General features: G+C 34.1%; 3 protein-coding genes across 5 annotated transcripts; 1 reads left to right on the top strand and 2 right to left on the bottom strand.

Moving 5' to 3' along the window:
- Nucleotides 1–24,033: 24,033 nt before the first annotated feature.
- On the bottom strand, nt 24,034–29,465 carry LOC133782176 (formin-like protein 21b). Of its 3 annotated transcripts, XM_062221389.1 has the most exons (10): nt 28,920–29,335; nt 28,661–28,763; nt 27,014–27,143; nt 26,517–26,588; nt 26,036–26,134; nt 25,851–25,892; nt 25,065–25,145; nt 24,923–24,973; nt 24,700–24,781; nt 24,034–24,092 (listed from the first exon to the last, which is right to left on the bottom strand). In XM_062221389.1, exons 4-10 carry the CDS (start codon nt 26,553–26,555, stop codon nt 24,088–24,090), a joined length of 399 nt encoding a protein of 132 aa, XP_062077373.1. In that variant the 5' UTR covers nt 26,556–26,588; nt 27,014–27,143; nt 28,661–28,763; nt 28,920–29,335; the 3' UTR covers nt 24,034–24,087. The 3 variants fall into 3 exon arrangements, with proteins under 3 accessions (XP_062077373.1, XP_062077372.1, XP_062077374.1); XM_062221388.1 differs by having other exon boundaries at nt 26,517–27,143; XM_062221390.1 differs by lacking the exons at nt 24,034–24,092; nt 24,700–24,781; nt 24,923–24,973; ... (3 more) ...; nt 26,517–26,588; nt 27,014–27,143 and adding an exon at nt 27,609–27,937 and having other exon boundaries at nt 28,920–29,465.
- Nucleotides 29,466–39,719: 10,254 nt separating this feature from the next.
- LOC133782175 (putative inactive cadmium/zinc-transporting ATPase HMA3) lies at nt 39,720–57,580 on the top strand. The gene is made up of 9 exons (XM_062221387.1): nt 39,720–40,041; nt 53,541–53,801; nt 54,133–54,230; nt 54,351–54,606; nt 54,705–54,842; nt 55,278–55,605; nt 55,737–55,939; nt 56,025–56,227; nt 56,429–57,580. The coding sequence occupies exons 1-9, from the start codon at nt 39,843–39,845 to the stop codon at nt 57,578–57,580; spliced, it is 2,838 nt and encodes a 945-aa protein (XP_062077371.1). The 5' UTR covers nt 39,720–39,842.
- Nucleotides 57,581–58,012: 432 nt separating this feature from the next.
- LOC133782174 (pentatricopeptide repeat-containing protein At2g34400) lies at nt 58,013–61,562 on the bottom strand. The gene is made up of 3 exons (XM_062221386.1): nt 60,548–61,562; nt 59,382–60,408; nt 58,013–58,175 (listed from the first exon to the last, which is right to left on the bottom strand). Exons 1-2 carry the CDS (start codon nt 61,462–61,464, stop codon nt 59,457–59,459), a joined length of 1,869 nt encoding a protein of 622 aa, XP_062077370.1. The 5' UTR covers nt 61,465–61,562; the 3' UTR covers nt 58,013–58,175; nt 59,382–59,456.
- Nucleotides 61,563–72,089: the final 10,527 nt, after the last annotated feature.

Here is a 72,089-nt window from a genome sequence, read left to right as displayed (position 1 = left end):
AGAGTTTGGGAATGAAAGTATCTTGATTTTACTTGAATAAAAAATAATGGCTTTTTAGGTGAAAATAATTTGAATAATCGTTCAGCAGATGCTGAAGACTCGTTCAAAAGATGCTGGACTTATGAAGGAGTTTGAATGGCTGAAAGGAAAAAAATTCAAAAATGTTTGAAAACATGCTGGAGGAGGCGATATATCGCCCCCTGTAGGCGATATATCGCCTGGGCCAGTATGCCCGAGGCGACCGTGCATCGTCTCGTGTTTTCCGTATCTACGTGCTGCGATATATCGCCCCCTATAGCTGCGATATATCGGCATACGCTGAATATTTAAACACGAAATTACACATTTTTAGCTAAGTTTGAATGGGGTAAACAGCCTTGACTAAGCCCTCAACGTATTCAAAGCTGCTGACTGACCTTAAAGCATTCAAATTTTACCCTTATTTAATTTAATCCTCAAAAATACTTAATCCTTAATTACCCATTCATAACATGTGCTCAAAATCCTATTGGTTGATATCTAAACCTTATAATATAACAAATATTATCCTTAATATCAGTCATATAATCAAACCTTAGGTTATACTTAATATTCTTAAACTATAGGTTAAACTTAGAAAATCTATAAGTACTACTATGAGTGTCCAAATAATTCCCGGTCTGAACCAAAAATCCACAGTTACAAAGATAATACTATACATACTATAATACTACTAAATAATTAGCTAAGTAAAGTTCTTGGACTCTACACACCACCAGCCGGGTATTTGACCCCGTTGTGACTATTCTGCTAATCTGCCCACTAGGACGACCTCGAGCCCAATATCACAAATATACCCACATAATAATGTAGTCTCAATCATAACACACACATAATTACATTTATGCCCTTAACGGGCCAAAATTACAAATACGCCCTTATTAACAAGAACGGGCCCACGTGCATATTTAAGACACCTAAACATGCATATCCAGTCATATTATACTATTACTCAAACAATCAAATAATGATACCCATATGTCTTAATTAAATCACACAATAATGCAAGTAAATCATTTATTGCCCTCCTAGCACACTAATCAAGGCACTAAGCCTTATTAGCAAATTTGGCTTGTTACATGATATCTATTTAGAAGCATGCTTAGAATGTTGTTATGAGTTTGGAATATTTATTTGGGGTTCCAATTGCCTATGGGTTTTGGCAAGGGAGATGGTCATTGATGATGTTGTTGTATCTTGGTTTAATCTTGTTCTTAGAAAGCGTGTTAGAATTATTTGATGTTGTATTTTATTTTGAGTTTTGGTATGTGTGTTTCCGCCTAGGGCTTCATTCCCTTTAGCATTTTTTCCTCTTTGTTGTTACTTGTAATCTTATAACCATGCAAAAATTGAATTATTTAGATTATGATTAGAATTGCTTTCTTGGAGTACATGAAATGGAAGAAAAATGCTAGGTTGTGATTTAGACATGATTAAATGTGTATTTTTAAATAAATGTGTTTGTTGTAATGTTCTTATTTTTATTGTGATAGTTAATAAATGATTTTTAAAATGCACAAGTTATGTGTCAAAAATTATGTTCTAGAACCTATGTAAATAAGAGATATTTTTTTCACATTTTAATGGGACTTTTATCTAATTAAACACATGCAGATTTTTTTTATTTTGCAAAAAAAATATGTTTTTGTCCAATTTTGTGATTTTAAACAAATAAAATACTTGCTGGATTTATTTTTTAATTTATTTGAAGAAAATGTATTTTAAATAAAATATGTAAAGCATATGCTCAGATAAATTTAGCCTTAGATTATATGCATGAAAAATGTGATTTTACATACTTTAAAATATGGAATATTTCAATTAAAATAGTGCAGTTTTTATTTGTAAAATATTAACTAAATGACATTATTTTTATGAGACGAAGTATTTTATTTTAGTAATAAAATGATGAAACAAATAAACTTTTTCAACATAATTAAAATTATGATATTTATGAAAATGTGGTAGCCTTAAGATATTATTATTTTAACAAAGTTAAATGTGTCATTTTTATTTATCCATTGGGTAAAGGGATCGAGTACTAAAATTATTTTATCTTAAATAATTATGATTAATTATTTAGTATTAAATAATTATTGGTAATTAATTATTTTTGGTGAGAAAAGAAATAGAAAATGGTATTATACTTCTTTGATTATTTTATTTGAGTTAAGAATAATAAATGGGATTAATATTGGAAAATGACAACTATAATAAAATAGTTCCTTTAGTTATATTTTGAGTACGACTTTAATATAGTCTTGCATTATAAATAAAGTTGGTAAAATATTTTTTATTAATAAACTCTTACGCGATTTCTAAGAATTAAATGGACTAAAATCATCCAACTTCTACGCATGTTTTAAAGACTTTCTCGCGTATGCATGTTGCATTCAAGTTTAGTTTTACGTTCAAAATAAGTCTTTTAATTGAGTGAACATTAATTGTTTTGCATTTGTTAAGAATGTGATAGTATGTTTGAGAATTATTCTTCTATGATTTTATGTATGAATTAGTGATGTAACATGTGCCACGTGTGCATGGCCCATGCACACGTGGGGTATGTATGTTGGACATGTGTATTCTTACGTAATTTTAAAGACGAACGTTTGAATATGATTATAGCCTCATTGTGACGTACTTGCACTTTACTTTTGCTTGGACTTGAGGTAAGGAAATTAGTTAGAATTTTTCTATGAATTATGTTATGAAATGTATGAATTGTCATGTTTCAAAAGTTAAAGTTTTACGAAAAGCATATGTGGTGATAAGCCAAGTGTTATGAAAAGCATGAATTCTATGTTTTGATATGAACTATTATACATGTGCTTTATGATGTATGAAAAGATATAGGTTGCTAGTGTGGTGAACGCGACAAAACAAAGGAGTTACTTAGGATATGATGTAACTCATAGGGCAGACTCACCGAGGTTGTTCGAGGACCTGAGATCTTGTTTACCCCATAGAGGAGGTCTTACTAGTTTATGCTTTTGCTAGTTATCTGAAGATGTGACATGGACAATAAGGGTGTCATGATCACAAAGAGTATGATTATGATGTGTGATTATGATTTATGAGTATGAATATGATATGTCTTGCCCTAAGTTTACGATACAAATATGCTCTTCTTGCATTTTCTTTTATATTTGTTGTATTTGTTGTAATTTCTTACTCAACTTTTCGCTCACCCCCTTACTTTTCCCCCTTTCAAGTAAACAATAAGGTTTCTTATTGGCACGCTCAGTGATGTGGGGAGTTCCGACGTCTGAGTATGTATGGCATGGGGTGTCCTTTGAACGAATAACGATCAAGTTGAGTGCCAAGAATAAATAAGAACTTATGTTATGATTTTTATTTCAATTATGTCAGCGGGAATTACAACTTTATTTTATATCTGAATATTTCATAAAGACACATTATTTTTATTTTTAAACTATTGGGCCCAAATTACATGTTTTATCAAGGCCCCACTGAGTTTTTCCTTAAAATTTTATTTTTCTAATACTTGTGAGTTGAGTGACGTTTCTTATAAAGGAATAGAATTAGGGCACATTTTACATTAAATTACTCTCCAGTTCTGTGGGTAATTCTCCACCTCAAGATTACTAAATGATGTAGCAATTTGTAGTACTCGCCAAATTCTTAAGGGACGCTTGAGTGCTCTGAAGAATAACTCGGGTTTGTATATTTGAAGCCACCAAGATTTTTAGCATTGCTGAAATTGATGGTTCATGTTCTTGTGGCATTCATGTATGAGGTTGTTGAGGACAAGGCATGTAAGCCTGCTATGAAATTGATGATAGAAGTGGAAGAAACTCGTATTATTCTGTTTTGGGTTTGACTTGAGATTGAACAGATAGTTGATCTCATGAGGGGTTGTGTAATGACCCACTAATCTAGACTAATTGGACCATTATCAAAACTATACATAAAACTTACATTTTTACAAAAATACCATAATTTATTGAGTAACTTGAAAAATAAGAGTCATTTACAAAGAAACAGAATACTAAGAAGGATTATGGGATCCCATTGTTTTTAAAACAAAACATGGTTTAAAATAAAAGACATTACATCATAATGCGGAAAATACACATAAAAACCATAAAAACATAAAAGGAGACTATATCCTCGAATCGAATAACGCTCGGCCCCTTGACTCCATTCATCATCGATACACATTCTCCAAGCGTCACGAATCTTTCCGCCTCTAAACTTATTCTCCTGCACATAAACAGAAAGGAGTGAGCCTAATGCCCAGTAAGGAAAATCTAACACAAAGTCACATACATAATTTCATAAGAAAACATAAAGACTTAACATAATACATATAACATACACTTATTATAATGGCCATTATTACTTGGGGTCCCATAGACTAAACAAGCATATGCCCATGGGATTAGTGGGGTCCTACTAGCTAAGTAGGTCATATGCCCATAACCCATTTGGGGTCTTGTTAGTCATATGGGTCATATGCCCAAGCCTACAAACATACACATATACATATCATAACACTTTTAATAACATAAAACATATAGATAACATAATCACATAACATGTTGATTCTAGCCTATTTCCTTACCAAAGTTACCGAGATTATGGACTGAGTTGGGATTGTTGGAACACTCCTAAAACCATAAAAAAGAGTAAGTCTAAAGAAAGGAGATGAAATGAAAGAGATGAAAACATACTTACCAACTTATATGCTTAAAAGCTTGGATTCCCTAACCAAAATAAGAATAAGGTTAGGGGACTGAGTAGAAGGTTTTGAGAAAGGAAATAACATAAAAATACAGAAAAGAACTAGAGTTTTGGGTTTACCTCAAAGATTGCAAGATCAATCTAACATCCACTGAAATACTATAGCACTCACTTACTTCCCAAAGTGTTTGATAAGCTTATGATGTTTAAGCTTATAGTTTTTCCCCAAACCAAGTGTTTACACTCTTACACTCACTTAACACTAGCAGCCTCTGAACTTAGAGCAAATGGTGAATAATGGCTGGGTACTAGGTCCTATTTATAGAGTTTGGGAATGAAAATATCTTGATTTTACTTGAATAAAAATAATGGCTTTTTAGGTGAAAATCATTTGAATAATCGTTCAGCAGAGGCTGAAGACTCGTTCAGAAGATGCTGGACTGTTGAAGGAGTTTGAATGGCTGAAGGGAAAAGAATTCAAATGTATTTGAATTCATGCTGGTGGAGGCGATATATCGCCCCCTATAGGCGATATATCGCCTGGACCTTTGTTCCCGAGGCGACCGTGCATCGATTCGTGTTTTCCGTATCTACGTGCTGCGATATATCGCCCCCTATAGCTGCGATATATCGGCATACGCTGAATATTTAAACACGAATTTACACATTTTTAGCTGAGTTTGAATGGAGTAAACAGCCTTGACTAAGCCCTCAACGTGCTCAAAGCTGCTGACTGACCCTATACATTCAAACTTTTACCCTTATTTAATTTAATCCTCAAAAATACTTAATCCTTAATTACCATTCAAAACATGTGCTTAAAATCCTATTGGTTGATGTCTAAACCTTATAATATAATAATATAATCCTTAATATCAGACACATTAATCAAACCTTAGGTTATACTTAATATTCTTAAACTATAGGTTAAACTTAGAAAATCTATAAGTACTACTATGAGTGTCCAAATAACTCCCGGTCTGAACCAAAAATCCAAAGTAACAATGATAACACTAAACATACTATAATACTACTAAACAATTAGCTAAGTAAAGTTCTTGGACTCTACAGGTTGGAATGGGCCACTTTCTCAAATGGTAAAGGATATGCAATGCATATAGCATTATATATATGTTTGGTGTTATTTGAAAGGGGCAATTTTGAAAGTGTTGGCCACTCCTCGAAAGTAATCATGTAGAGGCAGGGTGGCACCAGCCTCGATGTTGTTTCTCAACCAGGCGCTGAAAGCACCCCCAAAGACATTAGCGTGCTGGTTGGGTAAAGGTTTGTACAAAGTAACCCTGTGAAGTCCATACTACTTAGGGAGATTAAAAACCACCGTATCTGATAGTTGTTTGGGTGTAGTAACATACCAAAAGATATGTTCCTTCTTGGTACTGAGTTTGACATTAGCATGAGAAATAATCACCTCAGGATCGTCTTCCTCTACTTCTCTTGATGCGTTCCCACTGGTCTCCCAATGACCAATGTGAGGATACCTTTGTTCTCTAAGATCTACTTGTTTAACCCTGGCAATCCTAGTCTGAGATTTAGGAGGAGGGGGTTAGTAGTGTCTTCTGGAGTCATGATTTGAGCAGAAGAGGAGGAAGAATGGGTTTCTTGGTGTCTTCATAAAGCAAAGCAAGCATGTCGACATCTATTGGTCTCTCACCTCCCTAGTAGTCTTGCACGAATATCTAAAAAGAAGAAGGGGAGTTGAGAATCTAGTGACCAATAGAATAAAAAAGATTAAGGATATATGAAGGCTACTCGAGGATAAACCTAATGGTTTATCCGACCAACTACTTTTTAAGACAAACAAGATTGAATATACGTCTAGCAAAAATTAAGATCAAAAAGTGATAATGAAAATTTTTTCAAGAAAACTTTTCATCAGTTAAGATTGGTTAAATACATGGTGAACTTGATTAGGCACATAGAGGTGCTAAAACAATAACGATTTCACAAGAGTCAACATGTGAAAGTTAACTTTCAGTATAGGCATTTATAAATCAACTTTTTGTGTCCAAAATATTTATTTGGAGTATATAAGGGTACCCAAGAAATTTGGGAGCATTTGGAGGTGTTTTGAGACAAGTCTTGGAGTGCCAAAATAGAGGCATCGGTGATGTGCCGCCTCCTAAGAGGCAACGCATCACCAAAATCTTGAAATCGTAGGCTGAGACAGAACAAGAGATGCATCACCTAGTCATAGGTGATACATTGCTTGGTGCCAGGCGATGTTTCGCCTGAGCTATTATGAAAAGTTCGTATAGTTACGTAAATAACCTCCAAAACTTAAATTTAAATGCTCTAATCTTATTTCTTGAGTATAATGAGGGTCCTTTATTATTTAAGGGGTTCATATGAGTTAATTGGTGGATTTATCACTCACATCTCTCTCTCTCTCTCTCTAAAAGAAGAACTTTCACTCTTTAGCTCCAAGATTACTAGTTTTCTCCAAGATCTTCATCAAGAAAGCTTGGCTTGTATGACGGATCAAGGCTTGTGTATCCCAATCTCATTCCATTGTTGTAGCTACAAGAATTTCCATAGAGAAGGCTACGAATAGAGATTTTTGACAACAAATCTTCATTTGTGTCAAACCTTGCAACTTTAGTGTTTCACATAAAATCATAGCTTGTGATTTTATGTTCCTAGGGTTTGTTCTTCAAGGAAGGTCCACTCTAAACTCTAATCTCATTGTGTTTATGTAATTTGTGTTTAACTACTCTCAAATATTGATTTACTTGTATCTTTGGTCTTGAGTTGAATCACAAACTAAAGGTTATCTATAGCCTAATCCCCAACATTATCTTCAGAAGAGGCAGGAAAAACTCAGTTTTTCCAAAAGGGTAAAATCCAAATTATTACCCCAATTTTGTGCCCAAATCTATGATTCTACATCAACAAAATATGCATGTCATCTCTTGTAAAGAACGCCCTAAACTAGTACTTAATAAAACATTCACATTTTCATTGGTCTATAAAAGAAAGCCACTTATTATAAAGGTTTCAGTGGGGTCTTGTTTAAAAACATGCAAGTTGGGCCCAATAGTTTTAAAAGAAAATATGAGTTTTTATGCAAAGTTAAAAAAAAAAACAACCAATAATTTAAGTCCCACTGATGAGTTCAAAAAGTCTCATAAAACATAACATTATTAAAATGGCGTCTTTAAGTGATCGTTTTTCGTCCATAGGATGCCCCACGCCATACACACCAGGACGATAGAACTTCCCACATCACCATGCGTGCCATGGAGAAACATATTTGCTACCTGGAATGGAAAGTAAGGGGGTGAGCTAAAAGCCCAGTAAGGAAGTACAAACAACAAGCAAGTAAGATACAACAATTTAGAAACACTATCATTCATCTTTATACATCATAGTATCATCATAAAATTTGCATCAATATCATAAACGTAAACATATTACCACCATCATATCATAACATCATAACATAATCATAACCATAACCAGACATCATAACACATTCATACACAATTCCTTGTGAACATGGCCCGCTAACTTGTCCATGCCACCCTTTGAGGTAAACAAGAGTCTCTGGTCCTTGAATAACCTCGGCGCGTCCGCCCATGGAGTTACGTCTTCATATCCTTAGTAACTCGGGTTACGTCTTCTTTATCCTTAGCAACCTATTTTGATGTGTCGCGTTCATCACGCTAACATCCATTCATAACAATAACATATTCATACAAGCCAACATATCATCACATTATGGCATTCATAATTCATAACATTTCATTCACACAACAGTCTTACCATTCATAGCATAAACAATCATAAATTATATCTAACTTCCTTACCTCAGGTCCAAGCTAAGTAAATTCACAACCTCTCAACGAGCCTATACCATAACCAAAACGACATTTCTTAGCTTCATAAAATTACTATTTTTCCCTTTCATACAACTCATGTGTGCATGGGCCATGCACACATAATAAGAGTTACACACAACAAGCAAATATACTTAATTACACATAAGGCCATAAAAAGAATAATGCTCATTTTACCTACTTTGCATGCATGATCTTTCTATAAAAACTACATGGTTGAATAATAGACATAATTTTGGACGTAAAAGTGAATTTGCATGTAACATGCATACGTGGGAACGTTGCGTAATTGTGGCGTTTAAAACGATAATTCTATGCGTCCTACTTCAATCGTTTTAAAAATAAAAGACTTGTAGCATGTGTTGTTTACCATTGTTTATCTTCTTAAAATTACTAGGTTGATTAAATCTCCCAAGACATTCTTTTTATTTCATAAAAACAATTTTGTTTAGCCATTAAGAAAATATAAAAGACCATTTATTATTTTCAAATTACAAAGAATTAACAAAGGCATTGGAAATTATTTTAAAAAATAAAAATACCTATGATTACCATGTTTCCTTAGAAAAATCAATTTAATATTGATTAATTGTGTTACATAAATGATGTGAGAAAAATATATATTTTAAGTGTGGAAAAATATATTTTATTTGAATTATTTTGAGGCTTAGTTTTATGTAACATAAATTCATAAGTGACAATTTAAATAAACATTTTAAACTAAACTTTCAGCTACCATTTAATTTCTTTAAAAATCACAAATAAATTAAATTCAATATTTTCCTTAATCAAAATAAAGAAAATCATAACTATTAAAATATACACTCATACCATATTAAAAATACCATTTTTAATATTACCATAATTTAGGGTATTAAAAAATAATTTTTTTTTTGGCGTATGATATTTCTCTCTCTCTCCCCATGGTTCGGAAGAGGAAAGGTGTATCGAAGCCGGTGGTGGTTTCCGATGAGACGCTGGTGGCGGAGGACCTCCCTTCGATCCAAGAAGTGGAGCCTGACTTGATTCCTGCAGATGAATTTCATGATCCCTGTGCTGATTTAGAGATGGATTGTGGAGTTGATGAAAAGCGTGATGGAAGTTTGCTTCGTACCGAGCCTAATTCAGTGAGATGGGTTGAGGAGGTCGAGGGATTCGTGTATCAGAGCTCGGCGAAGGATATTTGGAGTAAGTTCAAATCGAATCAGGTATTAACCCCATCTACCCGTTTGAACTTTACTGAACCCCTAAAAGTTGGTGATCAAAATGTCGCTCGACTAGATATGGAGGAGGTGGAGATTGAAGCGTCATTCTGGAAAAATGCTATTGTTTGTATTGTGCTTGGTGCTAACCCGCCATTTAGAGTGTTTGAAGGTTTTGTCAAAAGGGTTTGGGGTAACCTTGGTGTTGATAAGATTGTGAGAATGCACTCAGGTTTCACATTAGTTAATTTCAAGGATGAAGCTACTAGAGACCTGATATTGGAAACAAGTGTCATTCATTTTGACAAGAAACCAGTTGTCCTTCGTCCTTGGACAACAGACATGGACTCTGTGAGAATGGTAAAGTCGGTTCCAGTTTGGATTCGGTTGAATGGGTTGGGACTGCAGTATTGGGGAAAAAATAGTCTTAGTGCTTTGGTGAGTACAATTGGCTAGCCAATAATGGTGGACAAGGTGACTCAGAATAGATCGATGGTGAAATATGCAAGGGTTTTGGTGGATATGGAGATTTCGGACCACCCTCCAAAATCTATTGCTTACATCAATGAACGGGAACAATTAGTCGATCAATTGGTTGAATATGAATGGCTCCCCTCTAAGTGTTCTGCTTGTGCTCAATTAGGGCATATAGTGGCTAATTGTAACAAGGAAAAGGGAGTGATATGGAGGAAGAAGGCCACTGTTGACAAAGGAGAGAAACCTGAACAGAAGCAAACTGGTACAGAGCTTGAACAACAGCAGCCATCTGGGTCTGCTATACCAGAAAACAGAGTGAATATTCCTACTGGTGTTGTTGCGGATGAGAGGAAAAAGAGCACGTATATGGGCTATGATTCAACGGAGCATAATGAAAATCAAGATAATCCAAGCTCTTCTCAGTTAGATGATATAGGCAGTGATGAAGTTGCTAGCAATTGGATTACTCCCAAAAGGCGAGGGACAAGACAGGTTGTGGCAAATCCTACCAAGACAGATGCAGCTCCGAACAAAGCTAGTTCAATTAATGGTTATGCGGTTTTACAGGAAACTGGGGTTGGGCTTTTGGTCACCAATTCTAACCCAAATAACTGATGGAAGTTTGTAATATGGTAGGGTGGAATGTGAGGGGTATGAATAAAAAAGATAAGCAAAAAGTTATTCTTGATGTTTGTAAGGAGAATAAGGTTGGTTTTGGAGCTTTTTTTGAGACTAAGGTGAAACATGAGAAGATACAAGAAGTCTTTGAGAATAATTTCCATAACTGGGAATATTTTTCTAGTTCTATCACTTCTGGTAGGATTTTGGTTATTTGGCAAGCTAAGTTTGTGAAGGTCGATATTTTGCTCGAGGATCCTCAACTAGTTCACTGCAGGATAAAAGTGTGTGGCCAGCAGGAGGTTTTCTTTGCCACGGTGATTTATGGAAGTAATTCTATGGGGGAGAGGAAAAAGTTATGGGACAAGTTGACTAGTATTGGTCATTTGAAAAATCCTTGGATTATTTTCGGGGATTTTAATGCTATGTTTAGTTTCAAGGATAGGAATGGTGGGCGAAAAATTTTAGCTAAAGATATCTCTGATGCTCAAAACTGGTTGGCTTTAGGCCAAGTGGATGAATTCAAGTGCTCTGGTGCGCACTTTACCTGGTCTAATAAGCATGATATCGGAGACCAAATTTTTTCCAAGCTAGATTGAGTTTTTATCAATGACTATTGGCTGGACACTTTCCCAAAATCTAAAGCTTGCTTCAAATGGGACTATGTTTCAGACCATAGCTACTGTGTGATTAAAAGCCAGGAGTTGAACAAGGTGGGGTTCAAACCCTTTAGATATTGTAATCACTGGTTTCTCTATCGTGGTTACAAGAAGATAGTTTTGAACAGCTGGAGCTCCACTTCAAGTTCGGGAGGAGGTTTAAATAAGACTATGCAAAAGCTCCTTCGGGTTAAACATGTTTTGAAAAGATTTAACAGGGAAGTGGTGGGTGATGTAGTCTTGGATTACAAGTTGGCCAAGGAGGAATTCAATATAGCTCAGGAGGCTTTGGCTTCTAACCCTTCTGACATTACTCTTCATCAAGCTATTATTCAAAAGCAGGAGAAATTTTCTGATATGCTGAACCGGTACTCTAGTTTTCTCAAGTAGCAAAGTAAAGTTAATTGGGTCAAATTCAATGATGAAAATTCAAGGTATTTCCATGCTATTATGAGGAAAAGAAGATTGGAAAACAGAATTACTTCTTTCACTGTTGGTGACAAAATTGAAGATGATTATTCGAAAGTAGTTGAGCACTTTCTCACTCATTTTAGGAATTTTATGGGGAGGAGCAGTTCAGCCACTGAGAAGATTGACTTAGTTTGTTTGAACCAGGGTCGAAGACTGTCTTTGGAGCAGCAAGTCAGGTTATTAAGACCTTTTAGTAAGAGTGATGTTAAGAAGGCACTTTTCAGCATTCACTCTTCTAAAAGTCCTGGGTTAGATGGCTTTGGATCAGGTTTCTTCAAGGGATTATGGGATGACATTGGAGATGACATATCTCGGGCTGTGTTACAATTTTTCCAGGATGGATTTTTGCCTAAGTCGCTGAATGAAACAGTGATTTCCCTCATTCCTAAGGTTGCAGACCCAAAAACAGCAAGTGATTACAGGCCTATTGCCTGTTGTAATACACTTTATAAGTGTATCTCGAAGATGCTCTATACTAGGCTTTCGAAAGAGCTTCCCTTCCTTGTTCATAGCAACCAAGGGGCCTTCATAAAGAATAGATCTCTTGCTCATAATATTATGATCTTCCAGGATCTTCTTAAAGGTTATACTAGGAAGAACATTTCAGCAAGATGTATAATGAAGATCGACCTTAGCAAAGCCTACGATACAGTTGATTGGCTCTTTGTGGAGGAGCTGCTTAAGCATCTTTGTTTTCCCTTGAGATTTATAGATTGGATTCTGGTTTGTTTGAAAGGAACGAGATATAATCTCCTCATTAATGGAAGAATTCAGGGCTCGTTCAAAGGGGAAAAAGGCCTTCGTCAAGGAGACCCCATGTCTCCCCTATTGTTTGTGTTGATAATGGAGTATCTAACCAGATTATTGGCTCATTATTCTGGTAAAAAAGGGTTTGGCTTTCATCCTATGTGTAAACAGCTTAGGTTAACTAACCTATGTTTTGCAGATGACTTGATAATATTCTGTAAAGGCAATATCAGTTCAGTGACTCATATTCAAGTAGCTTTCAAGAAGTTCTGTGATTCTACAGGTCTTTCTGCGAACAAATCGAAATCTCATATATTCTTTGGAGGAGTTAAAGAAGACATTAAAGTTAAGATTCTTGAGCTGATGCAAATGGAAGAAGGATCTTTTCCTTTGAAATACTTGGGGGTTCATCTTCGTCCTACTAAATGGAAAGCTTCAGATTGTGGGGTGATCTTGGACAAGCTGAACAAAAATCTCAATTGTTGGGCGAGCAGGAATCTGTCTTTTGCTGGTCGTGCTCAACTCATTCACTCGGTTTTGCTTGGTATCAGAAATTTCTGGATGAGTATATTCATTCTGCCTTTTAAAATTATAGCTGCCATAGACAAAAGCTGTCGTGACTTCCTCTGGGGTGCTAATGGGAACAGGAGTAAGCTTCATATCCCTTCTTGGGAGAAAGTTTGTCTCCCTAAAAAGCTGGGTGGTATTGGTTTTCGCGAAGGTAAGAAATGGAACATGGCTTTGATGGAGAAGTTTTTATGGGCGATCTCTAACAAACAAGACTGCCTTTGGGTTAGATGGATTAACTCTACCTATCTTAAGGAGCAATCTATTTGGAATGTTCCTATTAAGCAAGATATGAGCTGGTATTTTAAAAAGCTGCTAAGGCTAAGACAAGTTACTAATGTTGCTTCTTTGAGGCAAGCTGAAAAGGGAGGTAATTTTCGAGTCAGAATTTTTTACACTTCTCTTGTTACTACTCAAAAAGTTATGTATGCTGGAACTGTGTGGAATAAACTCCTAGTGCCCAAGCATAGATTCATCTATTGGCAGATTTTTAACTGTCATCTGCTTACCAGAGATCAGCTGAGTCGTTTAATGCCTATCCCTTCTGCTCTCTGCCCAGTTTGTGTCTCAGTTAATGAATCTCACAGCCACCTATTCCTAGAATGTATCTTCTCCAGGAAATTATTTGGGGAAATTAGTAGCTGACTGGGTGTGTTTCAGTGGCCGAAATCCTTCATGGAGCTTCAGCAATGGTGTTTATCAGTTGTCAAAGATCTGAAGAACCAAATTATTAATGTTGTTTTAGCTGCAACTTTGTATTTTGTTTGGAAAAATCGGAACAAATGTATATTTGAATCTGTTTGTAGTATGGCTAGAAGTATTAGCTTGGAAATTAGGAAGATTGTTAAATGTAGAGTTTTGGGTCTGGGTCATCATAAACTTAACAAAAGGGACAGGTATTTGCTCAATGTTGTAGAGGGTTGGTAGTTGTATTTTTTAGTGCAGCTGCTGCTGTTGCAGGCTGCGGTTTGGCTGTTTAGAAGCTGTTGCTTCTTTGTTTTGTATCTTGGTTGGTTTTTTAATAAAGTTTTCTTTTGTTCAAAAAAAATATAATAATTTAGGGTATTAATTTATTTTCAAATGCTAATCAAATTCATTTTATTGAAACACACTTTACATTTTTTTTTACAAAAATTCCAGCAATCATATTTATCATTAAAAATCACTATATTGAATTTAAAACCTCATATTTTTCTAAAAATATAATAAAAATTCTGTAGGTATTTATTTGAGTAGAATTATCATTTTATTGTGACTTAAAATACCATTTTAATTTCATAAAATCAACATAGCATTAAGGACATTACTTATGTATGCAAATCACTTTTTCACCAAACTTATTACCCAATTATTCACAAAAATCAGCAAGCATAATTACTCATGAAATTCATCCTTTATCTCATGCCTTTCAAAAATTCCATTACAAAATCATACATGTCCAATAAACCACAAATCCTACATGCTCTTATTATACAAATAATTCCAAGAACATCACTAACACATATTCATATACAACCTTATAAAACCTTATTATATTTCCAATGAATTCATACATGCAATCCAACAAAACAAAAATAACAACATGCATTAATACATAAACACCATTATTCATATATGCCTTTATATTAAGCCTAACATGTTTCTATCATTTTTCATGCATACCATAATTCATTGATACATAATATCATATACATCCTATCATGTTTCTAAAATCACCATTATTTCAAAGCATACAAGGAAAACAATCATGATTGAACCTTCTACCCCTAGGCCGAAACACTCAAGATCCACCACAAAATATCACAAAATTTCTCATCTACCTTCACATAAAACCTAGCATGCATCTATCATCATTCTTGCATATTTTTACATAAATAAATGGTCTAAAATAATCATAGCAACATAAACATAAAATACAATCCTCATATAAATCTCATCAACACATATTCTCTCAAACATTCCCATGAGCCTTTTTAACAAAACATATTCTTTTCATGAGAAATAAAACCAAACATAACCACCTCATCACCAACCTACAATAACCAAACCATTAAACACCACCAAAATCAACATCCAGGATAGACTCATCAATCTAACATAGGTTAAGAAAAACCATTACCTCTCTTGATTGTTGAATCAAGAATACTCTTAGCAAGAAAAACCTTGTCACCTATAGGGGATTTTCGAACACCATACATCCAAAGAAAGAAACCACAAAATAATCTCAGATTAGAGAAGAGGAGAAGACTCTAATTCAAATATGTAAAAACACCAATAGATAGAACATACCTAGGGTTTCGAAACCCTCTTCTTCTCCTCCTTCTCTTCCTTTTTCTTTTTCTCTTCTTCCTTCTCTCTAAAAAATGGCAGCCCTTTCCTCCTCTCTCTCTAGCTCGCCACTCTCTCTCTCTCTCTCTATCCTCTCTCTAGGTCATGGCAAAATGGCCTCACTTCCTCCTTTTCCTTCCTTTTAATCTTAATTCCCTCATAAAGCCTCACCAAAATAAAAGGTAAGTTCCCCAATCCACTCATCTAATTCAGCCTACAAATCCTTTATAATAAAGAGTATTTTAAATAATAAAAATGTCAAAATTCCCTTACCCATAATAGCTATCTTCTTCCAATTTAAATTTATTTACCTTAGAAAAATAATGGAAAAATATCAATCCCTTTCCCACTACACTACACGTCCACCCTTCACTTACCCTTTCTTTTATTTTATTTTTTTTCTAAATCAATCAATTATATCTAATATATGGAAATTATAAAATGCGTAGAAAATCTACACATGTGCATCATGGTACCATGCACTTGCACAAACTAAATCACTAGGGTGCATCACTATCTACCATCCACCTTAGTGCATTCAACCAAAACTCACATAATCACATTTTTAAAATAAAAATAAATATATATTATTTAACAAGTAATTTCACAAAATATTCTACAAACAATTTTATCAATTAAATAAAATAACAAACCATCAAATAAAACAAACAACAACTAATAAAATAAACAACATTTAAATAAAACAATTTATCACACTTAACACTTAAATAAAATATATCACAAAATTTTAATAAACTAAAAAAAAAATTGGTGCACTACATCTCTGCATAGCCTTAAAACTACTTTGCTAGTCTCCTAATCGTAGAACTACCAACAGATTCGTCACAAGATTGAAAAAAACTCAAGAACACTATACGGGTCTTTGAAAGTTTTATCATCACCAGAAATCACAACAAAATAGGCATATTTCTTGAAGAAAAATGGCAAAAGATAGAATATTTGATTATGAAAACTTACTTGGAATGAAGATTGATGAAGAGATTGGCCAAAGATTGCTTGAAATAGCCTCGAATTGATCACGAAACAAGGGAGTTTTTGCTAAAAAAAAACTTGTGTTCTTGAGGAGAGAGAAAGCAAAGGTAAAAGTGAAAAGTGGAGGTGAAAAGGTTTTATATACTCGACTAGATATGTAATATTAGCAACATCTTTTCATGTATCGGAAGTTGTGAAGCCGTCAGTTTTCTCCTTGGAAAGTGTGTCAATATGATTACTTACATTTCCAAGACAAAAAGAAGTACATTCAAAAGGACATGTTAAAAGGGACTGGTCGTATAAAATAGTTGCTCAAATAATTGTATTTGATGTTGGTCGCATCATAATAATCTTGGGGGGCAAATGTTTTACCTAAAAATTAACGTGATGACGTGGTGAGGATCTGGGACACGTGTCATCTAAACAATGATGCAACTAACAAGAGGTCTAGTCGATACTCAACCAGCTGACAGAGAATCTCAAGAAGATTCATCATATAGCTGGACAAAACTTAGTCAAAGCAGCACTTAACAAGCATTTACAAATCACCGACCAGGCTGGTCGATACCTACTCGGCTAGGGTTGGTTGATTGTTCTAGAAGGATTCTTCAAAATCCATTATTATAGGAATATTTCTTAGATATTTCTATTTCAAATGTAATTGTATTAATTACTCGTTATTTTATCACTGTTTGTTGGGCAAGTCATGGGAGGCCCACAACCCATTTTGTAAATTCATAAGCCTCTAAATAGAGAGCTTAGTGAATCATTCATTTTTACGTACTAAATGTTGTCATACTTTTATACATCGTTTCTTGTATTCTTTCAAGCCTACGAAACTCAGTAGATTCTAGACCATCTGGTCCTCGGTTTGGACTTTCTACAATAATAAAAGTATGAGTGCACGTAGGTTATTACTGATATTCGGGGCCGAACCACTATAAACTTTATGTGTGGTTTATTATTCTAGTTCAGTTCTTACTTTTAACGTCGTTTATTTGACTCAGTATTGTTTGGCAAATTTGTGGTCAACAGGAGTAATTTGTCAAAATATAGGGTCCAAAAAGGTAATGGGACAAAACACGGGATCTAAAAAATATAAATTTATTTAATAATTTATTAATTTGTGAAAATAAATTGATGAGATGAAAAGGTAATGGTGGTGAAAATAGTTTGATGTTAATTAATTTGTTTGATATATTTTTCATGATAAATAGTATTTTATTTATTTATTGCAAGTATTATTTCAGATTTCCATTAGTTATGGAGTCGTTATTTTCATATTGTGTTGGTTTTTGTATCATTTGTGTAAATACAAAAAAAAAATGTATTATTAATGTAGATTCTTTATGATAGTTGTATGATTCTAAAAATAATATATAAAAAATAAACTCTTGTTTTATATAACAATTCGAAATTTTTTAATATAAAGATCTAAGTTACAACAATTTGAATTGATACAGCAATTCAAAATATGTTCTTCAGAGTTGGTAGAAGTTTACTAAAATGTTGTTCTCTCTTGACTTCTTTGTCAAGATGCACATGGGGCGGGGAATTGGCGGAGGAGTATTCCTCCTGTCTCTGCTTATTCTCCATCAAGAGTGGGGCGGGGAATTTGCAGGGGAGTATTCCTCCTATCTCTGTCCCTGTCTCTACTTATTCTCCATCAGGAGTGGGGCGGGAAATCCCTGATAGAGTGGAGAATTCCTACAGGAACCTATTTATTTAAAAATAAATTTTAAGATAAAGATGGTTAACTATATAAAAATTAAAATATTACACAATAGAAAATTACTTAAAATACTAAATATTGTCACAAATAAAATTTAAAGTCTTTGAAAAGTTACTAATAGACTACAAAGAACACAAAAAAGATATAAAATACACAAAATATAATAAAAAAAATAAAGGATTTATACATTTTTGGACCCAGTGTTTTGTCACATTATTTGTTTGGATCCTGTGTTTTAACAAATTACTTTTTAGACCATTTTTTTTATAAAATTGTTCAAATAGACTCATAAACCCGATTTTAATGAATAAAAATTGAATATAACAACACAGTTGTTAGATAGAATAGTTGTATTTTTGTTATGATTTGTTAATTTTGTGAATTATTTATGATTTTAGTTCGAAAATTTAGATCAAAATCGGGTTTAGGGGTCTATTTGAACAATTTTACATAAGACAAGATCTAAAAAGTAATTTGTCAAAACACATGGTCCAAACAAGTAAGGGGATAAAACATCGGGTCCAACATGGTATAATTCCAAAAATAAATTAATTAATTAAATGGGGTCCTACCCCATTTAATATTTGGGAATGAAAAATTATCCCCATTCCGTACCCCGTTTCATTTATTTTTTTTTCCGAAGGAGGTAGCAACCTATAAGGCCCTTGACTATTTCTTTGGCTCAACATCGATCTTTTCTTAGCCAAAAATATCATATTGGATGAGTCTAGCTTAAGGGCAGGGATGGGAATATGTTTCATTAAGTTGTTAATTATCACCATTGTTATAAGGCAACAAGTGTGATGAGTTTTGAGAGTTCCCGACCAGGATCATCTTGACAACATGTAACTTATTATTTTCATTCTTTGTTCCTCTTCTTCTAATAATTTTTTGTAATCATATTTTCATTTCACACACTTGCATACCTAACCACTTGAGCGGTCATAATGGATTTGGTAGGCATTTCTTCTACAATATTCCTTGTTATTATTTATTTTTTTCAATCTTCTACCTAAATTAATTTCAAATTTTCTTTTTGATTTCTAAGCTTGAAGATGTTATTTCAGTTTAAAGCTTGTTCTGGTCAAGGACTTTTGTTTCTAGCAGAATCTGAAATTCAACTCAGAGCATTCACGGATTCAAATTGGGCAGCTTTCCAAGACACAAGAAGATTCACTTCAGGCTTTTTCATTTTTCTTGGTGGTTCCTTAATATCATGGAAAAGCGAAAAGTAACATACAATTTCTAGTTCTTCTGTTGAAGCTGAGTATAGAGCTATGGAAAACACAACTTGTGAAGTGGTATAGTTACTTTATGGTCTTAAAGGAACTAAAAATTGCTCATAATGGATCGGTAGAGCTTTACTTTGACAATCAAGCAGCTCAACATATTGCAGCAAATCACGTGTATCATGAGAGAATGAAACACATAGACATTGACTGCCACTTGGTTAGAGAGAAAATACAAGTTGGCCTCATCAAAAAGCTACATATTTTGACACAAGAACAAATGACAGATATCTTCACTAATGCCTTGTTCCCAAATCTGTTCAAGTATCTCAAAGACAAGATGGGATTGCAAAAAATTTCCATCTTGAGGGGGAGTTTCAGGCATTAGTATTTTGTTTTGGTAGTTATGCCAGCTAGGATAATTAGTTAAAGTCTGTTGTAACTAATAATTACATGTTTTTTTCACTAGTTTTCTCTTTTCCTTGTATAAGTATGAGACCTTGTATTCATTTTCTGAGTTAGTTGAATACAATTCTCACTTCATTCATTTTTTGAATGATTTTCACTAATATAAGGCAACAAGTGTGTTGAGTAATGAGGGTTCCTCGGTCAGGATCATCCTACTATTCGACATCATGTAACTTATTATTTTCATTCTTTGTTCCTCTTCTTCTAATATTTTTTTCTAATCATATTTCTTTCAATTTGTTATTCCTTCAGTCGTTTCTCATTCTTAGTATAAAAAACAATTTGTTAGTTATTGTGGTGATTAGCCACAACAAACAAGAATACCAAATTAGGTAGATCACTGAACAAGAATAGAAAACAATGTACAGAAAAGTAAATGAACAATTAGAACTTACATGGTTCAATCGAGAGTTTTGAACTCTAATCTGCTCCACGGGGGAACAGCCAAGAATTGGCTTGCAGTCTTTATTTATCAAGGTCAATGCTACAACAATGTTACAACAATGGAGATTCACTCCTTACAAGTCTTTAGTTTCAAATTAGGAAACTCAAAGATACAAAATACAACCAAATAACTCTCTTTCTGATTCAACCAAAAAAATAAAAGAACTTAACCTTAGTGAGTTGTTTTGACTACAATATATAGTTGGGCAAGCATCACAAGTGTCAGCCAACTAACTTAACTAATTGAAGCCTTTTAATATAACAATATGTTGAGTTGGTAAGGACTTAACTAACTGAAATAATCTCCACAAATCTACCTTTGGTTCAGCTAGCTTAAGTCCATGAAGAAGATCCAACTAAGCTTATGGTTGTTCCCACACAGCCCTTAAGGGCAAAGTCAGCAAGTATCAATACAGAGCATGTTTAGGCGGTGCCTAAACTTGTTTGGAGTCACACACTTGGTGAACATATCTGCAGGATTATCATTTGTATTCACTTTGCTGGCAATAACATCTCTGATAAAGTGAAATTTAATGTCAATGTGTTTAGACCGTTCATGGAACATAGGATTTTTCACAATATACAGTGATATTTTCAGAGTTAAAACCGAGCTCTTTTGTCAATCCTTTAATCCAAATAGCTTCCTTGATAGCCTCTGTTGCAGCCATGTATATTGCCTCAGTTGAAGACACAGCAATCACTTTCTATAGTGTAGCTTTCCAGCTAATGCATCCACCTTTAGCTGTAAAAACATAACCAGTGGTAGATCTTCGAGTGTCTAAACATCCTGCATAATCAGAGTCAACATAACCAGCCACTTCATCTTTGTTAGTAAACCTTGAATCATAGATTAACCCAACATGAAGAGTGCCTTTGACATATCTCAAAATCCATTTAAGAGCTTCCCAGTGAGATTCTCCAGTGTCAGAAATAAACCTGCTAACAATGCTCATTGCTTGAGCCAAATCAGGCCGAGTACATACCATCGCATACATTAGGCTCCCAACCCCACTAGAATAGGGATATTATTCATGTAGGTTCTCTCAGCTTCTGCTTTGGGGAATTGGTCTTTAGTTAGTTTGAAGTGAGGTGCTAAAGGAGTACTTACTGGTTTGGTTTTGTTCATGTTGAATTTTTCTAGAACTTTACTCATAAATTGTTTCTGAGATAGAGTTATTCTTCTTGGCCTTTTCTTTTGAATTTCAATACCAAGGATCTTCTTGTTGGGAAAACTTATACAGGATCTTTATTTATTTTCATGTAGATCTAATATTAAACAAATTAATATGAGATAACCTAGAACATGTTTCTAAAATTGAATTCAAAGAGAAACAAAGGTAAGAATACTTACAGTATACGCAGCGAAATGAATGAGTCCTTCCACTACAAGAAAAAATGCTTTTAATAACACCAAAAATGTGTTATCAAAACATACGATAACACTTTCTGATGTGTTAAGAACGACTACGTTATTGTAGGTCAGGGTACTTTACATAACACTTTATCAATGTTATACAGATGTGTTATTGTATTGTCAACGATAACACAATTTCTGTGTTATTTTAGTATATAGATAAGTGTTGAATTATGTTATTTATAGTCGATTATATAACACTTTTTTTGTGTTATACTACACTTTAGTATAACACTTTTTTTGTGTTATACTACACTTTAATATAACACTTTTTTTGTGTTATACTACACTTTAGTATAACACATTTTTTGTGTTATGCTACACTTTAGTATAACACATTTTTTGTGTTATACTAAACTTTAGTATAACACATTTTTTGTGTTATACTACACTTTAGTATAACACATGTGTTATATTAGCTTAGAGAAACATAATCTTTTTTTACTTACACAAAACTAGGAAAACAAATATGAAAGTTGAAGCCAAATAAGGTAACATAAATAGATTTTTATTAATTACTCAAATGTAATTACAATATTTAGTCTACTAGTCTGGCTTAAGAAATCATATTACAACATAATTTATGCCCAATTCAGATTACGTTATCACTAAATACAAAACAAGAAATGTATACAAAAATTAGTGAAATACATTCTTCCATTCTTTACATTAATATCTCGATGGCTTTACAGTTTCTTTGAAAGTGTTATGCTTCAAAAACAGGTCAGTAAATGCCACCCTTAAGTTCTTAACCTCTCTATCTAATTCACTTGGTGTCCTTTGCCTGCAAGATCCTAGAAAATGGAGTAGGATCCACCAAAAACTGAGATAAGTCTACAGATTAGTGCTTGAAGTATCATACAAAAATAAAACTGTAAAACCCACATAGCTCTTACCATTTTCTGAAAGTTTTTTCAAGACTACAGTATGTATTCCATCTTTTAGATACCATAAATTGTCAACAGCAGCAACTAAATTACTTGTAACTAAACTATACTAAATTTCTATGACTAGAATGATAGTAAATGTAGAAGCAAATATTACATCCTTATGTTAATAAAACAGATATAATGATCCACAGCACAAAAACCAATTGTTATCTTAAAAAATAAAAACCAATTGTTATCCACAACTTAAAATACAACAAAAAAAGAGGTTGATATGCAAAATATCTCTAATAGGTTTGCAAACTAAGAGTGACATGGGCCATATTTTGAGCAACACCACAGTAAGTTAATATTTTGGACTGGCTTTTACAGCAAAAACTTATGGAATCTGGTTTAACTTCACATTGTCCATTTAAAAAGCTTGTGGAGAACATTAGACCTTCCAGTGGCAGCTTAAGATGGGACCAGAGACTAAGGACAGACATCAACAGTGAATGTACCATCTCAAATTCCTGTAGTGCTTTCACATCAAACTTTCTAACATACGTAGTAGCGACTATCAAATAATGGTTGTCAAGCAACTTGATTAGAATAGTCAACTAGAGGTAAATAGATTGGCAATATTGAGAGATGACATCGAAGTATGCAGAACACTCTTACTTGAAGATACGTAGTGAATAATAGACCTTGCGTTAACTGAAATACAAACATGAAAAGCAACTCCGTGTTCACCCAGAGAATCTGACTTCTCTTCAAGACTCAAAGCAGTTCCTGGTATCAGAGACTTGGTTCTACAAGTGTGGGAATGATTTGGAGCAGGAATCTACACAGAAAAAAATTCAAAATAAAATGATATGAAAGAAGATAAGATTAAAATTAATTAACTTCGGGAACAGACACACACATGGCTACCTTAGAATCTATTCTGCTCTGTTGCCTATGTTTTTGTGATGATCCTTTTCCGCTGATAGATTTTAGCATATCACCACTGCAACATGATCCATTTTTCTTGTTGTCATGGTCATCATCTAATATGCTAAAGCCCCATGTGTACATCACATATTTCCTCAACTAATCAAAACAAACATATCAGTAAGTTTAATTGGATTAAAACCACACCACAAAATAAATAGATACATAAAATTTCATCCTCAAGAAAGTGTTACCTTTTCCCAGCGTTCTAGTGTTTTTTGCCGATTTCTAATCATTCTTAATGTGCTATCTTCATGGCGAAGCTTTTTTATTCTACATTCACACTACAGAAGAGAAAATTTGAGCAACAACTCGGTCACATGTATATATATCATAAAGGTAACATTTCTACCATGTTAGTCTCAAATTTTGCATATGTTTTCCTTGCAATAAATTTAATGATTTATGATAACAAAGATTTCAAAATATAAAAGGGAGAAGTATCATACTTGAACTAGTAAGAAGAAAAAAATGCCAATACTGATGCAATACAAGCCACCATATTAGACCCTCATATTAGATAATTTATAGTTTCCTGATCATTAGAGAGAAAAATACATATAGAAAAACACATAAGAAGTGATTTACCAGTGTGAACTCAGACACTGTAATGGCCTTTTTTCTATATTCTAAATTGAGATGTCACATAACCTTAGCCTTGTGGCAGTCACACGATACTTTTAATTAGAAGGCTGTAGCTTAATCATGTTCATTTGTTGAATGTATTTGGATTTTCTCATTATCTAATACTTCGATAAACTTCCGGATTTATGGCCATAAAAGGAACTAAGTCTTATTTTAAAAGAACTTGCAACTATCAGATGATAAAACAGAATTTTCCAGCATCCACAAATAATAAAATTTGTCAAAATAACAATTGAAGATCCTCACCTCTTGCAGTCCCTTGGTTCAAAGTATTACCCAGAAAAAGAATTTTCTTCATAATATCTTTTAATTTGAGGGAATTCCGGACCTATTAAACAGAGCATAAAACTACCCAAGTCAAAACAGATTCTCAAAACTACATGGAAGAATTTAAGTAGCACAGGGATCTGTCAATACAGTACAGATATCAAATTCTGCAAGAAAAAATTCATCATCAGGAGTTGCTTACCTCTTCACATGCAGAGTTCACAGTGTTCAAACTCTTTTTAAATTCTGAAATCTATAAGATGATGAGAAGAATTATACAATATAGATTGTAATAATAATAATATTTTAACCACCAATGAAAAGCATAAAAAATATCACCAAACCTGGCAGTTGAACTGAATCTTGAAAGAGAACACTCGCAATTTTGATTCCACTCTAGGAACTTTCATCAACTCCATAAAATACTGAAATATTAAAAACATAACAAAATAAAAAGGGGTTTATACCTTTTTGGACCCTGTGTTTTTTCCCATTACCTGTTTGGACCCTGTGTTTTGACAAATTACTTTTTGGACCCTATGTTTTGTAAAATGGTTAAAATAGAACCCTAAACTCAATTTTGATGAAGAAAAAATTGAATATAACAACACAGTTTTTAAGCAGAATGATTTTATTTTTGTTCTGAATTGTTAGTTTGGAAAATAATATGTGATTTTAGTTGAGAAAACATTGACCAAAATCGGGTTTAAGGTTCTATTTTAACTATTTTACAAAACATAGGGTCCAAAAAGTAATTTTTCAAAACACAGGGTCTAAACAGGTAATGGGAAAAAACACAGGGTCCAAAAAGGTATAAACCCAATAAAAAATGACCTTTTAGGACTATTCCGGCCATGATAGAATTCAAAAGGTATCTATATGCTCTCAAATTGACAAGTAAATAGCTAAATTTCAACTGGACAATAATGATGTACAACAGTAGTAATTCCAAGTTTCTATTACATAAATTGTTTTTCTTTTAAGTAAATAAATAGAGGGAAATTAAAAGAAATAAAGGAGTTTGTAAGAAACTAATAAAATAAATCAATAAGTTCAAAACATTTTATTGTTGTGTACTTTAATCATAGAAAGTCATTCATGGACAAGAAAAGATGAATAATGCTTCTTACCTGTTCACACTTTCCCAGGCTCTCCTTGTCACCTGTGTAACCCTGATAATCATATAACAGAAACGGTCATAGCCAGCAACAGAAAGAGTAACAGAACAAGTCATAATGCTGTATTTTGAAAGCTGAATTACTGACTTGCTAACAAACTGGTAAGGAGCACAATGTAACTTGCATTAAAGTCTTACCTTGAGAAGTTCCATCTCTTCTTTAGTAGGACAAAATTTTATTAGATTTTCCACCTGATCAACATCTAATACTGATTCATCCATCGCTAGCACTGCAGCCTGAGAAGATGCATGCCACTAGTGTTAAGTAAACACAAAAAGAGTAACCAAACATGTTATTGTTCCATATTATCAAAACCTATAGAGGAAAAAGACTTCAAAAATATGTGAAATGAAAAAGGATAAAAATTATCCTTATATCTCATGTTTTGATCTCGCAAAATCCTAAATATGTGTTGTTTTCAGTCCCAGGCTGAAAGTACCGATTGCCCATACGTAATGAAAGAAAAACAGACAAATCAAATTAAGTTAACCAACCCATTATCACAGGATTTCATTTAAGAATTCTATATCAAAGAATCTGTATCCACATTATAGAGATAAAACTATCCATATCTCCAGATTATTCAAGTAAAAATAAGATCTTCAAGTAGAAGTTTACCATCATATCAGGAAGCGGCATCTTAACTTTTGTGAGCATAATTTCAATGTTGTTTGCCCTCCTCAGGTCAATCTACAGGATGTAACATGGAAACAAATGGGACAGAAGTAACATCATAAATATAAGAATGCAAAAGAATAAAAAGAAATATCAATGAGAAAGGACATCCTTTTTTACAAGGACACTGAATCATTCACGAAATGTATCTAACAATTGTAACAAGATCAGCAAAGCAAAGAAGAAGATGAAGAAGAAGAAGAAAGAAAAGAACAGAGCAGAAAGGACCATGATAGGAACCCAAATAGAAAGAACACATAACAGTAGAGAAAACTAAGAAGAATAGGCAAAAATAAGTACTATATGGCTGAATTAAATGAAGAAATGAAAAAGAATGATAACACAGGCATTTCTAGGAGCCTGGGACCTCTCAAGAAAGCTCAAGCAAGAGTCTTCTTAATAATAATGCTAGAAAAAATATTCAATTTCTATACAATTACCAGGTGAACTTTGTCAGTTTTGGATCCAGTAGACTTACGACGCCCTCCAGCTTTACCCCCTGAATCAGCAGGTTTAGGGACTGTTGCAGAGAAAAGACTCTCTATCTCTGACACATCAAATTCTGGAGCACTAAAACAAAAGGAAGCAATATTACTAATTGAGAAAGGTAGAATTTAAAGCTCAAGATGAGAACTTTTTCCATTTTATTGATTTGAGAAAGGAACAAGACAAGGAAGAGAGTGTATGTATTGAATTGGAAGCTAGCAGAGCCTATAGAGAAATAATTCGAAACTATATATAAGTGGTGAAAAATAATATCCTTAAAATATATCCTAGCCTAGGATAGATTGAACTCTTCTTGAAAATTTTCCACTCTTTTTGAAGCAAACACAATAGGAGAAATATAAACAGTGAATTATTGTTCTCATTTAGTGTTGCATCATGTCTTTGACACACCTTTTTCTATTGCAGACAAAGCCAAGCCCAGGGCAAGAAAAGAAGTCACAAGGAATGAATTGAGTGAGCTTAGACAAATAAACACACTAACACACACACACAGAAAGAGAAAGAGAGAAACAGAGATAGAGTATAAACTATATATTATGCTGGGGTCTGGTTGGGCCAAGCTTTTTGATCAAAGAACAAGTGCAAAAGGTTCTTCGTGGCTATACTTTGAATATCCATTTCATTTTCCTAAGAAGTCAACTTATAAGGAAAAAGAAACTAAAGATGCATATACTAATTATTCAGCACCCCAAAAACTGGCAGCCGCAGCAGAGAAGTGGCCAACTTATATTTGCAAATAAAGCACTTTCTTTCGGTTGTTTGCATCTTTATATATATGTCTGTCTATCTTCTTGATTAATGACAGTTAATACTACATGGTCCTTGCATTCTCAATTTTACTGTTCCAGTCAGTATCTCTAAAAGAAACATCAGAAAAGCAAAGGACAGAACAAAGACAAGGACAAAACAATTAACCAAAATAGGCACAAACAAGGTATATAATTCTCATTTACTGAAGCATAATATAACACTATCATTATGTGTATCTTTCTCGTTGATCATTTTCAACTATATTTTTTTGCTATATATATATATGATAAATGAGATAATATAAGTTTTACAACTATATAGCAAGAAGAGGAAAATAACTATATTTCTCTTGAAAAAAAATAAGTAGTCAAGGGACAACTCTATAACTATACAGAATCTTATATTGCTTTGTGTTATATATGTAGGTCATTACTTAGAATAACATATATAGTTTTCTCTTCAAAAACTAATATAAATACCTATACCATGATGCATAGAGAGCCTAAACCAAATTGACAAGATATGGTTCTTGATAGTTCATCAGTTAACTTTATTTGCAGTTCAATCTGATTCTAGCTAGTAAATTATAAAATAATTCATGTTCATATTTCAGGGTGACTAAGATAAAACAAATAATTACCCAATTAAACAAAAGTACATAATCACAAATGATTCACACTCAAACAAAATGCAATCTTGTACAAATTGGAGATATGTGCCCAAAGCGTGTCCAAGATTAGTACAATGATTCTGCATTCAATTTAATTCCTGTAAAAATTTGTATTTATATATATATATATATAAATATATATCTATATAGAAATACTTACAGGGAGACCCAGAAATGGAAGCTGAGCCTAGATTTGAGTAGGAGAAAATGTACCACCCCATATCTCTGGTAACGTAGAAACCCCTCTGGTAACCACTGAATTCCTACAAAACGAAGTAAACTTCCATTTATTGAGTCTTATAAAAGTCCTTCTTGAAGACTTTTCCAAGATCTAATTTACCTTTTTCTTCAATAATCCTAACTGAGACACCAATCAAGATTCCAAAACCCAATTTCAAGTAGCTAAAGAAATAGTAGACCTCAAATTTTCAGAAATGGCAACATCGCCCTCCTCAATGACCCCGGGACTTAAACTCAACCCTCCATCTTCACCATTTATATGAGCTCTACCCGCAACTGGACAACTGGAGACCGCTCCCATCTCTGTCTCTGTCCTCACCTCTGCAATCTGGTTGGGAGAGAATGAGCCCTGAACTCCGCCGCTACCACCATTCCCAGCGAAAAACAGAAGATCGTGCCTCCTAGGGATGGTAGAGATGCTTACAGGGAAGTTGCTTGGCCTCAATGCCAAGCTCGAACTGGTCCTTGCAAACGGCGCAGAGCATAAAAGGGTCATCGTTCAGAAGGGACTGGTCGATTCTAATGGTGGGTATTGCGTCAATGGAAGATTTCGAAGCAAGGAGAGGCGTAGATGGGTCAGAGGAGGACTGGCTGGAAACAGAGAGAATGAGAGATAGAGAAAGACGAGAGAGAGAAGATTTGAGGAATGGAGGAGATTTGAAGCCGAACCATTGGGATTGACTTTGGGGACACTGTAGTCGAAGAAGGAAATGGGGGAGTTATATTCGGGCTAGGAAAAAATGAATTTGCTGAAGAAGAAAAAACACAACTTTTATTATAGGCGGGCTCCCAAATAAATTACCGCCATTTTTTCCTTTTACCACATATATATATAAAATTATAGCATAACACTTTTTCATAAGTATTATATTTTTATGTTATAAAAATGGGTATTTGGTGTAGTGTTCCTTCAGTTTCTCTAACCCTTGTATCCTTTCTGTCACAGAGTATTATCAAGAAACTGAACCATTCTTCTATAATCTTCATAGTCTTCCAAAGTATCCTTAGAATCACCTAGACTAGAGTGGGCAATTTTCAACACATGAGATAGATACAGAGAGAAGAAGAGAAAATAATCAAAGAGGCTTAGAAAAGGACTTGTGTTTAGAGAGAATCTAAAACTATCAGAAATCGAGTGATTAAACTTTTCTATCATCTCTTTGACTTCTCTCTAAACACTCATTTTATAGACTCAATTAGGCTATTTAATTTAATTAAAAAATTAATAAAATAATAGCCAATTTGAAGCCCAAGGTCGAAATTATCACAGGCTTTAGGCCCCTGAAATTTCCCATTTTATTATAAGCTCATTGGACTTAAAATCAAGGCTTGTATTATTTTCTATTGATTTAATTAATTAAATAATTATTGAAATCCTTTATCAAATTAATTATTTATAATTTGAACCTTGATTTAAACTTATTTATTAATTTAGATACCAATTTATCTTAATTAATAAATCTGCCATAATTTATCTTTTTTTCTAAAAAATACATAACTCTCTGAAACTATCCAAAATTGACCTGGTGAACTTTGATAATTCTAATTGATGATTTGTAGTGCACTAAATTTTTTATTTTTGTGTTTTATTTTATTTTGTTAAGTGTTGTGAATTATTTTATTTAATTGTTTGTTTGTTTAAATTAATTGTTAGAATTGTTTGGTAGACTTTTGTGAATTTAATTGTTAAATGTTATTTATTTATTTTTAAAATGTGATTAATTGAGTTTTGGTTGAATGCACTAAGGTGCATGGTAGGTAGAGATGCACCTTAGCATTTGAGTGTGTGCATGTGCGTGGTTGCATGGTGTGCATGCAATAGTTTTCTACACATTAATTTCCTTTTATTGGTTTATTTATTTTTTTATTTAATTAAGGCATGTAAAAAGAAAATAAAAAGAAAGGGAAATAAAGAGGCTTGTGTTCACACAAGAAAAATGTTGGGAAACAAATGGTGAGAAAGGATAGAGTTGTCATTTTTTTTTAATTCCCGTAACCTTAGACCCAGCTTCAGTTAAACAGGTATAACTTGGGCTGTGGATATTCGATTTAGACATAACTAGTACCGTTAGAAAGCTAATGAAATTATCTACTTTTTTTGTGAATATTATTTTTCCGAAAACGCAACATAAACGGGTCAAAACCCAGTCCCAAGTCTCAGCACCCTAGAGTTACGAGAATAGCATTATTTCCTCTATTAGCCATGAACAGCCAAGGAAGACAAGAGAGGAATTAGTGTGCTGTCAATTATAAAATGAATTGATTGGCTGAATATAATTTTTTAATTGATTTATATTTTGATTTAGGGAAAATAAAGGAAAATGATAATTACATTTTCCTTAGCTAGGTTTTGATGATTTGGGGCATTTAAATGGAAAATAAGAAAGAGCATGATGGCTCATTTGGCTTGGTGGCTTCCGTGTGCTTAGAGAGAAGGGAGAGGGAGAGCTTGTGAGTTCTAGAGAAAGAGGTGGAGAAGAAGAACGTGAAGGAGAAGAGAAGGAGAAGAAAGAAGAAGCCAAGGCTAGGGATCCTAACGTATGGGTTAAGGTTCATAGCATTATATTTTGTCTCGTCTACATCTTGATTCTAAGCAAGGCAAACTGATGGTGATGATAGGTTTGGATTTTGTTGCAAGAGGATTGGAGGTTAGTGTTCGAAATCCCTAGGGTAAGTATTTGGGTTCATAGTGATGTTAATTTCTACCTCTTCTTGAATCTAAGATCATTTTTTTTTTCTTTTCTTCATGTGGGTTTCGAAACCCTAGGCTTGAACAAGTGGTGGCCATAGTTTGGGTTATTGTCACTATTTTCCTTGAGTTCTAGCAAGAGAGGTAATGCGAACCTTTTTGTCTTATGGTTATTGTTTTTATCTTTGGTTTCTTGTGGTTTGGAGAATATTGTTTGAGAATGGTGATTCATTGTTTTGTTCTCCTTTGATATATTAGATGATTAATATTATTAAAATGTGGTGTTGATGGTATGTTGTTTAAAGATCTTCTATGATTTGATGATGGGTATGTTTTGGCATAAAGACTCTATGTGAAAATATACAAAGGTTTTAAATTGTGATCTATAAAAATGATGATGAATATCTCTTTTAAAAATAACATGAAAGGATTTGATTATTTTGGCTATGGGGATTTCGGCTTAAAGGTGATATTCAAAAGCATGATGGTTATTTTTATTATGTTTTATGTCAATGAAAATCTTAGAAACATAATAGGTTGTTGTAAGATTTTAAAAGGATACATATTGGTTTTGTTTCTTTTATAATACTTGCATGGTAGTAATATGACAAGAGTATATTTAGACAAGATCAAAGATGATTATTTGTTTATGACTTGTGAGTATGTTTCAAGGTGGTTGATGAATTATTGTATGCTAATGGTAAATATTAAAATCATTAAAAAGGGTGTAGAAACATGCTAGGGTTTGAGTTGGAACATTGTTATTAAATATGTATGAATTTTGTGAAATATGATGAAAAGAATTTAATTTCATGATTAAATATGCTTGCTAATTTTGTGTATAATTGGTGAGAAATTTGGTGAAAGAATAATTTGCATGCATAAGTAATGTCCCAAATGCTATGTTTATTTTATGAAATTAAAAGGGTATTTTAAGTCATAATAAAATGATATTTTTTACTCAAATAAATACCTACAGAATTTTTATATATTTTAGAGAAAATATGAGGTTTTAAATTCAATATGGTGATTTTAATGATAAATATGATTGTTGGAATTTTTGTAAAAAAAAAAAAGTGAAGTGTGTTTTAATAAAGAGGAATTTGATTAGTATTTGAAATAAATTAAAACCCTAAACTATGGTAATATTAAAAATGGTATTTTTAATATAGTATGAGTGTTTATTTTAATAGTTATGATCTTTCTTTATTTTGATTTAGAAAAAAAATTGAATTTAATTCACTTGTGATTTTTAAATAAATTTAATGGTGGCTGAAAGTTTAGTTTAATAAGAGTAAAATAATTATTTGATTGTCACCTATGAATTTATGTTACATAAAATTAAGTCTTAAAATAATTCAAGCAAAAATATTTTTTTTCTACACTTAAAATATATATTTTTCTCACATCAATTATGTAACACAATTAATTAAAATTAAATTGATATTTTCCAAGGAAACATGGTAATCATAGGTATTTTAAATAAATTCCAAGCTTTTGTTATTTCTTTGCAATTTGAAAATAATAAATGGATTTATCACATCTATTTTTAAATGGCTAAATAAAATTATTTTTATGAAATAAAAATAATGTCTTGAGAGATTTAATCAACCTAGTAATTTTAAGAAGATAATTAATAGTAAACAAAACATGCTACAAGTCTATTATTTTTAAAACGATAGAAGTAAGACGCATGGAATTATCGTTTTAAACGCCACATTTACGCAACGTTCCCACGTATGCATGTTACATGCAAATTCACTTTTACGTCCAAAATTATGTCTATTATGCAACCATGTAGTTTTTATAGAAAGATCATGCATGCAATATAGGTAGAATGAGCATTATTCTTTTATGACCTTACGTGTAATTAAGCATATTTGTATGTTGTGTGTAACTCCTACCATGTGTGCATGGTCCATGCACACATGAGTTATATGGGAGGGCAAAATAGTAATTATGTGAAGCTAAGGAATGTCGTTTTGATTATGGTATAGGCTCGTTGAGAAGTTGTGGTTTTACTTAGCTTGGACCTGAGGTAAGGAAGTTAGATAGAATTTATGATTGTTTATGCTATGAATGATAAGACTGTTTGTATGAATGAAAATGTTATGAGTTATGAAATGCTATAATGTGATGATATGCTGGCTTGTATGAATGCTGTATGATATGAATGGATGTTAGTGTGATGAACGTGACACATCAAATAAAGAGGTTACGTACTAAGGATATGAAGACGTAGCCGAGTTATATGTAATGGTTGTTAACGTGTTGAACGCGACTCAACAAATGGGTTACTAAGGATGTAAAGATGTAACCCGAGTTACTAAGGATATAAAGACGTAACTTCAAGGGCGAACGCGTCGAGGTTATTCAAGGACCAGAGACTCTCGTTTACCTCTAAGGGTGGCATGGACAAGTTAGAGGGCCATGTTCACAAGGAATTGTTTATGATTATGTTATGATGTTTTGTGATGTTATGATGTTTATGATATGATGATGACGTTATGTTGACGTAAATATGTTTATGATTATGATTTTGACGCCATTTTTATGATGATGCTATGATGTATAAAGATAAATGAAAGTGCTTGGAATTTGTTGTATCTTACTTGCTTATTGTTTGTACTTCCTTACTGGGCTTTTAGCTCAGCCCCCTTACTTTCCCTTCCAGGTAGCAAATAGGTTTCTCTATGGCACGCGTGGTGATGTGGGGAGTTCTGTCGTCCTGGTGTATATGGCGTGGGGCATCCTATGGATGAGAAACGATCAATTCTAAATGCCATTTTCTTTTAATGATGTTACGTTTAATGAGACTTTTCAAACTTGTCAGCGGGACTTAAAATTTTGGATGTTTTAGAATTTTGCATGAAATTGGTATTTTCTTTTTAAACTATTGGGCCCAACTTGCATGTTTTCAACAAGACCCCACTGAAACCTTTATAATAAGTGGCTTTCTATTATAAACTAATGAATATGTGAATGTTCTTTAAAGCTCTAGACTAGGGCGTTTTACATGATTAAATCAATGAATTGAGACTATCTAGATGATTTTATCCAAGGTACAATGGGGACCATGGGCCTATGAAATCAAGCTCCAATAAGTTATCATAAATCTAACAAATAAATTTACTAACTTATTAATTCCTCGTGACTCCACTATAGACTCAGAATTGCACTCTTGAATTCATAGAACGCTCTATAACAAATATAGATACGCTATTAATTATCCATCGTTACAACCATAATTGTCACTCAATCCTCTATAGACGGTCTACAATGAGATAGGACTAAAATATCGTTTTACCCCTCATTGTATTTTATCCTTAAAACACTTAGTTCCTTGTAAATGATATTTCAGTAAACTAATTTAATTACTGAAATGAGATCACTATCATTTAACACCTTGAACCAAACTAAAAGGAAACCATCCTTTCACTTCTTCATCAGAAGCTATAGATGTTCATATCTATGATTAACACTCCCACTCAATTATACTACCGAGTTCCCAAGATGTAAGTATGGGCTAGTCCGTAGGGTAAGCTGGTAACGAACAAGTCAAAGAACTCAAATAATACAATCAGTTAGAATACTAACCACTCAAAATTGAGATTGAATTGACCTATGGTCAATTATATGATATGACTAGAATAGATAATAACGGTATGTTTACTTATCTTATCAACTATCAATATCGGTCATGTCCAATTTAACAAATACATCCGATCTTATCTACTTTGCTAATGTTCTGGAAAGAACATAACACTGTGATGTGTACGTAGATCATATTGTAGATTAGCAAGTCAGTGTAAATCCTGTGCACTGAATAATCTTAGGACTAACTTATTTTGAACATATAATCATATTTATATTCCACTGTGATTCCGTCACTATAAATAAGATTAGCTATATGCTCGGGATTTAATAGAAGTTTATATTAAACAAATAATCATGAAAATAAAATATGTGAGCAAAGTGATTGACCAAGTCAAAAAATTATTTCTATTCTTTTATTGATAATAAAATGAGATTACAAAGAATTTGGGTTTTAATTAGGGCATAAACCCCAACATTTCTTGGCTTCACCAAGATCCTTCATTTCAAACTCACTGTTCAGCTGCCCTTTTAGTATATTAATTTCTATTTTTTCTTTTTCAATGAGGAGTATATCATCAACATAGAGCAACAAAAAAATTTTACCATTTGAGTAAACACGAGGATCAAAATTACTCTTATGATATTTGATCTTAGACATGAATTCATCAAATCTGATATTCCATTGTCTTAGAGCTTGTCTTAAACCATAAAGAGACTTGTTTAATAGACATACCTGATTAGGATCTTTGCTTTCAAAGCCTTCGAGTTGTCTCATATAAATATTTTCTTCTAGATTTCCATGTAGAAATGTTGTTCTAACATCCATTTGTTCAATTTCTAAGTCATACTTGGCAGCCTTAGACATGATAACCCTTATTGATGTTTGTTTTACAACTGGTGAGAAGATATCATTGAAGTCTATTCCTTCCTTTTGAGTAAAGCCTTTATCAACCAGCCTTGCCTTATATCTTGTATTTTCTCCAAAATTATCTTCTTTCTTTATGAAGATCCACTTGCATCCTACCAATCTTTGACCATTTGGTTTGTCTACCAAAGTCCAAGTCTGATTCTCCATTAATGAATCCATCTCCTCATGTATAGCTTGCAGCCACTTTGTGCTTTCTTTGATGTTGACAGCTTCAGAGTATGTATCCGGTTCTGAGTTATAAATTTTACTTGCTACAGTCAAAGCAAATATATTGAAGTCTGCAATATCTGCATACCCGAATATGTCAAGAGGGTGTATTTCTCTTCTATCACGATCTCTAGCCAACTGGTAGTTTTCTAGCTAACTTTGAGAAGTTTCAGTTTCAGTTTCTAGGCTTTGTTGCTGATCATCTGTTGAGTTTGTGTCACTGTAAGTCTTTTCCACCACAAGTTGAATACTATCATCTTTAGTTTTTGAGATTGAGTCTTGTTGTGCACTGTGTTTCATAGGCATTTCCTTTTCATTGAATGTCACATCTCTGCTAATGAGGCACTTCTTGTATCCGGGTTCTAAGCACCAGAGTTTGTATCCCTTGATGTCATTAGGGTATCCGAGAAACATACACTTCAAAGCTCTTGGTTGAAGTTTGTCCTGCCTAATGTGAGCATAGGCAATGCATCCAAACACCTTCAAGTGATCACAATTAGGAGCTTTACCTGTCCATCTCTCTTGTGGTGTCAGAAAATTGATTGTTGATGAGGGACATCTATTGATTAAGTAACAAGTTGTCTTGATAGCCTCTCCCCATAAATGTTTTTCCAAACTAACACAATTTAGCATGCATCTTACCATTTCCAAGAGTGTTCTGTTCATTCTTTCTACGAGACCATTCTATTGGGGAATCCTAACAACTATACCATGCCTTGCAATGCCTTCTTTGACACAGAGATCATCAAATTCATTGGAGCAATATTCTAATCCATTGTTAGTTCTTAACTTTCTGACCTTCTTTCCAGTTTGATTCTCTACTAGCCTCTTCCAATTTACAAAGGTACTTAATGCTTGGTTTTTGCTCTTGAGCAAGAAGACCCAAACCTTCCTTGAATAATCGTCTATGATGCTCATAAAGTAGCTTGCACCACTAAGAGTTTTAACTATAGAAGCACCCCAAAGATCTGAGTGTATGTAGGCTAGAGGTTCAGTGGTTGTATGGATGCTTGTGTTGAATTTAACCTTGCAGCTCTTGTCATATACACATTGGTCACAAAATCCAAGTTGTCCTGACAATTTTCCCTTCAATATTCCTTGATTTTCCAGTTCTGAGAGACCCCTCTCACTAACATGGTCAAATCTGAGATGCCATAGTCTAGTTAAGTCAGAAACTCTGTCAACATTTGTAACAGTTGAAGCAATGCTTGTTATAGTTTCACCAATGAGGTAGTATAGACCATTTTTGTACTCTCATTTCATCACAACCAAAGAGCCCTTCACAACCTTTAAGGTGTTGTCATCAATCTTAACTGTACAACCCTTGTTAGTTAAATCACCAATTGAGAGCAAATTTCTTTTCAACTCGGGAACATATCTAACATCTGTGATGGTTCCTTAAACATTGTCGTGCATCTTGATAATGACAGATCCCATACCTCTGACCGAGTGGGCAGTATTATCATTAAGCAAAACGGTTCCACCAATCATTTCTTCAAAGTTACTGAACAGGCTTTTATCTGGGCACATGTGAAAGGTGCAGCCTGTGTCCAAGACCCATTCCTGACCTGATTCTGAACTTGAGACTACGAGTACATTAGTTGAGTCATAACCATCAGATACAATGCTTGCTTCACCTCTGTCCCTTTTGTCATTTCTGTCTCTGCTCTTGTCCCTATTTTTCTTGTTCTTTAAAGCATAACATCCATCCTTGTAGTGACCCTCATTTTTGCAATAGTTGCATTTCTTTCCATGTCTGAATCTTGATTTAGACAGATGTCCACCACAATTAATATTACCACCATTGCCCTAATAATTCCCATGATGATTAATATTATTGTTGTGACTTTTGTAGCCTATAAATTCTCTCTTTTCGGATCTCCCTCGAACAAGTAGACTCTCTCTACCAGGATCTATTCTGTCGTCAGATTTCTTTTGAGTTTCTTTGGAGTTCAAAGCAACTTTGACTTTGAACATAGTCAAAGTTGCTTTTCCATAGAGCATTGTGTCAACAAAATTCTCATAAGATTTAGGTAGAGAGCTCAATAATAAAATCCCGTGATCTTCTTCTTCATCAATCTTGACACCGATATTCTACAATTCAAGGATGATTATGTTGAATTCGTTCAAGTGCTTTATGAGTTCTTTGTTCTCTTCCATTCTCAATGTATACTGCTTTTTCTTTAGATACAACTTGTTAGCCATAGTTTTCTTCAAGTAGATCGATGCAAGTTTGTTCCAAAGTCCACTTGCTGTTTCTTCATGAGACACTTCTCGTAAAACTTCATCACCAAGGCTCAAGAGAATGGCACTGTGAGCCTTTGTTTCCAGTTCTTGAATTTTCTTCTTGTCTTCTATCGAGTCCTTGAATGCCTCTGCCTCAATAGTTTCAGATAATCCCTGATGAACCAATAGTTCCTTCATCTTAATCCTCCACAAACTGAAGTCATTTTCCCCAGTGAACTTGTCAACTTCGAACTTTGTTGTACTCATTCTTGAATGAATCTTGATCAACAATTTTGGTTGTTCTTGAGCTTCAATGCCGACCTGGCTCTTGATACCATTTGTGGTGATTAGGCACAACAAACAAGAACACCAAATTAGGTAGATCGCTGAACAAGAATAGAAAACAATGTATTATAAAGTAAATGAACAATTAGAACTTATGTGGTTCAATCTAGAGTTTTGAACTCTAGTCTACTCCACAGGGGAACAGCCAAGTATTGGCTTGCAGTCTTTATTTATCAATGTCAATGCTACAGCAATGTTACAACAATGGAGATTCACTCCTTACAAGTCTTTAGTTTCAAATTAGGAAACTCAAAGATACAAAATACAACCAAAGAACTCTCTTTCTGATACAACCGAAAAATAAAAGAATTTAACTTTAGTGAGCTGTTTTGACTGCAATATATAGTTGGGCAAGCATCACAAGTGTTGGCCAACTAACTTAACTAATTGAAGCCTTTTAATATAACAATATGTTGAGTTGGTAAGGACTTAACTAACTGAAACAATCTCCACAGTTACTATATTCTTGGGGAAATGAAACCAATATATATGTTTTAATAATATAATGAAGATTTGAACATTTCTCACTCACATACTTACACAATCTAACTATTAATTTGGTAATGAATTTGGAAAGCATTTCTTCTGCAATTATTGGTCCTACAATATTTCTTGTTATTATTTATTTTTTTCAAACTTTTGCCTAAATTAATTTCAAATTTTCTTATTTTAATTTCTAAGCTTGAAGATGCTATTTCAGTTTACCATTATACACCCATAGTCTTTGGTAATTTTTTGTTTAAAAAGGTTACTTCTAAGATACCGTCTTCTGGATCAGGCTCTTTCCATCCTTCTATTATGTCACAAAATCAATTTCTCTATATTAAAGAACGTCATATTCATGAATGTATTATTTTATTAAAGACGAGTCACCTACCTAACTATTAATTTTTAGTTTTCGTGTATTTCACATTTCCAATTTATTTTAGAAAATTTGCGTGATACCAAAGTGATGAAATATGGAGGAACCAGTCAAACAAAAAAAAAACGAAAGTCAACTCTTATTAGAAATACAATCGTAGCAGCATAGCATAAGTGGTCAACAAGTTTTTGAAACATTTATAAACTTGATCCATATGTTAGTGTTTTTCATAATCAGAGAAATTAAAGATGAGTGATGAAGATGATAGTAGTATGATGATAAAGAAAAGCTACTTTGAAGTGTTGGGACTTTGCTGTGCATCAGAAATTTCACTGATTGAGAAAATTGTTGAGCCTCTTAATGGAGTCAAACACATTTCTGTCATCGTCCCAACCAAAACACTCATTGTTTTCCATGATTCCCTTCTCCTTTCCGATTCTCAGATTGGTATGTAGCCCAACTTTTTTTTTATTAAATTGTTATTTAGTATTTCTTTTGACAATAAATAGTGATATTCTTTAATATTCGTTTCTTGATTTGGTAAATATTGCCAATAGATAACGGTTGAGTAACTTATGTATGTTTAAAGATATTCGACTGAGAACCTCTTCCAAGTACAAACATACATCTACAAAGTCACATGAATAAATATGTACATAGGGAATTATGTTAGTATAGGAAAACAAATCGCTATTAATTTGTAAGTAAAAGTTGCTTTCCTAGCAAAAAAAAAAGTATTTATTTGTAAAAGTTTAATAGATTGGGTATCTAGTAAATAAATTAGCTCATATATAGGAGTATAGAAAGAGAAAGTGGTTGAAAACCTTGCTGAGATGGCCGGCTGAGTATATATAAACAGTTCTTCGATATGAAGATGAAAAAACAATTGTGTTGTCGCGTAATTGTTTGTAATTAATCACTATCAAATGCACAAAATGATGAATTGTTAGAAGATAATTATATTGTCTCAATAGAAAATAGTAAGATTATTACAACTCTAAGCAAAATAATACAAATGACAAGGTGATTGATTAAATAAGATTATAATTCAATGATAAAAATTACAAGTAAATGTAGAAATTTGTAGATGAAGATAATAGAAGAAATAGCATTAACAACTCTAAGACAAAAGTTACAAATAAACTACAAGGAGTAAAGCAAAAGATGTGAAAAAGATACAACTAAATATAAAGAAGAAATAGAAGAAAGATGACAAAAGAACAATAGAAAAAAGGGAATATACTCATTTGGTACCCTATATTTTTGCAAAGTATCATTTTGGTACCCTCTATTTTCAATAATGCTCATATGGAACCCTGTATTTTAAAATCGTACATATTTGGTACCATAAACTCAGATTTGATAGATAAAATTTTGTCAATTTAATCAAACTGTTGTCAATTATGTAAGTTACAAATTTAAATTTAATTACATAATTACATATAACTGAAGACAGTTTGATCATATTGACAAAATTTTATCTATCAAATCTGAGTTTAGGGTACCAAATATGTACGATTTTAAAATACAGGGTACCATATGAGCATTATTGAAAACATAGGGTACCAAAATGATATTTTGCAAAAACATAGGTACCAAATGAGTATATTCCCTAGAAAAAATAATAAAGAACAAGAAAAAGAAATAAAGCTCTCTCACTAACAGAACCAAAGTGAAGAGCATTGGAGATCACCAACTTGAACAAGGTTTATAACCTTTGTCCAAAAGCTTATTTTCCCTATCTCAAGCACTAAGGGAACTCTCACAAATAGAAATAGCTCTCTGAAATAATCAAGCCTCTATGGTGAATTTCTAGCCAAGTGCTCTAATGGATAGAAATGGCATGTCTTACAAGTGAGCAATAGGATCCTATTTATAGAGTTTTGAGATACCCTTTGAATTTCAAATTTCATCAACCCTCATGGTTGTTATCAATGTTTAATTGGATGTTTATGGAATTAAAAATGAGTTTTAGGAGTTACATGAGGTGTTAGAACCATTCAAGATGGAAAAATAAGTTAGAGATGGTTGTCAGCGTCCCTCGCTGCAGCCAAAAATGTTCCTGACCGCAGCCACTAGCCTCTGTCCCCCAGACCGCAGCTAGGGATAATTAGTGGCCGCGGCTACAAGCAATTTCAGCCTCCAAAAATTCAGCTTTTCCAAAACGTCTCAAACCATTTTTCACATGATTTTGTAGCATTCATACACCTAATGGGAGTTAAAAACATGTCTCCAGCAGCCATATTACATAATGGTTTTGATAAATTCAAATCAAAATGTGTAACATCAAATTTACACACTATTGGGTAATATTTTGGGGTTACAAATTTGTAACTGAATTTGTAACTCCAAATATGTTACATATTTGAATATTTACATTATCCAAAAATGTAACTCTCATTTTGTATGTTACAATATGTGACACACATTGTCACATTATTTAATCTGAATATAATATTATATAAATAATGTAACATTCCTCCACTAGATTAAATAGTTCGCTATTGTAACACTTATTTAATAAATCAACAGTATATCTAAAATATAATATTCCTCAACTTGATTAAATAATTACTCTCTATAAAACATTTGCATTAGTACATAAAGTAAAATGTATTTCGACTTGAATTTTACCTTAGTGTAATTATCACAAAGTTTGTTGAAATTTTGGTTGTCGAAGCATTGAACTGTTATTCATTGATAACAAACCAGTTATAACACACACATTTACTTTATTCACTTGAGACGTCAATGTCTCTCTTTTGCACCGTTAATAGCTACGTGCACATTTCAATCATAGATTTTTCTTGAGAATGACTCTCAATTCTCATGAGGGGTGGCACCACCCCTAGGCTTATATAGGTAGAACTCTTACAGTATTTTTTACCCTAAAATACTTGTCTTTTCAAGACTGAGTTCTATTAAAACATCTTTCGGTTTCAACCCTCATTTTGGTAACACTCTAGTACTCAAATCTCAGATGGGACAAAATTTGAGTACTATTATTATTCACTTTATTGACTTATTATTACCTATGGAATCTAATACTAGATTGGTTACTAGTATTAAGATAGGTTACCATCAACCGTGAATCTCTTTAGGGAGTATAAGCCCCATCCCTTAAGATGTAGAAATGATTCCAATTGGGTTGTTTCTTTTCTCATGTGTGCATACTTAATCATTCTCACATTATTTTATTCAAACATTGTTGCAAGCTATAGTTTGATAAAATAGTTACACCTTAAAATAATGAGTTTGATCATAGTTAACACCTCCACTATTTTACACTTCAATATCCAAGATAAACATTTTTCTTGAATATTAATTCTAGAAACCTCTTTGTTTCTAAATTTCTCCTTTATGTTTTAAATTGATTCCTTCTTGAATCAAATATTTTACAAATAATAACTTTAGACATCAAGCATGTCTAGATTTATTCCTTCTATACCCATATAGCCAAAGTAATTTAAAATGTGGAATTCCAAATCACTTATTTGATAGGATGATCAAATTAATCAATTATTATCAACAAAATAAATTTATTTAACTTTGGAGCATCACCCCCACATTTCTCACGTAGAGTAAAAATATCATTTTAAATAGAAATCTCTTTATTTCCATTTAGTCTTTTATCTTTCAAGATAAATCTAGACTTACAATTTCTAAAGCTTATCATGAGTCTTTTAAACCACATGATAAATTCTCAATATTACAAGATAAACAAAACCTCAATGTTTGTTTATTTTGATTTATTTACTTGCTAAAACAAGACACACTTCTTTGAAAGCAACATTCACTTGGTTGTCTTCTTTTATATATTTCACAAAAATTAGAATATGTGAACACAAATACCATGTGAAAATCTCTCAACTAAATAATCACTAATTTTCTCTTTTAGTTATCTAAATAATCTCAAAATAACTTGAACAACTTTTGTGCATTTTCTAAGAGTTTCTTTGAGATTCTTTTGAAAACACTATATTGACATTCATTGATTTTCTCATCAAAATCAATTTGAAGATGTCAATTTTAAACACTTAAATTAAAGAAAATAAACCTCGTTGATTTATTTAAATGCTTTTATTACTCATGGTTTACTTTAAAATTATCTCCTCATTGAGATAATTTTAATATATCACCATCTTTATTCCAAAATGAATAAAATTCTCTTTAATCTATTCATTATTGGTGTAAAGATTCAAAATTATGTCTCCAATTTTGTAATGTCTCCTCATTGAGACATTGAATATTTAAGAATTATTGTCACTAAATATTTCTCAAATATTTTCGTGTGCCCACACTTTAGACTCCAAGCCTTATGGGTCAATATGTTATCCCATAATTTTTAGTCCACCTTGATCCATTTTTCATGCAATAGCAAAACACTTCCAATAAAATATGTAACCCCATATGGTTCATCTTTTCTTATCTCATAAGTTGAGATGCTCAACACTTAAATGAGAAATTTTAATTTATCAAATTATTTTTATATTTACCAAATAAATGGTTACTAATCACATTAATAATCATATTATATGGCACACCATAAAATCATGATAATTCATATGTCTATATCAATATACTTTTATATATTATCATAATTATGTCTCAATGTAATTTCACATAAGTTATCACCATGTATCTATCATCATATTAATATGTCTTTTGAATCACATAATTTTATTGTAAGTATATAACAAATATCATACAAATTCTCATATCTACATATTGATATATTCTATTGATTCAGAGCATCTCCAATGAAGTGCCAAATTGGTGATGCATTGCTAAAATATAGCTCACTTTACAAAAAAAATTCTCTAAATGGTGTGCCAAAAGTTGTACTAAATTTGGCACATAATATAGCATGGTGCATATTTTGCATCACCATAAATGCTATATTTTTATTTACTTCTATGTCATTTATATTATTTTAGTATTATTTTTATCTATTTGCATTAAATGCTTTATTTTTTACCTTATGATTTTATTATTATCTTATACTATCAACAATAAAATATAAAGAAATTTTTTTTTTTTTTGTATATTTTTAATAAATATCAAATTAACATTAATGAATTATTAAATTTTACAACATTTTTTACAATTGTGCATTGGAGCATAATGCTAAAAATTGTGCTAAATATATAATATATTGACTTTTTGTGCCAAATATAGCACACTATTTACATCTCCCATTGGAGATGGTCTCACAACAGCAATATATAAGCATGTCAAAACTACGAAATTATCATGTTTTGTAAAATCTCAAAATATTATTTTCATATCAATGTATAACTATCTCACCTATAGCATACACATAAGTTTTACAATCCCTATATTATGAAAATCATGTCAAAAGTTCACTTCTAAGTACACATTAACTTTCACAAATTGATGTGTCAACTATGTCACAATGTATCTCATATTATGTTAACATGTTAACAACTACACACTTATTCATATATCAGCATATGAAAGAATGCTTATACAATCTTATTACTATTATATAAAAAATTGTTCATACCTTTTACACTTATCTTGTCTTACTACCTTTTAAATGTTGGATCTAACAAACTACCCAACTTCACTAGGTCTTGATTCATGATCATGATTGTTTATCATTCTATTGAAACAAACAAGGGATAAGCTTTTGATTGTTACAGATAATTATATTGCCTCAATGGAAATAGTAGGACTATTACAACTCTAAGAAAAATAATACAAATGACAAGGTGATTGATTAAATAAGATTACAACTCAATAACAAAAATTACAAGTAAATATAGAAATATGTAGAAGAAGATAATAGAAGAAATAACCACTCTATGACAAAAGTTACAAATAAACTAGAAGTAATAAAGCAAAAGGTGTGAAAAAGATACAACTAAATATAAAGAGGAAATAGAACAAAGATGACAAAAGAACAATAGGAGAAATAATAAAGAACAAGAACAAGAAATAAAGCTCTCTCACTCACACAGCCAAAGTGAAGAGCATTGGGGATTACCAACTTGAACAAGGTTTACAACCTTTGTCCAAAAGCTTATTTCTCCCTATCTCAAGCACTAAGGGAACTCTCACAAATAGAAATATCTCTCTGGAATAATCAAGCCTCTTTGGTGAATTTCTAGCCAAGTGCTCTAGTGGATAGAAATTGTGTCTCTTACAAGTGAGCAATAGGATCCTATTTATAGAGTTTTGAGACACCCTTCAAATTTTAAATTCTACCAACCCCATGGTTGTTACCAATGTTTAATTGGATGTATATGGAATTAAAAAAGAGTTTTGGAAGTTACATGAGGTGTTAGAACCGTTCAAGATGGAAAAAAATAAGTTGCAGTTGGCTGCCAGCGTCCCTCGCCGCGGCCAGAGATGTTCCTGGCCGCGGCCACTGGCCTCTGTCTCCCAGGCCACGGCCAGGGATAATCATTGGCCGCTGCCACAGACAATTTCAGCCTCCAAAAATTCAATTTTTCCAAAACTTCTCAAACCCTTTCTCACATGATTTTGAAACCTCCATACACGTAATGGGAGTTAAAAACATGTCTCCAACATCCATATTACATAATGGCTTTGATAAATTCAAATCAAAATGTGTAACATCAAATCTACACATTATTGGGTAATATTTGGAGGTTACAAATTTGTAACTAAATTTGTAACTCCAAATATGTTACATATTTGAATATTCACATTATCCAAAAATGTAACTTTTATTTTGTGTTATACTATGTGACACACATTGTCACATTATTTACTCTAAATATCATCTTATATATATAATATAACATGAATCAAATGAAAAATATTATATTTCATATGGACAAAGTTATGTTTCTCATAGAATTTTTTTAATCAAATACGTAACTATATACATATGAAACATCATCAAGCCCCAACAATCGTGCAAGCTTCATTCATTGAGGCGACAACTGTGCTAAGCTTGTTACCCGAGCATTGGCAATTAATTCCACTGTGTACTAAGTACTCATTCTTCTTATCCTCAACATCGACATTATTACTAGCTTCTTCTTGCACCATGAATTGTGCTTGTGAAAACTTTCCTCCTGCATAAAAAAAAACAAGTTAAGAAAATCTTGAATGGGAGATGTAAATATTGTGTTATATTTTGCACAAAAAATCAATATTTGATAGTTATTGAAAATATAAAAAAAAAAAAAAAATTATTTTATATTTTATTATTGATAGTTAAAGATAATAATAAAATAATAAGGTAAAAATTGTAGCATTTAATGCTAATATATAAAGATAATACTAAAATAATAAAAAAAGATATAAAAGTAAATAAATAAAATACAGGATTTATGGTGATACAAAATATGCATCACGCTATATTGTGTGTCAAATATGATACAACTTTTAATATGTACCAGCTTTTGGCACACCATTGGAGAAACTCTTTTGTAGAGTGAGCTATATTTAGCAATACATCACCAATTTGGCATTGGGGATGCATCAAATTTTGGAATATAACTTTGTCTAATTTTTTTTCTAAAAAAAAATTACTTACAGCTTTTTCTTCGCCTTTATTCATGCTCGGCGAACGCTTCATTGGATTTTTCATTCCCTGAGTCCTTCCTTAATCTAAAAGTCACCGACATCATCAAGTTTTAAACATATGAAACAGTGAACAAATGTCAAATTGCAATCAAACATTTACAAGGTAAATATATAAACAAAAACTTCAAAAAAAAAAACAGCTATGTAAATCTACTTTAGTCGAACACATTTCTATCAATGTCAATACTCATTCTCCGAGCATATTGCTCTATTTTCGATCTAAATCACAACTCTGTTAGACATGATAAACGTATATGGTATACATATCTTCCCAACAATCTTAAACAAAAATTCGCCATTCTCAAGCAACCTATGAAATCCTATGGTGACAATATCTCACACCATTAAACAAACAAACACAAACGAATAATTGACTTTAAAATTATGTTCCTTCTTAACAACTCAGGATAAACCCTAAAATATGACCTACAATGTGATCAACACTCACATCAAAAACATTATTGTGATTAAAATTTTAATATTGAACATAAATTCCTCATTCTCAAGTAATCTATGCAATCCTATGATAACACTATCTCGCACCATTGAACAAACCAACCCAAACCTTGAATTTAAAACTATGCTCCTTCTTAAAAACTCAAAATTAAAAGTCAGGTCCGCAAAATTCTCACCACCTATCCATCCATGCTAAAATTAATTCATAAACCTAGTACCGAAAGACCACAACATAAACAAGACAAACACAAAACAACATTACATAACAAAAAATTAAAACTTGGTACAACAATAAATACCCTTTAGGGGTTTCATGTAAAGAAATGTCCAAAAAAACCATCTTTGATATTGTACAATAAACAAGATCGTTAGCTTGCCTTAAATAATTTGTCGAGATGATACTCGAGAAACTAATAGAGAAAGTAGAAATGACGCTTGAAGAAAATAACGAAATGATACCCAAAAAAAAGTATGAGAAACTACTGGAAAATTTCGAGATGATGTTATTGGGACTAAATCTAAATATGCATAGATCTTAGACTTATGTCAAATATCAAGATTGCACAATAAACCAATAAAATAATGATACATGATTCCATGATGTTGGATATGAGAAAAAATTATGGGTTTATGGTCTTCTACAAACTAGACTTTTCTCTCTACGGGTCTCACTCAATTGATGGGAATAGAGGAGGATAGGTGATTAGAGATTAGTCTCAAAGACCAAACCCTATAGTATTCCTTATATAGTATCTAATTTGAACCTTATTACCTATTGGGTATTATACATTACAAAGCCCATACCACATAACATATTTAATTGGGCTTATTTAATTAGAACACTTAGTTGGCCTAATTTAGAATATTAGCTCAATTAAAATTGTCTTAATTAACCTAACAATCTCCCACTTGGGCTACAGATTAATCTCAAAGACAATTACATTTGATAACCTTAGGTGTGCACAAACTTGCTAATTATTCTTAATAACAACTTCTTTAATCGATCTGGCCCATCTGCCATACCAATATGAGACCAAAGCAACATTTGTTACATTTATCGTAACTCGATCCATCAATGATTACCATATCAAATATATTCAACGACATAGATCAAGTATGGATGTGTAACTGGAAATCACATACAATGTGAACATAATCATGCCTATTTCCAGTTGGTCATTTATTCCTTAGTGAGATCAATCCCCAATCTTTCAAACTTTATGTCAAACCTCAATTGAAAAATAACACATTAAGAGCAATGAAGATAATAAAACCATCAACTTTATTATAGAGAAAAGTGAACATACATAAAGTAGTATAATATTGTCAATCAAAATAACTAAATATAGAACACAAACTCCCACTAAAATTTCATATCATCAAATAAACAACACCCATGTGTGCAATATGCCCATAAAAGACCTTGGGTTACAAACCTTTGGTTAGTGGATCTACTAGCATTAAGTTTTTTCCTATATGCTCAATAAACAATATCTTACTCTAAACTCTCTCTTTAACAGCTAGAAACTCAATGTCTATGTGTTTAGACTTTGGTGAGCTTCTATTGTTATTCAAATATATAACTGGTGATAGATTGTCACAATAAATCTTTAGTGGTCTTTCAATTCCATCCACAACTCGCAACCCAGTGAAAAATTCACAGTCATATCACATGATTGGTTGCCTCATAACAAGCTATGAACTATGCGGCCATGGTAGAAGGAGCTATGAGTGACTCCTTAGCACTTCTTCGGAATATAGCTCCTCCAGACAACATGTATACATAACCAGAAGAGGATCTTTTAGTATCTTGGTAACCCGCAAGATTGGAGTCAGAATACTCATTTTAGGACTTTTGAAAGGTGAGCATGTAATCATTTGTTCTTTGTATGTACCTCATAACCTGTTTTGTTTCTTTCCAATGATCCATCCTAGGGTCACTTAAGTATCTGCCCAACATACCCACTATGTACACCAAATCTGGACACGTACATACTTGAGCATACATAAGACTCCCAACAGTCGAAGCATAATGAATCTTTTGCATATATTTTCTTTCAATTTCATTCATGGGGCATTGGTTGAGACTAAACTTGTCTCCTTTGGCTACAGGAGTATCTCCTTTTGCACAATCTTTTATGCCAAATCTAGCAAGTACCTTCTCAATATATCTCTTTCGTGATAACCCAAGGACACCCTGAGAGCAATCTCGGTGTATCTTAATTCCTAATTCAAAGGAGGTGTCACCAAGACCTTTCATTTCAAAATGCTTTGTCATAAATCTCTTGGTTTCATGCAACAAGCCTATATCACTACTAGCCAATAGTATGTCATCAACATAGAGCACAAGCAAGATTAATTTTCTCCCACAAAACTTGTGATATACACAATCATCAACTGCATTGACCCCAAAATCGTACATGGATCTTTTAAGTTTGCAAACAATATACTTTGGATCACCTGATACAAAGATTTTTGGTTGTGTCATATATATGGTTTCCTCAATGTCACCATTGACAAAAGTTGTCTTAACATCAATCTGGTGTAGCTCTAAGTCAAAATGAGCTACAAGTGCCATTATTTTACTAAAACAATCTTTCGATGATACTAGAGAAAAAGTTTTTTTTATAGTCAATACCTTCCTTTCGAGTAAAACCCTTGGCGACAAGACGCGCTCTATACCTCTCAATGTTGCCCTTAGTATCCCTTTTGGTTTTAAATATCCCTTTGCAACCAATGGGCCTCACACCTTCAAGGAAACTTGATAAGATCCCAAATGTCATTGTATTTCATGGATTTCATCTCATCATTCATGGAATCAATCCACTTTTGAAAATTAGCACTTTGCTTGACTTGTTAGAAGTTGATTGGATCATCTTCCATTATCCTTATGTCAAACTCATGCTCTTGAAGAAATACAATGTAATCACTTGAAATTGCACTTCTTTTCTCTCTAGTGATCACCTTAGTGGCACTTCCTCTTGAGGTTGTTGGGTTTGCTCCTCTAGAGCAACCTCTTTATTTTGAGTAGGGAGTTCCATAGGTAAATCCTCATTGTTGTCTTGAATTGTGTCTTGAACAATGTCAATAGGTTGATCATTATCAATAACAACATTGAGTAAATGAATAGATTCCTCTTCGAATACAACATTCCTAACTTTATCTCCCCCCTCAAACACAACATCCTCAAGAAACCTCGTATATCCCGCCTCAAAAAAGGACTTAGTTGAGCGATCATAAAAGTTAAAACCAATTGACCATTTAGGATACCCAACAAAATAGCAACTAACTATTCTTGAGTCCAGTTTGTTTTCATGCAACCTATAAGGCCTTGCCTCAGCTGGACAACCTAAAATGTGTGTTTAATACTAGGCGTTTTGCTTGTTCATTGTTTGTAAGGGGTTCTAGCTACTGCCTTGCTAGGTACTATGTTCAGTATGTAGGCTGCAGTCTTAAGTGCCTCTCTCCATAGTGATTTTGGTAAAGAAGAATGACTAATCATACTTATTACCATGTCCTTAAGCATTTTTTTTCGTCTCTCAACAACACCATTATTGCGAGGTTTCCCTGGCATTTTTTATTGCAAGATGATTTCGCATTCCTCTAAGAACTTGGCAAAAGGTCTTGGACGTTGTTCACCTGTCATATCTATCATAGTATTCACCACCACAGTCAAATTTTTCAGCTTTTATCTTCCCACTTAGTTAATTTTCAACTTCGGCTTTGAAGCCTTGAAAACATCCAAGGATTGTGACAATTTATGGATTAAGTATAAGTACTCATAACGAAAATATTCGTCTATAAAAGTGATAAGATATTTTTGGCCATTCCAGGAAGTTAATCTACAAAAATGCACTAAAAGTTAAAAAAAATCTGAAAAATACGGTGTATTACAAAAATACGGAATTTTTGAATAAAAACACGGAATGGCAAAATTGTAAATACGGAGTGGCAAAATCATAAATAAAAGCTGTAAAATACAATTTTTTGTGAACAACGTTGACAAACTAGTAAATATCTGTTACAAATTTGTAAATATCTGTTACGTATTTGTAAATAATATTTACAAAATCCGTTATAGAATTGTAGATTTTTTTTTTTTGTTTTTTTGTAGATAAAACTTACAAACAAATTTGTAACTAAATTTTTTATTTTTGTAACAATAGTTTACAAATCTAGTTTTACAACTAAGAAATATATTTTTGTAACTAATATTTACGAAAATATTTTATAGTTAAGAAATCATAAACAAAATATACATAAAAATATTATATTTTTCTATATTATTACAATATTGTACCAAAAAATTACATGAACCATCATATGTATGCTATACAACTTAAAAATACAAATTTAAGATATTCATTATTTATAAAACACTTTATTAAATGTAGTGGTGAAATACAATATTTTTTTTAAACAAGTTTTACATTTTTGTAACAACAATTTACAAAACTAATTTCACAACTAAAAAGTTTATTTTTGTAACTCACATTTACATAAATATTTATAAATTTATTTAACATGATTATTACAAAGATTTACAAAACTAATTTTTTAACTTTAAATATATTTTTGTAACAAAACTTGAAACTTTAACTATATATTGTAATATATAGTTATTAATATTAATTTTAATTAAGTGCATATTGTAATTTGTATAAATATTTATTTTTTGAGTAATTGTATAAATATTAATAAATATATTCATTTTAAATAAAAATAAATTAATCTACTTTATTAATTTCCAAAGATAATATTAGAAAGGATTTATGTGGAGTCTGTTTTTAATGAACCTCTCCATTCATTACAGAAGTGTTTTGAAGATCTGGAGTACTAAAAAATGTCCATGGTACTCCATGAAGCCTAGAAGAAGTACGGCCAATGAGTTACACTACCGTATTTTTGTAATTTGTTTAACATGCCGTATAAAACGATTTTTTTTTTTTAAATTACAATGGGAGATGTAATTAATCCTTAAAAAAAACCCAACAGATGCTTGATCATATACTCAGAAACCCTTCAAAGTCACCTGATTTAGCCCCTCATAAATAAAATAAAAAAAACTCAAATTTTTTTTAAGGAAAATGAGATATTTTTTTTCCTTCTTTTTTTCGTAATAAAGATACAAATGAGAGATAATCAAACTAACGTAGAGTAAAAATGAGAAGAGAACGTGAAAGGCGGTTATTCATCTTTGGGTGCCAATTTCAATAAAAAAATATTGACAAACATCATTTCAAATGACAAGTACCTGCATTGCTATATAGTAGTTGGTTACACTTTCTCTCCAAATTTACCCATACAAATTATTATATATTACAAGAACAAATAATATTAACTCATTCCAATTCATATTAACTTTAAGATCAAAAGATAATCAAACTAGAAGGTTCAGATTAAAGGCGACACTCATTCCAACTCATATTAACTATAAGATCAAAAGATAATCAAACTAGAAGGTTCAGATTAAAAGCGACACTGAACACGAATTTTTCTTTGACCCAATATCTATTTAATAATTATACAACAACTAATACTTATTAAATTCTAACTATTCTACTGTAAATAGTCAAAAAATTTAAAATTGATAATAATTGTTTTTAAGACATTCATTTTAATAATTTTTTAAAACATAAAAAACTTATAATTATTTTATTCTCTTAATTATTATTTATTATTATTGCAAAATCTCTCTATTGGTTTTCTCTGAACAACGAATTCTCAATATCTAATTATTAAGTCTAATAAAAGGAAAGACATTGTCTCATTGTAAATTAATTTTTTACTATTATTTGGAAGACCTACATCTTATAGTGATATCTTTCTTACTCTTTTTTGTATTTAGTATGGTTTTTTTAATATTATTATAACGTACTGTATTGTGTTGTATGTTAAAATGGCAGTCGAAGCCTTGAACAAGGCAAGGTTGGAAGCTACTGTTAAACCGAAAGGAAATGAAAAATACTTAAAGAAGAAATGGCCAGCCCCATCGGTCATGGCATGTGGATTATTACTTGCTATGTCGTTTTTGAAGTCTGTATATCAACCCTTGGAGTGGTTGGCCCTTGGCTCTGTTCTCATTGGTGCTCCCTCCATTATTATCAGAAGTTTTACGTCCATTTGGAACCTCACACTTAATATAAACATTCTTGTTCTATTGGCAGGTATGCAAATGTTTCTACTCAAATCCCAAAAACTTTTTTATTTGCATGTGTGGTTAAAGAACATAAAAGAACCCAATTTGATTTAATATGAATGTATCAATTTTGTTCATTGGGTTTGGGTGTTCCTTGTGCAGTATCTTAGTTTTATATTGTTCTTTTCAGAAGAACATACACATGTAAATTTGTAATTGTATTGTTTGCATGCACCACAATGTACAGCAGAAGCATAGAAACAGATCATAACTGAATTGAACACAAGTATTTAGACAGTGATAATAAAAAATTAACAAAAGAATGCTAACTAAGACATATTTCATTTGATACAATACAGTGGTAGGTACTCTTGCTTTACAAGATTATTGGGAAGCTGGAACAATTGTCTTTCTGTTCTCCATTGCTCAGTGGCTTGAATCAAAAGCCAGTCACGAGGTATTTAAATGGAACCAGACATTCATACCTCTGTATCTCTTTATTTTGAAATGCGCTGTGGCCATACATAGCCTTTTTAATTTCTGGTGTGTTTTTTTTCAAATGTTTCACACATGACAGGCTATGGCTGCCATGGAAGTTTTAACAAGCATGGCTCCTCAGAAAGCTACAATAGCTAAAGCAGGAGAGCAAGTTGACGTCAATGCCGTTAAGTTGAACACTATCCTAGCAGTCAAGGCTGGTGAGGCAATTCCAATTGATGGAATCGTTGTTGAAGGAAAATGTGAAGTTGATGAGAAATTGATGACTGGTGAGTCCTTTCCAGTTACCAAAGAACTGGATTCTACTGTTTGGGCAGGCACCATAAATCTAAACGGTTTGCCATTTGAATCCTTTGCATCACTTTTATTTCAGAAAAAATGATGACATTTTTGTGTTTTAAGTTTTGAGATATCTTCTTTGACAATTTACAAGGCTATGTTAGTGTGAAAACTACTGCCTTGGCCAAAGACTCTGTGGTGGCAAGAATGACGAAGCTTGTCGAAGAGGCACTTAAAAAAAAGTCACGAGCAGAAAGATTTATAGACGAGTGTGCAAAGTACTATATTCCAAGTAAGTTGCTCCCCACTCTTTTTGAAATTTCAGTGCCAAAATAGTGACCTTTTCAAGTCTCAACCAAACTGCAACTTTGTTGGTGAGAACTACACCAATTAATTTTTTTTACCCTCGTTAAAATATAGAAAAAATAAATTGGGAAACTTTGAGAACAAGGTATATCTTGCCTTTCCCAGAGTCGCGAAATGCTTTGGCCTAAAGAGCAAGAAATTGCTTAGAATATTAAACCAAACAGCATTTAAATGTTGCATGGCTATCATGCATAACCTGTGCTTATTAGCTCTTGCTAATAGCCAAGAGACTTATCTTTGATTATCTCTCAAAGATAAATGAAGTCGCAGTACTCTTGTCAAATTTTAGTTAAATGTACTTACTTTTTGTTTATTGTTCATCTAATCGTTGTTTACCTTTCATCTTTTGTGACTTGTGCAGTTGTTATGATAATATCAGCCGGTTTTGCTGTTGTTCCAGCTGCACTAAGAGTCCCAGATTTAGAGTACTGGTTTCACTTGGCTCTGGTTGTTCTTGTAAGTACATGTCCATGTGCACTTGTCATCTCCACACCTGTGACAATTTTCTGTGCACTTTCAAAAGCCGCCACGACTGGACTTCTAATCAAAGGTGGAGATTATCTTGAACTTCTTGCAAAGATCAACACAGTAGCTTTCGATAAAACTGGGACACTAACAAGGGGTGAGTTTATGGTGATCGATTTTCAGTCTATAAGTGATGAAATCAGCCTCAATACATTGCTTTGTTGGTAAGTTTTCTCACTTGATTGATATAGTCCTTTGATGAAATTAGAAAGAAATAGAAACTGCTATTTGTAATCGGAAGAGTTTGCATCATTGAAGAGTATGGAAACTGATACATGTTATTGAAATTGTGAAGGGTTTCTAGCATTGAGAGTAAATCAAGTCACCCAATGGCAGCTGCACTAGTTGGTTATGGAAGTTTACACTCCATAGAATCAAAACCCGAAAATGTGGACAACTTTCAAACCTTTCCAGGGGAAGGAGTCTTTGGGAAAATTGACGGAAAAGATATCTACATAGGAAACTGGAGAATTGGTCTAAGAGCTGGTTGCCAAAGAAGTCTGTCTATCTTCTGTTTTGATTTTTATATTTTATATTTCTAGCTTTAAGATAAAAATTTGATTCTATGTAGTTTAACTTTTAGCTTCATTGGATGCTATCCAACAAACAAGTGGAAAAACAAATGGCTACATATTCTGTGGAGCAACTCTGGTTGGAAGATTTGGTCTCTCCGATACATGTCGATCTGGGGCCGCAGAGGCCATTGAAGAGCTGAAGGAACTAGGCATTAGACCTGTCATGCTTACAGGGGATAGTAATGCAGCAGCCATGCTTGCATGGGATCAGGTGCAGATCTATTTACTAAAGTTAATATTTTCCAATTATCCAACTTAACTCTTTGGGATTTTTCTCCCCCAAATTTTTTTTTTGACATTTAAATATTTATGGATTTATGTCACTTACTCTGATTAAATATTTAATCTTCATTGGCTTACTGCACCTACAAATGAGTTTGATGCTATATTAATTGGCTCAGTTTGTGTTCAGTTGGACCGGTCTCTAGACATCATCCATGCTGAACTTCTGCCTGAGGAGAAAGCAAAATTCATCCAAGAGTTTAAAAAGGATGGGCCTACAGCAATGATAGGAGATGGAATAAACGATGCTCTTGCACTGGCTATGGCTGATATTGGCATATCTATGGGAATTTCTGGTTCAACATTAGCTATGGAGACAGGAGATATAGTTCTCATGTCAAATGACATCCGGAAGATTCCAATTGCCATTCGTCTTGCAAAAAGAACCTTCAGAAAGCTGATTGAGAATGTCCTTATCTCCATTACTACCAAAAGTATTATACTAGTATTAGCATTTGCAGGCTATCCTCTTGTTTGGGCAGCTGTTCTAACTGATGTTGGGACATGCTTAGTTGTAATTCTTAATAGTATGCTACTTCTGAAAGACACCCCAAACCGTGATGGAGGCCTTACCAGGTCTGAGTATGGGACTTTCTCTTCGCTGTCATGTAAAAACAATGAAAGGGAAAGTCGCTTGAAGAATAATAGAGGATATGGGCTCCTAGAGACAAAGGATTGTAACAGCGAATGCTGCAACAAAACCACACTTGAGGTGAAAACCTTAGACCCGATTTGCAGGCAAGGTGAAAGCAGCAAACAGGTTTGCAGAGCAAAGAAATGCACTGATAAAAGTAGTGACAAGGTCATAAACGTTGGAAGCTCAAACAAGTCATATTCGGAACAAAATACTTGCCAGAAAAATGACAGTCAATGCTGCTCTAAGTCTGATATACAAATTTGCTGCAAGGAAAAGGATACGGTTAGAATGATAAACAGAAGTTCACAATGTTGCCAGAAAACTGATGGGGCTCCTGATGAGTTGAACTATTGTGAAGCCATTGATATTGCATGGGGTACTAACTTTGTGGAAGCGAAAGTAACTGATGCCTATAAAAGATCAAAGAAGATGGAAACTGATGATTGCTGCAAGCAGATGGAGAACCAATGTTTTAGTAAACGTGACCAATTTGGGACTGGTGTTGCAGCCAGCATATCAGAAATTAATCCGAAGAGTACAAAGATTGGAGGGTGCTGTAAGCAATCCAGGGAGCGGTGTTGTGTTAAATATGAACACGGGACTAGTTCTGGTGGTGGAAACTTGTTAGACATTGTCATTGAGTAGGTGGTGTTAACCTGCGTCCTGTGATTGGTGTTATTCTGTACATTGACATCAAATTCTGTAAAATGCCTGTACAAAAATAAGAAAGTTTTTTTTTTGTTTCATCTTTTTTAAAAATGAAAATCCAATCAGGCATCAGGTATCCACATGAAACATCATATTATGTATTAAATTCAAAACATAAACGGTATAGAAGGGATGAGTTTATAAAGCAACAAATTCTTGACCTTGAAAAGAATATATATAATGGTGTTTTTCAATAAAGTGGCAAACATGAGATGAAATTTCTTTTCTATATATATTTTCTTTTTCTGTATTGACTAGGTTTTTAATTTATTTTTCGGGTTGGAGTTCCCAATTTAGAGAGAAACCTGTGCTGTTATGGTCTCATATTGCTGCACTTGAACTGAATTGGTTCAGTAAACTGAGCTGTGCTACTTTTGCCCATTGTCATGAACATTTGCTTTGATTTCCCAAGACATGAAATTTTAGTTGATCACTCCATGCAAGACATGTATCACTTGCAGCACAAATAGCTACAAAGTGATCGAAGTTCTTTTATGTCAAGGCTGAAGGCTCTATCACCCATATCTGGTTCCTGCCAAAATTAATCAGTACTTGATATGATTAAAGTTGAGATGCAAGAAAAATAAAATTATCAAAGCAAATTATTGAATCTACATTTACGTACAAGAATATATAATTGAAGAAACAAGAGTAAATTACACCATTAGTCCCCAGTATTGTACTGTCTTTGCATATTGAACGACCTTTCTATTTTTGCATTTATCAAGTATTGTTTTACTTGCAATATTAATCAAACAATAATATTTTGTCGAAAGACAATGAGGAATAAGCACGTGATTATGTGTTAAGCACAAACATTGTATTGACATTGTATGGGGCCCATTTTTCGGGTCACATGATAAGTACGTGTTCTTTTAACATTAAATTCAGATAAAAAAAATACCAGGACTAATGTTTAAAGTAAAACAGTACTACAGGGATTTAAGTGCTAAGAAGTTGCATGTTGGGAGCTAAGGCAATAGAACTTTAGACATCAATGTCACAATTTACTCAAAGTTAAATAACAAAAAAGTATTCCAGATAATTCCTTTGTTTTACTAAACTCTACATCTTAGGAAAATTTTAAAAGTATTAGGTATAGGTTGTTACCATAAGAAAAAGAAAAAGTAAAAAGTCATGCGTTATTGTTTAAAAGCAACTTGACTCCCCATCAACTTTGAAGATAAAAAAGCATTGGGAGAGAGAGAGAGCAAGACCATCAAATGCACATACAGTAAATAACTCTAATACCACCAAAATATTAAACCAGAACATAGGAGCAACTTCTGAAGGTACAGTATAAGCTTAGCTTGTAAGGTTACTTTTGAAAGATGCTAAACTTAAACTAAAGCTGCAAAGAAATTGTTAAAACTTAGGATTTCATAATCACATCACATTTCTTCTGAATTACAATTGTGTGACTGACAGAAAAGCTTGCAAATAAGCTGAATATGGAAAGATGACCCTAAATCAGTAGATGCTAAATTAAATTTACAATATTTCGGCTTCATCATCGTGATTTCAAAACATGAAATTTTCTACTTTTTGAAGAAAAAATACCGGTGTGGGTGTGTGAGAGGAAACTAAACAAAAATAGGAGTTTACTCATCTTCCAGGAAGAGCAAGATAGAGAAGATGAAAAAATAAATAAATAAAAGAGTGATAGGTTGCATTCTATAACCTTCACTGGCCCAACAATAATAAGTCAAAAAAGTTACATTTGCTTGAGATTACCAACCTGACAAAGGATGATACCAAGCTTGTTCTTTTGAGGGACAAGAGTGAGTGCAAAACCACATTTCTTTATATGTCCTTATAGAACACTAAGGTTTGGAACGTAACCTTCTCTCTTCAGATCATCGTTTAGAAATCTAAATAATTGATTAATCTCAGTTGAACTATCATTTAAGAGATCTCCAGCGTGAAACTCATGAAGTTGATTCTCAAACTCAATCCAGCTACAACCAGGTGTTTTACTGACTCCCTTCTCTCTCATTAATACTCTCATCCTTGCTGACTCCTCCCACTTATTTAACTTTGCATATATCTTTGATGAGATAACGTAATTTCCAGAGTTTGAAGGCTCCAACTCCAGAAGAAGCTGGGTTACCCTCTCGGAGACATCTACGTTTTTGCATTTCTGACAAGCAGCAAGTAATGCCCCCAATAAAACTTCATCTGGCTTTTCAGGCATTTTCTCAATGAAGTTCCAAGCTTCTTGTACAAGTCCAGCACGTGCAAGAAGATCAACCATGCAAGAGTAATGTTCTATCTTTGGGGTCAAACCATATGATGTACTCATCATATCAAACCATCGACGACCTTCATCAACCAAACCAACATGGACACAAGCAGAAAGTACTCCAACAAAAGTAATGTCATTCGGGCTAGTAGCTCCACCCTCCGTAATCATACGTTTGAATAAGGATATGGATTCCATGGCTCTCCCATGAAAAGCAAATGCAGATATCATCGCATTCCAAGAAACCTCATTTTTTCTAGGCATATAATCAAAAATCCTCAGTGCGTCGTCTAAGTTCCCACACTTAGCATACATATCAAGTAATGCAGTACCAACGTAGATATCATCCATCAGGCCTCTTTCTGATGCATACTTGTCAACCCATTTCCCCATATCTAAAGCCCCAACTGAAGCACACGCAGAAAGCAATGCTACCAATGTTCTTTTATCTGGATCAATACCAGCCTCTTTCATGAAATTAAATAGCATAATTGCTTCATCTGACAATCCATTTTGAGCATATCTGTCATGTATAAGATAAATATAAGAAGTTGCCAGGTAACCTTAAGTTAGCACACATGACAAATGTAGAATTTCTAACCAAAAACTATGAACGTGAAAACACTACGTAACTTATTAAGGACAGAGTTAGAATTACTTGCCCTGAGATCATGGCATTCCAAGTCACACGATCTTTTTTTATCATACTATCAAAAATCCTCCTTGCAGAGGTCAAATCACCACATTTTCCATACATACCAATTAATGCTGACCCCAAATAAGAATTCAGCTTTAACTTATTTTGAACAACAAACTCCTCCACCCATGTCCCCAAACTCAAATTTCCCAAGTCCCCGCACGCCCCAAGGACACTCACCAAGGTCATCTCATTAGGCTCAAAATCCGCATCCTTCATTTCATAAAACAGCCCAGTCGCATCCCGCGCATAGCCCATCTGCGAGTACCCCGAAATCATTGAATTCCATGAAACCAAGTCTTTCTCAGTAATTTCATCGAACACCTTCCGGGCACACACCAGTTCACCACACCTGGCGTACATAGTAATCATGGAGTGACTCACATGTCCGTCTCTATCCAAACCAAACTTAAAAACCGATGACTGGGCAGCACGCCCATGGCTCAACGCAAACAGGTTCGAGCAGGCCAGGAAAAGAAAAGGGTAGGTGAAATTATTGGGGTTTAGGCCTGAAACCCTCATTTGATAATAGAATTCAAGAGTAAGACCGTACTTTTGCCATGTTGTGGTTAGTCCGCGGATCATGATATTGAAGGCGTAGTCATTGGGTTCGGGGATACGGTGGAAAAGCAGGGAAGCGTAGGTGAAGTCTTTAAGATCAATGGCTTTGGAGAGAAGGAAATTGGGCCTTAGAATGGAGTTTACGAGCATTTGGGTATGTATTTCTCGCAGTTTCTTGGTGGAAAAACATTTTTTCAAGAGGCATAATAGCTTCTCAGAGAGAGGTTGACATGGGTTTTTCCTAGCGTAAGTGGGAGACTTCTGAAGAGTGAGTGTGAGATGGCGGGAAATAAGCTCTGCATGCATTTTTGGGCTCAGCATCTTTTCCAAACTCCCTTTGTCCCGCCCAGAGCTTTATTCCAAGTTCAAACTGAATTTTGAAAATGGAAAGCTCACTAAAAACTTCATGGTACGGAAGAAATCTAACTCATTGGACGGGCTTTTGAGTTATATAAATAAAACTCTTTATATTTGAGTAATATTTATTTTTTAACAATACAATTACTAAAACCTATAAATATATATATATATATGTAATATCTTCTATTATTTTTGTTGGCCCATTTTCACACTCCTTTTTTTACCAAGGTACATTTCCTAATTTTTTGTTTTTGTTTTTTTTTTCAATGTTCTTTAATCTTGTATATATACTAGATATAAGTAATGAGTAATGCACATTTTTTTAGTTTTATTTATAGAATTTATTAATTATTTTTATTAAATTTATATTAATGTCATATAAATTTTAAATAAATATCATATTTTAATTAAATAATTTATTTATTTTTGTTTAAGTTTATGCTTGTTCTAATTTTTAAATTTGGGAGTAACAACAAGAGATTATATATTATATGTTTAATGTAATATTAAATATTACACGTGGATTTTAAATTTAAGTTTCATGCTAGTTTTTTTTTAAAATGCAATTGTTGCTAATTGAAAGCAAATTATATTATATGTTTAATATGATATTATTCTAATAAGTGAGCTTAAGTTTAATTAAATTTTATTTAAGTTATAAAACGTATGATTTTATTATTTTTAAATAATTATCATTGTAAAATATTTAAAAAATATCATATTTTAATTTGTTTAATTATTTATTATTTTTAAATAATTATCACTGTAAAATATCTCAAAAATATCTTATTTTAATTTGTTTAATTATTTATTATTTTTAAATAATTATCACTGTAAAATATCTCAAAAATATCTTATTTTAATTTGTTTAATTATTTATTATTTTTAAATAGTTATTATTGTAAAATATCTCAAAAATATCATATTTTAATTTTTGAGGTAATTTATTTTATTTAAGTTTAATTGATGTTTACAAACTACCGTTAAATATAAGAAGAATTTATGTTATCTACATACTTATTATACAGAAGATATATATATATATATATGAATGAGTTGATTCTTTGAATTAAAATGACATTGAGTGCCCATTTCTTGTATTGATACTTTGGATAATCTATTACACTTGCTATAATATTTATTTTGTTTATTAATTTTTTTTTTACAATCTTAATAATAATGCAAACCATATGTTTGTAAAAATGTTCCAATGAACTAACTTTATTAAATTAGATTGAGATTTTAAACTAATATACAATATGTGTTGTTGCTTATGGTTTGATATTTAAAATGAATACTTACATTGCATTGATTAATTGTACTACTTCATTATCTTTTTTTTTTGTTAAAAAAAATATTGGATATGTGCTTTAGAGTGTACATTTTAGCTTAGTTTGATAATTGATATATTAACAACATTGTTTTATTGAAGATTTCAATCGCGGTACATAATCACTTTAAGTTAATTTTCTTAGACTCATATATTTAAATGGGAAATTTCACTATTTATACCTAATAATGCCTAATATTACCAAAAAATCCTAGCACTATTAATCTTTTCAATTTGATGCTAAACATTCCTATCATACCCAAAATACCCCTCCTATTATATCAAGAACCCTAAAATCTTATATTCCTATCTCTTCTCTCTCTCTCTCCCTCTCTCTCTTTCATTCTCACGAGATCTTCCCTAACACCTACAGATTTGTATGATTTTCTTGTCGAAATCATTGTAAGTCATCTCCATTGTCTCTATGAAGTCGTCAATATCAAAGGCAATATCCATTTTGAGGGTTTTTGGAGGAGAAAAACCATGGGTAATAAGATTGTTCATTTTGTGTGTTGGGTATTATTTGTTTACATTTTTTTTTGGCTATATTGAACAGATCTGAGCCTATATTGGTGTGTTTTTTGGGTTTTTTAGAGAGATTCTGCGATCTGCGTTTTTCTGGGTTTCCTGCAACTTTTTTGCTCGATAGGAGCTCGATACCGGTTTGATAGGGGCTATGTAGAAGAAGGTTCTTTTATGAGCTCGATGCTGCTCGGTATAGTTCAATTATAGCTCGATAGTTTTAGGCTTTGTTGCTCGATTGTGCTCGATGGCAACTCAATAAGGGTTCGATTAGACCCTAGAATATTTTGTGTAGTTGTTTTCTCGATATGTGCTCGATAGGAGCTCGATAGGGTTCGATGGATGTTTTGGTTAGGTTTTATGTTCGGTTTAAGAAATGGTAGCTCGATACTAACTCAATGAGAGCTCGATTATGGGCTCGATGGTGCTCAATGACAACTTGATAAGGGTTCGATTGGACCCTAGAATATTTAGTGTAGTTGTTTTCTCGATAGGAGCTCGATAGGGTTCGATGAAGGTTTTGGTTAGGTTTTATGTTCAGTATAAGAAATGGTAGCTCGATACTAACTCAATAAGAGCTTGATTATGGGCTCGATGGTAACTCGATAGCGTTCGATTATAGCTCGATAATGTTCTTTTTCATGAATTTCTGAAAACTTGACAGTTTTCTTGACAATTTCAATGTTTTTTTTCCAACACAGGTTCCATTGTCTACGTTTTTGTATCCTACAATGGTGTTTGGGAATTACAAGGGAATAAGTGGATTTTCAAGGACCCTCAATGCATGGTGATACCGATGGAGGATACTGTAACATACTTGCAACTTCTTGACATATTGCACAAGGAACTTAAAGTTGATAAACAGATGTATGGGTTGAAATTGGAGGTTCCTTGCACATGCGGCGACCAATGGTTTACACCCGTTCATGTTGAAAGTGATCTTGGTGTCCGTGCATTCTTAAGAGTAACATCTAAAGAAAGGTTGGTCTTCCCTGATGCCTACCACAACGCATGCTACCATCACATAAGTATGAATGTAATCACTAAGTTCAAGACTGATCATTATCACAAGGAGATGTGGAATGTGGCATATGCATTTCATAAGTCAAAATTTCACAAGTTCTTCAACAATATAAAGCAAATGGATCCTGCCATAGCTCAATATCTCGAGGGTATTGGCTTCTGTTGACCCTTGTTTTGGTCAACTGACACGGAGTCAAATGCTTGATGTGATAGAAGGTATTGAAATAGATCTAATGGAAAGAACAGTAAACGACACAGTAAATTATAGTGGTTCGGCCCCAAGGATTGGTAATGACCTACGTCCATTTAAGCTATTATTGATATTGATTCTCAAAGGAGTGATCAAAGAACTAGGGTTCTTCGAGTTTCACAAACCTTAGAGGGATAAACAATACAATCAGAAGATAATAGCTATAATTCTCTTGTAAAGCATAAACTCATAATTAACCAAGAGTTCTAAAATCCAAAAAAGAGCTCCCTCCCTTGAGCTATTTCTTCTCTATTTATAGGCTCAAGGAGGATTACATGAATTAGTTACAGATATTCTTTCCTAAATAATCGGATACTCAGGAATTACGGGAGATAATTTCGGATATGATTACAATTGCATAAGATCTTCTCAAAACATACGGAGTATACGACCAAGCTGGTCGTATATAAAATCCAAATGTTATGCCAGGGGAATCTCCCTGGTCGATAGTCGAACAGAACCTTTGCCAGGTGTCAGCCACGTGTTAAAAATGTTTGTCACGTCATCCACGCCTGCTCTTTGGATAACATTTGCCCCCCAAGTTTATTTATTGCGACCAGCAATAAGTAAACTTAGGAAAACAACCTTTCATATGCCCCACGAAATCTGTCAGAGCCCTCGTGCGTTTTTGAAAATCGTGACCTAATCATGTCTAATCAAGCCTTTTCAGTTTTCAAGAAACCACTCCGACGGCTGTTACACTCCCCCATACTTCGAAAAAGGGAATTCATGATTACTACTTTTTGTCATACCTGGACTTCTATAAGTAACCCTCTTATTCGCCTTTTACCCTTTTACTCACCATTTTCTGCCAAGACATCTCAAGAACTCCATCCCAGAACTTAGAACTTTGAAGGTCTCTCGTCACTTTGCTCAAGGGTTCGTTGTTTGCAAGCCCAACGTCGTCCCATTTCAGAACCTTCAATCTTCATCCAGGTAAACTTCTTCGTCTTTTAAACTCTTTGAGATGCCATGCATACTGCTTTCGAGTTCTGAAATTCTTTTCGTTCTTGAGTAGAAATTTGTGAGGATTCTGTATATGTCGTTGATGCTTGATAGGGTAGTGTAATTTTGCTCTATATAAGTTAGGAATCAGTTTGATAGTCAGGATCATAGGTTTAGGGCGTAAAATCGACGTAAAAATTTGATTTTTAGGCTAGTTGAAAAACTGGGCTTTTCCTGCCCCTTTGGAGTTGAAAAAGCTTCTTTTCAGAAAAAATTTTACTTTCACTTTTTGATCCGTTTTTCAAACTGCTAGCATAAAACTTAGTGTTTCGGTTAGAATGCTGCTGGTCGATAGACGCGAGCAACGTTATTCCAACTTTCAACATAAGCTCACAGACTGTGCGTCTTATCTCCTCCTTTGTCTGTTTGCAGTTCATATGCAAGACCCATGGGGAGGAGAAAGACCCATCGACGACGATCTCTTAGTTCAACTGCTTGAAGACGAAGAACACCCTTCGACCTTGATATCAAATATTCCTTTTTCTCGCATTAACTTAAACACTTCTCCAGTTTTGACTCAAAATATGGCTCGTACCAAAACCAAAGCTCAAAAAAGAAAAACTCCCAACACTTCTCATCAGCCTACTGCTGATGCTCCTTCGACCAGTGGTCGAGACGAAAATGCCCCAGATCCAGATGTGCAAAGGCATGCCTGCCCTCGACACGCTACTCAGTCGGACGTCATGTGGCATGTAGTTTCTAAAAGTAAGGTGACGATCAGGATGATCGCCAACTACTTAAACAAATACAATCTGACAGGGGTGACCCTAGTCAAACCTAACCCAGACCAAAAGGCTAATCTTCCTGGAGGTGCCTACAGCGCCTGGTCGCGATTTCATATTGAGGCAGGAGCCACTTTGCCTCTTCATGCTTTCTTTCAGGGGGTGGCCAACTATTTTGGAGTTGCCCCCTTCACGAAGGAGCTTCAACTTGAGGCTCAGGCACACTAGGCTTTTCACCCTGCTCGCTGTCTGGGAGTTCGGTGAATTCAGCAATGAAATCAGCCAAGACTTGTCCTTTTATTGCTGCTCACGGTGAGTATGTTATATCGAACTGCCCGAGTTCGACTGCCCATTTCAACAAACGACCAGCAGCCTCTGGCTTCTACAAAACTTGCCAAAGGGGCTGATTAGTCAAGACTGTGATTGGATGGGCTTGGAAGTAAGGACGTAACTTCCTTGAGGCCAAAATTAGGCAATAGGCTAATCTTTCGATGGGAGGATATCTCAACTCGACCCCAATTAACCTCTTGCTCACATAATACACTGCCATTTGTACACCTTCCTCTTCTCTCACTAACACCGCACTAGCAGCATATTCGGTGATCGCCAGGTATATGAACAAAGTTTCCCCATCTATAGGCTTTGATAAGATGGGAGGTTGCGCCATGTGGGTTTTTAAGGCTTGGAAAGCCTGTTCGCAATCTTCAGTCCATTCGAACTTCTTGTTGCCCCTGAGTAGATTAAAGAAAGGGACGCACTTATCCGTCGACTTTGAAATAAATCTACTGAGTGCGGCAATTCTTCCAGTCAAACTTTGCACATCTTTGATCTTTTGTGGCGATTTCATATCAATCAGGGCCTTGATCTTTTCGGGATTAGCCTTGATTCCTCTCGAATTAACGATGAACCCCAAGAACTTCCCTGATCCTACTCCGAAGGAACACTTGAGAGGATTTAGTTTCATTTGATATTTATTCAGAACATTGAAACACTCTTGCAAATCCTTCATATGTCCTTCTGCCTTTTTTGACTTTACCAGCATGTCATCAACATACACCTCCATGTTTACTCTGATTAACTCCTTAAACATGTGGTTAACCAGTCGCTGGTAAGTCGCACCAGCGTTTTTCAGTCCGAAGGGCATTACTTTGTAACAGTATAGCCCTGTATCGGTCCGAAAGCTAGTGTGATCCTCATCAGGAGGATGCATACTAATCTGATTGTATCCCGAGTATGCATCCATGAAAGAAAGGATCTCATGTCCTGCAGCTGCATCGACCAGCTGGTCGATCCTTGGGAGTGGGAAGCAATGTTTAGGGCAGGCTTTATTAAGGTCTGTGAAATCCACACAGGTTCGCCATTTGCCATTCGGCTTGGGAACCAGTACTGGATTAGAGACCCACGATGGATAAAATGCCACCATGATGAACCCATTCTCCTTTAGTTTTTCAACTTCCTCTTTCAAGGCTTTCGATCTGTCTTTATCAAGCACCCTTCTTTTCTGTTGCACGGGTGGAAAGCTTTTGTCGACATTCAGGACATGGCTGATTACTGCAGGATCTATCCCAGCCATATCTTTATGTGACCAGGAGAAAACTTCTTGGTTCTTCTTTAAAAATTCCACCAGTGCGTGTTTTGTTGTTGCTTCTAGATTTTTGCCGACCTTTACAACTTTGGTCGGAAACTCTTCGTCGAGCTGAACCTCCTCGAGGTCCTCGACAGGTCCTACATCTTCTTCAAAATCCCCAAAGCGAGGATCTAAGTCTCTATCCTCTCTTTGGGCAACACCCTATTTGGTGTCTTCATCACCTGATTGGGCTTGTACATCAATGGTCATCTGCAACTTTTCTGGGGGAGCACTCCTCGCCATACCATTTTTGGCCTTAGTGACTGAGGCATTGTAGCACTCCCTTGCTTCCCTCTGGTTTCCCAATACGCGTCCTACCCCTGCATCTGTTAGGAATTTCATGGCCAGGTGCCATATAGAGGTGACGGCCCGAAGGTCAACCAGTATGGGTCTTCCAATTACAGCATTGTAGGCCGAAGGACAATCAACTACTATGAAAGTAGTGAGTAATGTCCTGGTAGCGGGCGCTGTACCTGTTGTTACTGGAAGCCTGATTGACCCTGTTGGAGCGAGTCCCTCACCAGAGAAACCATAAATTGTTTGGTTGCATGGCTCCAAGTCCTTGACGGACAACTTCATTCGTTCCAGCGAAGATTTATACAGGATGTTAACTGAACTTCCTGTATCAACCAGTACTCTTTTCACCATCATGTTGGCAATTTGTACATCCACGACCAGCGGATCAGAATGTAATAACCGGACATGCTGGGCATCGCAATCAGAGAAGGTTATTTCACCGTCCTCTGTCCGAGCCTTCTTTGATGCCCGGTCCTCCACAATCATCATCTCGATGTCCTGGTCGTGGCGTAGGGTCCGAGCATATCGTTCCCTTGCCTTTCTGCTGTTTCCCGCAAGGTGCGGGCCTCCGCAGATGGTGAGTAAGGTGCCAACCACGGAGTTAGGCTGTAAAGGTGGCGAGCGTTGGCGCGTAGGCGCCTGCTCGTTGCCACCTGGAGCCTCTCGTTGGGAAGATCCCGAGACCCGCACATATCTTCTAAAGTGTCCTTGTCTAATAAGGAACTCGATTTCATCCTTCAGCTGGTTACACTCATTCGTATCGTGTCCGTAGTCGTTGTGAAAATGACAGAACTTGGTGGTATCCTTTCAAGAAATATCCTTTCGAATGGCAGCGGGTCTTTTGTAAGGCACACTGGAACTTGTGGCCTGATACACCTCTGCTCGAGACTCGACAAGGGCAGTGTAGTTGGTAAACCGTGGCTCATAACGGTTGCCCTTAGCGCGCTTGCTCTCGGAAGTAAAGGGTTCATTATGGGGCTTCTTCCCCCCATTCTTTCCGTTGCCATTCCCATTGCTTTTGCCGTTGCAGTTGGGCTTTGACCCATTGGCGGCTTTGGCGGGGTCTTCAGTCCCCTTATCTTTATTTGGGGTCTTTCCCTCGTTGGCAATCGCATCTTCGAGCTTGATGTATCGATCAGCTCGATCCAAAAATTCTTGGGTAGTTTTAACCCCATGTTTTCTGAGGCTACTCCATAGAGGCGTACGGCGCCAAACTCCTGCAGTTAGGGCCATCATTTTGCCTTCGTCTCCCACTGATTTGGCCCCAGCCGCAGCTCGCATGAAACGCTGGACGTAGTCTTTCAGTGGTTCTCCTTCTTGCTGGCGTATCTCGACCAGCTGATTTGCCTTAGTTGGGTGCACACGACCCGCATAGAATTGTCCGTAAAACTCCTTTACGAACATCTCCCAAGATTCAATACTTGCAGGAGGGAACTTAAAGAACCACTCCTGTGCAGCATCAGAAAGTGTTGCAGGGAAGATCCTGCACCGAGCATCTTCGAACACCTTCTGAATGTCCATTTGTATCTGAAATTTGTTGACATGAGATACCGGGTCACCATACCCGTCAAAGTTTGGAAGTGTGGGCATTTTAAACTTACTGGGAGTTTCTGCCACATCAATCCTCTAGAAGAAAGGAGTGCCCCTTCTCCTGTCGTACTCGATGTGAGACGTTCTTCCCCCGACCAGCTGTTACACTGCTTGGTTCAGGGCATCTATCTGGGCCTGAATGGCTTCAAGAATTGTCGGGGCCTCTGGTGCCAGGGGAATGTACTCGTCGTGCTGTTCTCGGCGGTCGTTGAGTACATCCCTTAAGTCGTCGTCTCTCTGTCGTTGCTCGCTAGCTCCAAGCCGGCTAAAGACATTGTTTTGTCTGGGCTGCCCCCCAGCATTACGTCTCGCTTGTTGGTCTTCTCTAGGTGGTGGGCTTCTGCCTCCACCTCTCTCCTCATTCCTTCGACCGGCATTCCCTCTGCCTGAGTCGGCCTCATTGTATCCATGGACATCTTTGAACCTCGATTGGCTATGGTGGGACCAATTGTCTCCTCGGTTGCCTCCTTGGGCTGGAACTTCCCGAGCGTTAAGGGGAGGGCTGTGCTGGTCGGTAGGTCCCCATGCATTATCATGTCGTTGGGGGCCCCTGACCGCAGAGCCTGTCTCTGAGTTCCTTCTATTGCCAGAAGGACGTTGTCCCCTGCTCGGTGGGTGAGGCTCTTCACCCCCCTGGCGTCTAGGACTGCGGGGCTGCTACCCGGCCTTATTCTGCCTTGGATGTGGAGGATTGCCTCGACCAGCCTGGGATGGAGGATGCGTCTCAGGATCCCTAGGTGGGACATCATCCTGAGGCATTGGCGGGTGCTCCGGCCTTTGGGGGCTTGTTGGCTAAAGTGGAGGGCTAGGATTGGGACCTCTTTGAGGTGGCCCATTTTGAGGGTTGATCAGGCTGCGAGGCAGGTGCAGCCTGATTCCTAGCCAATTGGAGGGCGGCTTCCAGGGCTGCCATGGCCTCCCTCTGACGACGGTCCATCTCCGCATGTCTTTCACTCAGCTCTTGGTGCTGACGCTCAATTTCTTGCTGCTGTCGCGCCATGGTCTTCGCAGCACTTTCTTGACTGGCCCTCAGATTGGCCAATTCATCTTGCAATACTCCCAGAGTATTTCTCAGCGTTTCGGAGTCCAGTTCCTCCTCATCGAACTCCAAGTGTGGCTCATTCTCAGCCATATCCGGAGGAGGAGGTTGAGATGGTGCAGCGCCAACCGCCTGCCCAGTCTTCCTTGTTGTCTTTGCCATTAGTGCTTCAACAACCTCGTCTCAAGCTCTCAATGAAAGCACTAGAATGTTGACCCTTTTTTTGGTCAACTGACACAGAGTCAAATGCTTGATGTGATAGAAGGTATTGAAATAGATCTAATGGAAATAACAGTAAACGACATAGTAAATTATAGTGGTTCGGCCCCACGGATTGGTAATAACCTACGTCCACTTAAGCTATTATTGATATTGATTCTCAAAGGAGTGATCAAAGAACTAGGGTTCTTCGAGTTTCACAAACCTTAGAGGGATAAACAATACAATCAGAAGATAATAGCTATAATTCTCTTGTAAAGCATAAACTCATAATTAACCAAGAGTTCTAAAATCCAAAAAAGAGATCCCTCCCTTGAGCTATTTCTTCTCTATTTATAGGCTCAAGGAGGATTACATGATTTAGTTACAGATATTCTTTCCTAAATAATCGGATACTCAGGAGTTATGGGAGATAATTTCGGATATGATTACAATTGCATAAGATCTTCTCAAAACATACGGAGTATACAACCAAGCTGGTCGTATATAAAATCCAAATGTTATGCCAGGGGAATCTCCCTGGTCGTTAGTCGAATAGAACCTTTGCCAGGTGTCAGCCACGTGTTAAAAATGTTTGTCACGTCATCCACGCCTGCTCTTTGGATAACAATCACATTTATCAATTTCTTGTATAAAAATATTTGTATTCTCATAATATTCCTAGACTAAATGTCACAATATTCAATAATTCTTATTAAACATATTGACACGTCTCATATTTATTATAGATAAAGTACCGCATCTAATAAATGCAATAATGTTAATGTCACTTTTTTTACTAATAAATAAAATTATCAATATACTTCAAAAATTTCTTGTATAAAAATATTTGTATTTTCATAATTTTCCTAAACTAAATGTCACATTTATTAATTTCTTGTACAAAAATATTGGTATTTTCATAATTTTCCTAGACTAAATGTCATATATTTATCAATTTCTTGTATAAAAATATTTGTATT

This window comes from Humulus lupulus, chromosome 6, assembly GCF_963169125.1.
Source record: "Humulus lupulus chromosome 6, drHumLupu1.1, whole genome shotgun sequence".
Classification (NCBI taxonomy): Eukaryota; Viridiplantae; Streptophyta; class Magnoliopsida; order Rosales; family Cannabaceae; genus Humulus; species Humulus lupulus.
Note: the sequence above shows the minus strand (reverse complement) of the source record. Positions and strands in the feature narration are given on the sequence as shown.

Excerpts from the sequence above, each read along its gene's own strand:
- LOC133782174 (XM_062221386.1), bottom strand. The coding sequence starts at position 61,464 with ATGCTGAGCCCAAAAATGCATGCAGAGCTTATTTCCCGCCATCTCACA. Across the intron at positions 60,409-60,547 it reads TGGAATGCCATGATCTCAGG|ATATGCTCAAAATGGATTGT; the intron begins GCAAGTAATTCT and ends TATACATGACAG.
- LOC133782176 (XM_062221388.1), bottom strand. The coding sequence starts at position 26,555 with ATGCTCACAAAAGTTAAGATGCCGCTTCCTGATATGATG. Across the intron at positions 26,135-26,516 it reads TGCCGCTTCCTGATATGATG|GCTGCAGTGCTAGCGATGGA; the intron begins GTAAACTTCTAC and ends GCATCTTCTCAG. Across the intron at positions 25,893-26,035 it reads AAGAGATGGAACTTCTCAAG|GGTTACACAGGTGACAAGGA; the intron begins GTAAGACTTTAA and ends TATGATTATCAG.
- LOC133782175 (XM_062221387.1), top strand. The coding sequence starts at position 39,843 with ATGAGTGATGAAGATGATAGTAGTATGATGATAAAGAAAAGCTACTTT. Across the intron at positions 55,606-55,736 it reads CTCAATACATTGCTTTGTTG|GGTTTCTAGCATTGAGAGTA; the intron begins GTAAGTTTTCTC and ends GAAATTGTGAAG. Across the intron at positions 55,940-56,024 it reads AAGAGCTGGTTGCCAAAGAA|CTTCATTGGATGCTATCCAA; the intron begins GTCTGTCTATCT and ends TTTAACTTTTAG.